General features: G+C 62.8%; 4 protein-coding genes across 7 annotated transcripts; all 4 read left to right on the top strand.

The window, feature by feature from the left end:
• The first annotated feature begins 9,150 nt into the window (after positions 1–9,150).
• On the top strand, positions 9,151–16,268 carry TH (tyrosine hydroxylase). Of its 2 annotated transcripts, none has more exons than XM_004278068.2 (13): positions 9,151–9,252; positions 10,683–10,901; positions 11,691–11,865; positions 12,134–12,222; positions 12,446–12,513; positions 12,810–12,860; positions 13,243–13,388; positions 13,477–13,612; positions 13,737–13,806; positions 14,322–14,378; positions 14,571–14,666; positions 14,973–15,106; positions 15,984–16,268. In XM_004278068.2, the coding sequence occupies exons 1-13, from the start codon at positions 9,163–9,165 to the stop codon at positions 16,141–16,143; spliced, it is 1,491 nt and encodes a 496-aa protein (XP_004278116.1). In that variant the 5' UTR covers positions 9,151–9,162; the 3' UTR covers positions 16,144–16,268. The 2 variants fall into 2 exon arrangements, with proteins under 2 accessions (XP_004278116.1, XP_033258131.1); XM_033402240.2 differs by having other exon boundaries at positions 9,163–9,267.
• A 2,152-nt stretch (positions 16,269–18,420) lies between these two features.
• INS (insulin) lies at positions 18,421–19,501 on the top strand. Its single transcript, XM_004278069.1, has 3 exons — positions 18,421–18,452; positions 18,644–18,847; positions 19,337–19,501. The coding sequence occupies exons 2-3, from the start codon at positions 18,661–18,663 to the stop codon at positions 19,480–19,482; spliced, it is 333 nt and encodes a 110-aa protein (XP_004278117.1). The 5' UTR covers positions 18,421–18,452; positions 18,644–18,660; the 3' UTR covers positions 19,483–19,501.
• Positions 19,502–28,447: 8,946 nt separating this feature from the next.
• LOC117195937 (insulin-like) lies at positions 28,448–30,110 on the top strand. The gene is made up of 3 exons (XM_033402553.2): positions 28,448–28,707; positions 29,808–29,877; positions 29,999–30,110. Exons 1-3 carry the CDS (start codon positions 28,448–28,450, stop codon positions 30,017–30,019), a joined length of 351 nt encoding a protein of 116 aa, XP_033258444.2. The 3' UTR covers positions 30,020–30,110.
• A 6,768-nt stretch (positions 30,111–36,878) lies between these two features.
• IGF2 (insulin like growth factor 2) lies at positions 36,879–45,929 on the top strand. 3 transcript variants are annotated; one of them, XM_049714045.1, is made up of 5 exons: positions 36,879–37,035; positions 37,565–37,729; positions 42,432–42,594; positions 44,614–44,762; positions 45,227–45,929. In XM_049714045.1, exons 2-5 carry the CDS (start codon positions 37,568–37,570, stop codon positions 45,464–45,466), a joined length of 714 nt encoding a protein of 237 aa, XP_049570002.1. In that variant the 5' UTR covers positions 36,879–37,035; positions 37,565–37,567; the 3' UTR covers positions 45,467–45,929. The 3 variants fall into 3 exon arrangements, with proteins under 3 accessions (XP_049570002.1, XP_012391517.1, XP_004278119.1); XM_012536063.3 differs by lacking the exons at positions 36,879–37,035; positions 37,565–37,729 and adding an exon at positions 38,492–39,617; XM_004278071.4 differs by lacking the exons at positions 36,879–37,035; positions 37,565–37,729 and adding an exon at positions 40,447–40,574.
• The last annotated feature ends 20,837 nt before the right edge of the window (positions 45,930–66,766 follow it).

Raw genomic sequence — 66,766 nt, 5'->3', positions numbered from 1 at the left:
TGGGTGTGGCCAGAAAGCACAAGAACCATGGTGGCCTGGGCCCCGGGGTGAACCGCCAGGGTGGATTCATCTCACATCCATCCCTCCGGCAAAGCACAAAAGAAACACAAAACGTTTGGTTCTATCAAGCGTTGGTGCAGACTTGGGAAGCAGAGGATGGGTGACGACGGCAGAGTTTCCTGTGGCGGTCACTCTGGAAGGCACCAGGTGCTCCTACTAAAGCCATAAAGCTCAGGCGCCTGGGGCCCAAGTGTCACTTCTCGCGAGAGGCTCACCCTCCCGGCTTGGAGAGCGGGAGGGCCAGGCCCATGGGAGGGAGGCCTTTTATTCTGCCTGTGTGTCCGTGTATCTGTGTGCATGTGCACACGTGTGCGTGTGTGTGTTTGAAGGAGAGTCTGTGGCTTGTATAACTGAAATTAAAAACAGTGACACAGACGTGGGGAAACTGGAGCCTCGTGCACTGTCGGCGGGAATGTACAATGGGGCGGCCACTGTGGACAACGGGACGGAAGGTCCTCAGAAAATCACCATGTGATCTACGCAATCGCACTTCCGGGTGTATTCTCAAAAGGAGTGAAAGCAGGGCCTCAGATAGATACTTGCACACCCGTATTCACCGCAGCGTCATTCACGACAGACAAAGGTGGATGCAACCCACGTCTCCATCCACAGATGAGTGGTCCATCCACACAATGGAGTATCCTTCAGCCTTGAAAAGGAATGAAATTCTGATGCCAGTGACAACATGGATGAACCTTGGGGACATTACACTCAGGGAAATGGTCCAGACACAGAAGGACAACTCCTGTTTGATCCCACTTCTGTGAAGTCCCTGGAGGAGTCCCGTCCACAGAGGCAGAAAGTAGACGTTGGGGCCCGGGGCTGGGGGAGGGGAGGGACAGAGTTTCAGTCTGGGAAAGTGAACGAGCGCTGCAGGTGGACGGAGGTGAAGGTGGCACAGCAGGTGCTTCCTGCCCCTGAGCTGTGCGCTAAAGACAGCTGACATGGTACGTTTTATTTCATGTGTATTTTACAATTTAAATAAATAAATTATTATTTTAAATTTAAATAAATTAATAATTTAATAAATAATTAAATAATTTAATAAATAAACAATTTAAATAAATAAATAATTATTTTAAAAACACAATAACATAAAGGGCAGTTGGGATGGAGGCTGGGGGGAGGGGGGAGGGGGGAGGGGGGCGCTGGCAGCACTGCAGACATCCTGAGGGCCTTGAGGGGCACCCCTACCCCGGGGGAGGAGTGGGTGGGTTTGGGGTGTCGAGAAGGGGCAGGGCCGGGTAGGGAGCCTGCAGGGCAGCCAAGGAAGGAAGGGTGGGTTTCACGGGCCAACAGTCCCCCCCAGCCCCCACCTTGCCACCTGGAGCCTGACTGCCCCCCGAAATTCTCTCTTTGTTTCTTCGTTTAACAGAAGCATAGGGCCCGCCGTGTAGGCACTGGGGAGGCCCAAGACGACCCTCCAGGCGGGGAGACCCAGACTTTCCCTAATTAGTCACATGAAGAAACAGCAAAGTCACAGCCGCAGTAAGTGCTGCGATGGGCCTGGCGTCCAGGAGCTGCGGGGTCCAGGAGCATCCCTGTGTCTGGGGAACGGGGACGCCTGGAGAAGATGAGGGCGGAAGGGTCCCAGGCCCTGTGCTAGGAGGGAGGTCCTGGCCACCCTCTCCAGGTCCCCCTTCAAGGGCAGCAGCTGGGCCAGCGCTGTCAGTCCCCTGCCCGGTATTGTCATCCCCGGTACAGGTCTGGTCTCTCCGGGGGACAGCTGAGAGGAGGGCTTTGTCAGGATGGGGCTAGGCCTGGCCCCAGAGCTGCAGAGGGAACCAGGAAGGTAGGACACACTTGGTGCAAAGAGCGGGAACTCCCCGGCCCACAGAGGCTGCCAGGGACCAGGGTCTGCACACCCCGCTCCCCGCTCCCAGCCTGGCTTCTCAGGGCTCTTGGAGTGTTGCCGTGGCCTCCCCCAGCCTTGGTTTTCTGAGGCTCCTCAGGGCTTTCCTGCCCAGGGAAGCAGACAGACAGACGGACAGAAGGGCCCAGAGGAGCCCTCACCCCACACAAGGGCTTTCCGAGGCCCCGAAATCTGGGGAACTTTCAAGAATTTGGAAATCTCTCCCAGAAACCTTGGAGCGAGGGGAGATGCCCCCGAGGTCCCACCTCTGGCCTCCTGTGACCCTACACCCTGATGTCCAGCGGTGCAACCCCTGGCCACTGTCTCCCTGGAGAGTGGTGGGGTCACCCTTCCTCCCCCACTCCCTGGCCGTGCTGGGTGGGGGCCAGGGTCTGCGAGTGGTCCATTCAGGACTCAGCCTGGGGGGCTGGAGGCCTAGAAGGTTCACACCTGCATCGTGATGACCCTCCACGGGCCTCCCCCCACGACTATGAGACCGCGAGACCGCTGAAGGGAAGGGGCCCCGGTTCAAAGGCTTGTTGGACAAGCGAATGGATGGAGGGAATAGATGCACGAAAGCGGCAGCCTTTCCGCCCCTACAGGACCCTCCCCGCCGGGGGCTGGGTGGGGATGGGCAGCCTCCGCTTCTGGGAGCTCTGCGGGACCCGCCCCTGGTGTGGAGACCCAGACCTCATGTGATATTCCCGGAAAACGTGGGCTTCGCCCTCTATCCTCCCACACAGGAGGAAGCTGGTGCAGCCTGGACGTGTTTATATTATAAAACACGAGCTTGAGATCAAGGTGGGCCAGCTCGGTCTCAGCTGAGCTCATCCTGGGCCCCAAAGTCATCAGAACTAAGTAATCGCACATAAGCCCTGTCTAAATATCACGACTAGCTGGGTCAGCGGCGTGCGGCCTGCAAATGTCAGCGGGGGGCGGGGCCCCTCCAAGCCCAGGATCAGCCAATGGCACCTGGAAGGAGTGCGCCCGCAGCCCCTCCCGCCCAAGACCCCGGCCGGCACCTGGCAGAGGCGCAGAGGATTACGCTGCCAGGGCCCTTCTTTCAGACCCGCTGGTTCCCAGGAGAGGATGCCAGCAGCAGCGGAGGCGGGGCTTGGACGGAGCGGGGGACATGCATCTGGGTCCAGACCAGGAGCGGGGGGTGAGGGTGGCAGGCAGCCCCAGGGAGAAAACTGCCCACCGCGGGCCCGTGGGGGGGCGAGGTGTAGGGGAACCCGCGAGGCCCCCATCCAAGCCCCTGTCAGTGGGCAGTTGCGTGCGTGGCTTTCTCCCCGAGCCTCAGGCTCCCCACAACGGCCCTGCCCTGCCCGGGGTGTGGTGCTGTCAGCTTGGAGACCCAGCAGACCACACCCCCTCTAGCTCTGGGCTCCCAGAGCTAGAGCGGGCAAAACGCGTCTTGGGAGCTCAGACAGAGGGAAAATACAGACGTTTGCTGCCACGCTGGGTCTGGGTCTAGCAGCGTTACTGAGTCTCCTGCAGGGTCACAGCACTTCCTGGGACCACCTGTTCTGGCAGGAGATGGGCATTGCTGCTGCCATCGGGTCCTGAAAATGTCAGTGTTGGGGGGCAAGGTGGGACCTCAGAGCGCTTCCCGGGCCTCACTGAAGCAGGAGTATGGGGAGGGGCTGCACTGCCCTCCCCACGCCGGAAGGAAAGGTCGTGAGGCCATGCGGGAGGGGAGGATGGGATGGGGTCGGACACAGAGCGGGCCTCGGTCCCAGCCAGCTCCCGAATCCCAGCCCAGCGGCAGGAAGCACTGTGGAGGCCGCCTGTGGGCCCAGGTGGACACAGGTGGACACAGGTGGACGGGCCTTGCTTGGCGCTCCCGGCGGGCAGGGCCGAGGAGGACCCGAAGACGCTGGACCCCTGGAACAGCCAGGTGAAGCAGAGTCAGGGCACTGGCCGCCCAGATGTTCAGCTGAGAGATTCAGCTGGTGTGGTCTGGCCACACTGAGCACAGCAAGGCTGTCCCCTCCCACGTTTCGGCCACTGTACTTCTGTTAATGCAGCCCAGGGCCACAATGTGGGGAGAGTCAGATGCCGGAAGCCAGGCTCCCCCTAGGATGTGAGGGAGGCTGGGTGGGTGGAGACGGGGGATGAGGCAGCCCCTCACCATCAAGGGCCCTGGGTGCCCCAAGCGGCCACAGGGGCGGGTGACTGGGACCCGGGCCCGTGGCACCAGGACTGGAGGGACACTGGTCTTGCAATTAGACCTGATTGCTGTCACAGCACAGCTGCCACAGGCTGCCCGGGAGTGACTAATGAGAACTGAATGTGGCCCTTATTGCTTTTCTCCGGCTAATTTGTCAGAAGACTGAAAGGGACAGGTGGGTGGGGGCCCGCAGGCAGGCTGAGTCACTGGCATGGGGGCAAGGCAGGGGGGTCTGCAGAGGGACCCCCAGGAGCCAGGAGCACCTGTCAGGAAACTGGGGCCGTGGCTGTGACTTGGCGTGAGGGTCTGGAGGGACACAGAGGCAGGGGTCACCCTGTGTACCACCGACCGTGGCTGGTCAGGCCTTCTAAGCCCCTGCTGCACACCACATGCACACACTCACCACACACTTGCACAAGCATCTGCGTGCATACATGTTCACATGCACACGCACACAAACAGACCAATAGAGCTGCGGCTGAAGCTCCCCATTGCGGGTCCCAGACCCGGCGGCAGCATCTCGGCTGCTGGCCCTACCGCATCTTCCGTCTCTGCACCGCAGTGCCCGGCCCAGGCCTCCCCGTGCCCAGCGCTGGACAGATGTCTGCTGCAAGGATCCTGGGATGGGGACACTTGGGAAGGTGTGGAGTGCTTCTCCAGAAGCCTGAGAGCACCGATGTCTGGTGCCCAAGGGACCCGTGCTCCCACTGCTTGGATGGGAAAACAGAGTCTGCAGCACAAGAAGCTAAGCCAGGACCCCCCGCCTGCCCCCCAAAGGTGTCTCCAGGACCCCCCGCCTGCCCCCCAAAGGTGTCTCCAGGACCCCCCGCCTGCCCCCCAAAGGTGTCTCCAGCACGGGGCCCCCCGCCTGCCCCCCAAGGGTGTCTCCAGCACAGGGCCAAGGGCCCAGCCTCCTGCCAAGGGCAGGTCCCACCCACGAGGTGACAGTGCTGACGGGAAGGGAGCTCAGAAAAGCGGCAAGAGGGAGGTCTGCCTGGAGGAGGAAGGGGCAGCCACTGGGCCTGAGGGCCTGGCAGGGGAAGGGAGCCAGGAGGACCCCGGTGGGGGTGGGAGTGGGGTGGGCACTCTCTGAGGGGGCAGGGGGCACGTGGCCCGCTCAGCCGGCTCTCCCCTGACTTCCAAATGCCCAATTATCCTGAGCGCATCGTATCGACCCGTGGGGCGGCCGGCTCCTGGCCCGTCTCGTCGACCTCCTCCACCCGCCTTCTCGCCTCTGCTCCCTCCACGTCTTCGTTCAGGCTAATTGCTCTGACATTTCAGCTCGGACAGGCCTGTGTGTCAGGATAGCGTAGATGTGCTTCTCCGAGTCTGAAGGGAGCTGGACAGCTTTTTCCCTGCCTGTCCCCAAGCACGGGGTCCGGCAGCAAGAGGACTGGGGCCCAGGCTGGGCGAGGCTGGAGGTGGGCGGCTCAGGCAGGACCTCTGTCCCCGATCCCCGGGGCGTGTGCTCTGTGGGGCCCGTGTAGCTGCCCCCGGCAGAGGGGGTGGGATGCAGCCCTCGCGGTCCCCGGCCACCCCTGGGACCACAGGGCCCGGAGACGGCCCAGGCAGAGGGACACTCTGAGTGCCCCGAGTCCTCGGAGGTGTGTGTCGTGTCTGTGTGTGTCACGCAGCTGTGTGCCCTTCCCAGGACACACACGATGCCTGCGCACAGAGACCACCCTCGGACATGACCTCTGACCCCTGGGTTGCCAGGAGCGTTTCCCTGACATTTGCTCGTGGTTTTGGACGGTGGGGCCCTGCAGAGCCCCGGGATGGAGCAGCGCCCTGCCCAGCGGCCCTCTTGAGGGGGTTTGGGGAGGAGAGCAGGGGCTGGGGGTCCCAAGGTGGGAGAGGCGGCGCCTGGGGCAGCAGCCTGAGGCCTCGGAACGGCCCTGTGGTCGTGAGGCCGGGGGCCGCAAGCTGCTTACCCTGCCCCTGCCCCGTGCCAGGCGCCGGCTTGATGCCAGGCGCGGGCACACTGTCATTACGGGCTATTACATCCTCTGGGGGCCTCGCTTGTTGAGAGAGAAAACACTGCAGCTCAGCACCTCCTAATTGCCTGGCAAGGCGGCTGTAATTACTCAGCGTGACCGTGGCAGAGGGGACGGCCCAGGGGAGGGGTGCGGGCAGCGAGGGCTGAGGCCCAGAGGAGGTGGAAGGACGGCAGGGGCTGCCGGAACCCAGGCCTCACGCCACCTCCCTTGTCCTCTCACCTCCGTGCCCGGTCCCTCCTCCCAATCCACCCCCAAACCCAGCCCTCGGTGCTCGGCCCCTTCCTCCCCTGTGGACTGTGTCCAGGCCACAGGGCTCTCTCATGCCTGACCTTCCCCCGTGGGTCCCCTTCCAGCCCTGCCCTCCTCGGGGGTGTCTGCCTGCCTGGCGTGCGTTTGTTAGATTTCTCCCCTTGGGACCTGGGGCCCTGAGCCCCCTCAGCCCCTGGGATGGACACCACTGGGTCCCTGAAAGAGCCACGTCTCAGGAGATGGGAAACCTGGGCTCAAGACTCGCTGCGTGACCCAGAGGAACACTCACCTCAGTCTTCCCATCTGTGGAATGGGTCTATGAAGCCTGTCTGAAGGCAGACACTGCGATCACCTGGGAGGCCCAGGGCAGAGGGGACCCTCGGCGGGAAGGACACCAGGGTGCAGAACCAGGGGAGAGGATGTTAGCGGGCTTGGGGCGCCCTGGGTCCCCTCACCAACTGGGGTGGAAGAGGGTGTAACACACAGTGCGGGGTGGGGAGCGCGGCTAAAGGAAATGGGAGCACTTCTGTGCTCTGGGGGCCCCGGAGCTGGGCCCCCAGCCAGCCCTGGAGGGGCAGGGGTGTGGGAAAGTCTTCCCAGGATGGATGGGCAGATGGATGTGTGGTCAGGAGGGGACCGCGCTGCTCACTGAAGCGTGTCCACCAGCTTCCCGCCTTCAGCTCTTGCCTGGGGTCTCGCTTGGGGGTTGCCTGGCCCCAGGGCAGACTCAGAAGGCTGGCTCCACACGGCTCCCACGCAGGCACCGGCTCAGGGAAGCCGAGGGATTAGAAACAATATTTGTTAGCAGTGGAGATATTTGCCGAAAGGTTAAATCCACAGCCGGCAGTGGAGGCCCGCGCTCCTCCTGTGCAGTATTTAGCGGATATGTCACCCCCCTGCACGGGGCCCCCTCTGAGCACATGAGCCAGCCACCGAACGGCTGGACCCATGTCACCACGGGGTCTCCAGCAGCCCTCCCAGAAGGAGACACGTGAGAGCCCCAGGGGGCTCCCAGGGGGAGCAGGGAACCTGTCCAGGGCTGCAGCAGACCTGATGCTGGGCATGGAGGCTGGCCACCCCTGGGGACCATTGGGCACTCAGGCAGGGCAGATGCGGCCTGGGGCAGTGGAAGCCCACCGCCCTCCAAGTCGGCCCACAAGGGCAGAGCCAGCCCCGCCTTCCCCACTGGGGTCTTGGGCAGCTCCTTTTAGCGCCATTTAGGGCTCACAGCCTTGTGGAACCTCCTCTAGGCTGGGCCCTGGGGGCAGGGGCCACTGAGACATGTTCTCCAGGAGCCCAGAGTCTAGGAGATGAGACAGGCCAGGCACGGGGATGCAGACGTGGGCCAAGCCAGCAGGGTTCTTGCTTTCAGAGAGCAGAGGAGGGGAAGGTTAATATCAGGGGCAAGAAGGAGTAGGCACTGCAGAGTGAATGGTAGCTGAGCTGGTTTTGTGGGATGCATAGGAGTTCGCCAGGAGAAGAAAAGGGTGAGGGGCAGTATTTCAAACAGGGTGTCATGAAGTCCAAACCCTCCTTTAGCAGGAAATGGGGATGGTTGGGGGTGAGATCAATAGGGGTGGGTGAGGGGAGGGGGTCACTCAGGCTGCTTCCAGAGAGCAATGGGGAGCCATAGAGGATTGTGGAGCAAGGGAACGGCATGGTCAGACCACATCTGGGGAAGGTCCGGGAGGAGAGGGGTGCGGATGGCCGCTGTGATGAAGAGTGGGTGCTTCTTTGGGGCATGAGCGCTGCCGGGGAGGTGGATTGAGACAACATGGTGACCAGCTGGAGCTGCCGGGGGCCTCATACCTTTCCCAAAGCTGTGCCTGAACGTGGGGATGGGCCAGGGGGCAGGGTAGACAGGGCAGGACTCACGTCTGCCTGGTGCCAAGGGGGGGGTTCCCTCCGATCCCCTGGTCGCCGGGGTGGGGCACCGCCAGAGGAACAGCATGCATGGAACTCAGGAGAAACTCTGGGCTGGGGTTGTCCCGGGACCCGCATGGTGCCAGGGACCAGGTGAAGAAGGGTTGGGCCACAGGGACTGGGCCTCAGTGCTCAGGGATGGGCGCATCCCCGAGGCAGTGACACCCCAGCGATAAGTGGTGAGAGGGCCTTGGGGGACGCTGGGGGGTAGGGGCGGGCCAGGAGAGGGGGAGAGACGGCCATGCAGGAGTGAGTGGGACAATTGTTAGAGACTTCCCTGACCCCCGCGTCCCTCATTCTCCTGCACCCTGGAGGATGTGCCCTTCTGGAACACTCTGAGCCATGCTGGATGTGCCTGTGGGGGGGGGCGCAGATAACATTCCCGCTGAGGACATCTAACAGGAACATGCCTCGGGACCCTGCTGGGAAATTTGTGAAGTGAAGAATCTTCTGGAAAAGCGAATTGCCTCCTGACATCTGAGGTCTGAGCCTGGCTTTCTGGACTGATGGCCACCAAAGGTCAGGGTTTTGTGTCACGAGCACGGTGGGGTGTCCAGAACTCCACCCCCCCGTGTACCCGCCCATCACCCGGCTCGGGTGTGGGCCGAGGGGCCTGGCTGCACCCAGCCCTGCGGAGCACGCCTGCCGGAGCCCGGATGATTCAGAGGAAGGGCCGGCCGCCCGCCTGGGTGCCTGTGACGGTGGATGCAATTAGATTTAATGGGACAGAGCCCTTTCTCCTGCGTCTCCGTGCTCCTCGCCCACCCCACCTCCCTCAGGCAGCAGCAGGAGGGGGACGCAGAGGAGGTGGGAGGTGGAGGACCCAGAGGGGCTTTGACGTCAGCTCAGCCTATAAGAGGCCGCCCGGCAGAGGGCTGTGGAGACGGAGCCCGGACCTCGCCGGCATCATGCCCACCCCCAACGCTGCCTCGCCGCAGGCCAAGGGCTTCCGCAGGGCCGTCTCCGAGCTGGACGCCAAGCAGGCCGAGGCCATCATGGTAAGAGGCAGGCTGGTGCCCACGGGCCGGAACGAACCATAAGCCCAGGGGTGTCCCCTGAAGGCTGGAGGGAGGCTCCAGGCTCAGGGTCCATATGAGCGCCCTGGACCCAGGCCTGGCGTCCAGTCCTGGCCGCAAACACCTACCCTGTCCGGACTCCGTGGGCAACCCCTGTGCCCGGGCATTTGAATCTCTATGGGTGGGTCCTGCCGGACCCAGTGTGTGTGCAACAGTGTCCCGGGCCCTGCAGCAGCTCAAGGTGGTGGGGGGCACTGGGCAAACAGGGGTGCAGGCCCCAGTTCTGCTGAGCTGAAGGGAGGTCTGAGCTCCAGGGTGATTCCCATCCATCCCCCGCCCATCCACCTGTCCATCCACCATCCACCTGTTCATCCCTCATCTACCTGTCCGTTCACCACCCACCATCTGCCTGTCCATCCACCACCCATTCATCCATCCGTCCAGCTGTCCATCCATCATTCACCCATCCACCTGCCACGCATTCCATGTCCCACGTGGGATCTCCTGTCTTGAAACCCACCTCCCCTGTTCCCTTGCCCAGCAACCCTGGGCCTCCCTGACCACCAGGGATGGCCCCCAAGGCCTGGCCCCCCACTTGGGAGCCCCCGAGTTCAAGGGAGGCTGTGCTGGGAAGACCCGCTGGGCCACCCCCTCTCTGAGACTGGAAAACTGGGGGCTTCTTGGCCTGGAAGAGGGGTCTCCAGCTCGTCCTCAGGGATGGCCTGGAATAATCAGCTCCCTGCAGGTTTAAAACGGCTCTTGTTTATAGAGCTTTAATGGAAACACGGGCTGGGTTCTAGAAATTTAATTTGCAGACACCATCTCAGGGCACTGGCCGTGGGGTAGACAGCGCTCACCCCAGGCCCCTGGCTCTGTCCACACCCCGCCCACCGTAGAGTGGGAGATCTGGGGAGGGCTCCCCCGCGGCCCCCTGCCATGTTCCAAGACCCAAGAGACCAGAAGCTTCCTGGAAGTTCAGCCGCAAATGATGAGCCCCAGACAGGGGGCTTCTTCTCTACTCAGGCCGCGGGGTTGGGGGGGTGGGCAGACGCACAGACCCCGGGGGCTCATGGTCTCGGGACCGGCTGTGGACAAGGTGTGGCCAGGGCCCCTGGGCTGTGAGGCAGGGCTGGGCACGGGGCCATGAGGAGAGGTCACTCCATGGGGCCAGACACCATGTCCCCTGGCCCTGCGCAGCCCGGGGGGCAGCAGGGCAGCTCCCCAAGCAGCCCTCGTCACCTAACCCGGTGAGATGTGGCCTGAGGGCACAGACCACCCTCAGCTGTGGCTCCCAGCTCCCTCCCTGTCTCCCTCCCCCACTGCGGCCCCCGGCAGGCGCGACGCTGGAGCTGGGTCCCAGGTTCTGTGGGTCCGGCTGAGGGCAGGGGGAGCTGGCGCATCTGTCCCCACAGTCCCCACGCTTCGTCGGGAGGCGGCAGAGCCTCATCCAGGATGCCCGCAACGAGCGACAGAAGGCGGAGGCCGCCGCCGCCGCCGCCGCCACCGCCGCTGCAGCCGCGGAGCCGGGCGAGGCCCTGGGGGGACGGGCCGGGAAGGCCGCGCTGAATCTCCTCTTCACCCTGCGGGCCACCAAGCCCCCTGCGCTGTCCCGGGCTGTGAAGGTGTTCGAGGTGAGGGAGCATAGGGGGCCACGTGCGGAGGGGGCTCACAGCCCCTCGCCACACCCTTCTGTTCTCAGGAGCTCCCTGAGCCCAGCCCCCCGCCCTCCCCCGTGCCCAGCACCTCACCCTGGGGGCAGGGGGGTGTGGGTCCCCCAGGGCAGCCAGGGACGCAGGGCCCCCCATGCCCGCCTGGCCCTGGCGGGGCTGGGCTCATGTGACAGCTGATGGCGTTAGCTGCTGGACCCCAGCACATGCGCCCAAATGACATTACCGCCAACTCCGCCCAAGCTCCCGCGATGGCCCGAGGGCCTTGAAGACTGAGGCTCCCTCGTTGCTGGGTGATGGGAGCTGGCAGGGGAGCGCACCCACCCCTCCCCCCCGCGCTCAGTGTTGCTTGGTGGGGGCCTGAGCCTCCAGACCTGCCCGCAGTGGGATCAGGGCCCACCCCCAGCCCCGGGTGTCTAGACGTCTTGGACGAGGCCACCAGGGATGGAAATCAGGCTGCCTGGGAGAAGGCCCCACCCGAAACGCTGGGTCTGGGGGACTCTGTGACAACCCCTGTTAGACCAGCTAGACAAGAGCTGTTTTCCCAGCTGAAAGCTGTCCAGGCGGCCAGCAGCGGGCCTGAGTCTGGAGAGCGGTCTTGTGGGCTGCTCGCTGCCGGCGTCCAGGGCAGGGCAGGGCGGGCCGACCCGGTGCCTGCTTCCCAGCACCCTCGCCTCCCCCTCTGTCTGTGTCTGTCTCTGTCTCTGTCTCTCCATCTCTCCCTCCCTCTTTCTCCCTGCTTTTGCTCCTAAGACATTTGAAGCCCAAATCCACCACCTGGAGACCCGGCCCGCCCAGAAGCCACAGGCAGGGGGCCCGCACCTGGAGTACTTCGTGCGCTGTGAGGTACCCAGCGCCGCCCTGCCCACCCTGCTCAGCTCCCTTCGCCGCGTGGCTGAAGATGTGCGGGGCGCTGGGGAGAACAAGGGTGAGGCTGCCCCTATACCCTTGAGGGCGACCACGTGACCCCGAGACATCGGGGTGCAAGGGGTCCCACAGGGGAACCCCAGTGACTGCGTGCACAGCCTGGGGGCGCCCTCTCTGCTGGCTCCGGCCCTCCCCAATCCCCCTCGTCTGTGTCCGGGCCTGTGTCACCTCCAGCCCCCCAGTCGCAAGTGGGAGGCTGTTTCCAGGGGGGCCCTCCCACCACAGCCCAACACCCAATCTCGTCCTTCTACCCTCCTTCCTGCGTGCAGTCCTCTGGTTCCCAAGGAAAGTTTCTGAGCTGGACAAGTGTCACCACCTGGTCACCAAGTTTGACCCTGACCTGGACTTGGACCATCCGGTGAGCCGGGGCCCCGACCTGCTCCTGTACTCATGGCTGGGGCGGTGGGCGTGCACCCCGGCTTGGGACGGGGTGTCTGTTTGCCTCCGGCTCCTGGTGGAACCCTGAGGTTTGGCTGGGTGCGGCCGCCAGGCGCCCGCCGGTATCACAGGTCACGTCTGGGCTGGGGGCGTGGGGAGGGCTGGCGGGCCGCAGTGGCTGATGGCGTCCACTCTGCCGTCAGGGCTTCTCCGACCAGGTGTACCGCCAGCGCAGGAAGCTGATTGCTGAGATCGCCTTCCAGTACAAGCAGTAAGGACCCCCCTCGGGACCTCATTCTCTGAGACCCAGACCCCGTCCTGCGGCCTCACACTAGACCTGGGTGGGGGGAAGGGAGGGATGCCTTTGTCACCAATGCCATCACCTTCACTGTCACCGTGGTCACTGATTCGGGGTCCCCAAGTCACAGCTGAAGAAACGGAGGCACAGAGCAGTTAAGCAACTTGCTGTGGCCACACAGCCGGCGTCGCTCAGCCCAGGCCCTTCCTGTCCACCCCCCACACGCCCTCCCCGAGGGGGCCTGGACTAACTGCTGACCCCCTCCCCAGAGGCGACCCTATTCCCCACGTGGAGTACACGGCCGAGGAGACTGCCACCTGGTGAGACCCCATGATGGCAGCTGGGGAGGGGCGGGGTGGGGAATGAGGAGGGCCCGGGAAGACCCCCAGAACCCCTGCGTGGAGAGTGGTGGCCTCCAGAGGACAGACTAACTCCGGGTGGAGGAGGGACTTCCCGAGGCCCCCCACGGTCCCCTGAAACCCCCCAAAGCTGCAGGTGGGAGACATCCACTCCCAGTGGCCAGCGTCTTTGGGGCCAGGGAGAGGCCTGCAGTGTGAGGCTGCCTGCGGTCTGCAGGGGGCAGAGCAGAGCGCCCACGGGAGGGGCTGCCGGATGCCGGGAGGGGTCTGGGGCAGGCGGCGGGGGGCCAGGTTGGGAGTGGGGGGCACCCGGCCAGCCTGAGCCCCCCTCCCCCGCCCACAGGAAGGAGATCTACACCACGCTGCGGGGCCTCTACGCCACCCACGCGTGCCGGGAACACCTGGAGGCTTTCGAGCTGCTGGAGCACTTCTGCGGGTACCGGGAGGACAGCATCCCCCAGCTGGAGGACGTCTCCCGCTTCCTGAAGGGTGCGCCGCTGTGGAGGCCCCGGCGGGAGGGCCTGGGGTGGCAGCCGGCGGCCCCACCGCGCTGACCGCCCCCCCGCCGCCCTTGCAGAGCGGACCGGCTTCCAGCTGCGGCCCGTGGCCGGCCTGCTGTCCGCCCGGGACTTCCTGGCCAGCCTGGCCTTCCGCGTGTTCCAGTGCACCCAGTACATCCGCCACGCCTCCTCACCCATGCACTCCCCCGAGCCGTGAGTGCCCAGCCCAGCCCGCCGCGGGGGCCTGCGGAGGACGGGGGCCGGTGCGTGCTGCTGGGGGAGGGGGGCAGGCTGCGGCCCGGCCCCCAGCCCCACCCGCTGTCCGCCCCCAACACAGGGACTGCTGCCACGAGCTGCTGGGGCACGTGCCCATGCTGGCCGACCGGACCTTCGCCCAGTTCTCCCAGGTGTGTCCTCGAGGCCTCAGGAGCTGGGCGTCAGCCGAGGGGCTGGGGGGTGGCACCTGCGGCGATGGGCGCTGCCTGCCCCTCCCCACCCCCAGGCTGGATGCCGCCCACACCTGGGTCATGAGACTTCAGAGCGACTGCATCGTCTTGGAAGAGAGGGGTGGGCGGGCCGTTCTGGGAAGACCACCTTGGAACAAAGACGGGGAAGAATCCCTTCCGGAGGGTCAGGGGATCACGGTGCCCAGAGGACAAGCTGGGGGCGGAGTGCCGCGGCTTGTGCTGCCACCTGCTGGCTCTCCCAGGAACGGCAGGGAGCGGTCCTGGGCCCTTGACGGATCCCGGGAGCGCGCCTGCGTCCCAGGAGGGTTCCTGCACCCTGGGAGGGTCTCTGTACCCCGGCAGTGCCCAGGAGGCCCCTGGAGGGGCTGCAGACAGCCCCAGCACCCTCCCCTCACACAGGCGCTCAAGCCATGGTGAGCTGAGCCTCTCCCCCCTCAGCTCTCCCTCCCCCACAGGACATCGGCCTCGCATCCCTGGGGGCATCGGACGAAGAAATTGAGAAGCTGTCCACGGTGGGTTCTTTCCTCTGCAGGACGCTGGGTCCAGGCTGGGCCCTCCTGTCCAGGCTCCGGTCTCCGCTTCTCACGGCGTGACCGCCCGGAGCCTGGCTCACCTCTGCCTGGGCGGTGGGTGCCTGGGGCCATGGTCAGTGGGGAATGCTGTGCTGTGGTCTCTCAGCTGACCCTGCCAACTGCCCCCACCAGCTGTACTGGTTCACCGTGGAGTTTGGGCTGTGCAAACAGAACGGCGAGGTGAAGGCCTACGGAGCGGGGCTGCTGTCCTCCTATGGGGAGCTCCTGGTGAGACGCTCCCCGCACGCCCCAGGAAGGGGCTGGAGCCCGGGTCCCCATGGGGAGGGCGACCTTGGCCATGCCTTCTGAATTCGGGCCTCCCAGGAGGCTGGGGCTGCCCTTTTAGGGGGGCCAAGAAAACTTGTCCCTGCCCGTCCCACTCACACTGTCCCCAGGCCTCGGGAGGACCCCCAGTGGAGAGGGGAGGGTATGAATCCACACCCAGAGCCCACCGTGGAGTCAGGCCAAGGGGCTCCAATTCCCTCGGGGCCCTGAGATCCACCCCCACCCCCCCCACTCCCGGCCTCCCGCCAGCATTCCCTGTCTGAGGGGCCCGAGATCCGGGCCTTCGACCCCGACGCAGCGGCCGTGCAGCCCTACCAGGACCAGACTTATCAACCTGTCTACTTCGTGTCTGAGAGTTTCAGCGACGCCAAGGACAAACTCAGGTAGGCTGAGACCCCCACCCTGCTCCCTGAACTGGGAGCGCCAGCCAGCAGGCTGGGCGTCCGAACCCACTGCACAGTGGAGAAAACTGTGCACACCTAGGTTACAGCACCCCTCCCGCAGCAGGACCCCCAAAAAGTCTGGGGTGGGGAGACCTGCGGGGCTGGTGGCCACATCAAGGCCGGGCCAAGGCCAGGCTCTGAGGAGGTGAAGCTTGACTTTGTAAGACAGATGTGCGGGGTCCTTCCCAGTCCCAGGCCCTCTGAGCAGCTGGGGCCGTGTTGGGGACAGAGGACAAGGGCCGGGGTGACTGAGGGCCGGGTGGGGAGCCTGGGGGTAGCAGGGAGTTTGCAGGGCTGGAGGTGCAGTGACCAGCATTCCCCAGGGGAGGAGGGCAGAGCCCGACAGGGCCCACCAGTTCGCCCTCGGAAGGGGCCTCTTTCCAGCCAGGCTCCTGTTGTCACCGGGGAGATTGAGGCCCAGGATCTATGTGCCTGCAGTGGGGGTGGGGTGGGGGCTGGATACCACACACAACCTTGGGGACAGGGATGCAATGGACCCTGCGGGGCGCATGGTCTGGAGACCTTCCTGCGGGAGGAGGCCTGGCTGAGCCTCGGGAAGGAGCAGGGGGGGCTGGAGTGCCTCGCAGAGGCTCGCTTGGAAAAGGCCCGTCCCTCCCTGCCGTAAACAGCCCCCAGCCCTTGGAGGAGGCCTCCGTCCCCCACCTTGTCTGGCTGGTTGGACACAATGAGCTCTGGGGGCGCAGGCGGCTCTGAAAAGTCCCGGGAGCTCTGAGGCCGCTGTGATGGAGACCCGGGCCCCCACCCTCGGGCTCATCCCCACTGGGTGACTGAGGGTCCCTGCCGGCTCCCCTACCAGGAGCTATGCCTCCCGCATCCAGCGCCCCTTCTCCGTGAAGTTCGACCCATACACGCTGGCCATCGATGTGCTGGACAGCCCCCACGCCATCCGACGCGCCCTGGATGGTGTCCGGGACGAGCTGCACGCCCTCACCCACGCCCTGAGCGCCATCAGCTAGACGCGGGACGCCACCCCGCAGGCCCCCATAGGCCAGCCCCAGGTCTCCTGGCCTTCCCCCCGCCGGCCCCAGCCCCCGCCCACGTGAAGGGCTGGCTCATAGGGCACCCTGAGAGCCCGCCAGAGATGCCCCTGCTGGAGGGCACCCTGTTGCCCCGCCCACCGCTTGCCAGCTCCGCTGCAGGTGACTTTGTGCCGTGTGCTGCCCATGTGCCGTGTGCCACCTGCTCCCGTTCTCAATAAAAGAAAGAATCCCTCTGGGTGCCTACCCGGCTGTGTCTGTGTCTGTGTCTGTGCACCGGGCTCAGCCCGCAGCCCTGCGCCCCTCACATTCTGCCCCATCCCTGCTCAGAGGCTCATCCGCTGCCTGCCCCCTCCTCCAGGCAGCCCCGGGTCACCTGCTCGCCCAGGGGAGCCCGTCTGTGCTGAGCCACCAGCAGCTCGAGGGCTGAGGGGGTCCCGACTGAGCTGTCCCATCTCTGTGGGGTGGCAGCATGGAGGTGGGGGCCTGGCCTGGGTTTGCGGGGGCAGGGCTCACAGCCGTGGTCTCCTAGGCAGGGCTGCAGGCTGGGCCCTCCCCGCAAGCCCGATGTCCCCGCTAGGAGGAGGACGGGGGTCCAGGGGCCAGCCTGTGAGAGCAAGCAGAGGAATGGGGGGGCGGTCCAAGGCACAGCTGCCTCTGATCCCCGTACCCCACCCCACCTAAAGCAGGACCTGGGAACGCAACCCCCCCACCCCGCAATGTGTGCTGATGGAGCGTTCAGCTGAGCTGGGCCCTAGGCAACCTCTCTGGGCCTCAGTCTCCCCTGCAAGGGGGGCGGGGGGCTGGATTCTGGGCTTGGTTTACTCGACAGGTCTGGACCTGGCCCTCTAGCTAGAGCCCCCAGAATCCTCCAGGTCTGGCCCAGCCCAGGGTGTCCCCTTTCCCACCCTGGCCCTGGCCCTCGGAGCAAGCAGCCTGGGGCTTCCTGGGAGGTGGCTGGCTCCTTACTTCCTGCAGGAGGTAGACACCAGCCCATCTTCCAGGCCCTGGTCTTTTCCTCTGGTTCCCCCTACCTCCCCCTCCCACCACCAGGACCCTGGCTCTAAGCTCTTAGGATGTTAATCCTGGTAAACTCCTACTCATCCGTCAAGACCCTCCTGGGCAAAGCCTTCTGTCCCAGCCCTCCCTGGTGGTCTGTCCTTCCATCAGTTGCACCTCAAGCACCTTGTCTGTGACTAGCCCTCCTGCACCTGTGTCCCTTTAGCCTGTGAGGCATCAAATGGAACCACTTCTGATGGTTGTGAGCCCCACTGAGACCCTGGGGAAGGGCTAACGGCCGGCCTCATTTCCCTCCTGCCCTCCTGGGCCCTGGGGTCTGCCCTCCCACCGCAGACTTCCGTCATTCAGCCTTCCACCTTGCACACCTCTCTCTAAGAGGCCCCCAGATCTCCCCTGGCGGCAGAGGGGCCTCCGGACATCATGATGCCCTGGGAAGGCAGGGTCCAGCCCCTTCCTCGGTGTGGGGGGCTGCTAGGGTCCGGGCCTCCCTCCAGGGGCCTGTCCAGGGGATTGGAGGGACCACAGGGGCTCGGCGCAAATGGCAGCCAAAGGATGCAATGGGGCCGAGGGGCCGGTCTGAAAGGGGTCAGCACGGGGGGATGGGCAGGGCTCTAGGAAGAGGGATGGGAGAGGCTGCCTCGGCGGGGTGTGGCGGGGCCCCACCCACGCGTCCTATGGCCCCTACATTGAAGGTGAGGAATAGGGGCCGGCCTCAGGGGCCTCACGGCTGCAGGTCCCTGAGTTCAGCCCCCTCGGCAGTGCCCCAGGGAGCTGGGGGTGTCAGCGGGCCTCAGCACTGGGGTGGGTGAGGCTGGGGCCGTGAGCCAAGGAGACGCTCCCTCACTGCCCACCCATGGCCTTGGACCACCTCTGGGGCCCCGAGGGCAGCCCCGGGGACAGCGGGCAGGGGTCCTCTCTCTTGGCCACACTCCCCGGACCAACATGGAAGATGGGACCCAAGCGAGGCTGGTGGGGTGCGGCTCCTGTGGAGGCGTTTGCCCCCAGCTGTGAGCGGGGACAGCTCGGCATTAGGTCCCTCGTTAAGACTCTAATGACCCGGTGGCCCCAAGAGGTGCTGACGACCAAGGAGAGGTTCCTGCAGACCCAGCAGCGGGGAAATGATCCAGAAATTGCAGCCTCAGCCCCCGGCCATCTGCCACCCGCTTGAGGCCCTAATGGGCCGGGTGGAGGGGTTGGGGCTATAAAGCCGGCGGGGCCCAGCAGCCCCCAGCCCTCGGGACGAGCTCACTCGAGGCGTCAGCAAGCAGGTCTGTCCTGCGGGCTCTGCGTCCGCCTGGGTCCGGGCCGGCCCCGCTGAGGTCCGGTGCCTCGGGGCCCCAGGCCCGAGCTCCGCTGCGCGGCAGGAGGGCGTGGGCTCCTCTCTTGGAGCGTTTGGGGGTGATCACCGGCTGGGGGTCCCGGGCGCCCCTCGCTGGCCTCACCCCCGCCTGTCCCCCAGGTCCTCGTGCCCCCACCATGGTCCTGTGGCTGCGCCTTGGGCCCCTGCTGGCCCTGCTGGCCCTCTGGGCGCCCGCCCCTGCCCGGGCCTTCGTCAACCAGCACCTGTGCGGCTCCCACCTGGTGGAGGCGCTGTACCTGGTGTGCGGGGAGCGTGGCTTCTTCTACACGCCCAAGGCCCGCCGGGAGGTGGAGGGCCCGCAGGGTGAGCCCCGCTGCCCCGCCGCCCCGGTGCTTCCAGCTGGCACCCAGTGGGAGGTCAGGAGGGACTTTTTTAAAGAGGAAAATGATGTCCTCCTGGTCACATCCTAAAGGTGACCAGCTCCCTGGGGGTGAGCCAGGAGGACGCCTGAGGGCGGGCTTGCCCCTCCCCCCTCCCTTCTCGCCCCGGCCTCGCCCAGCACCCTGGCCCCACTCTCTCCCCTCCCCACCGAGGGCAGCTCCAGGGAGGAATCTTCTGAAGTGAGTCAAGTCCTGGGTGCCCATGGTCTCGGGGTGATGTGTCGGCGATGGGGGTGCTTGTGGGAGACGCCCCGTCACCCTGGGAGAGGGCCCCGTCCTGGGCGGGCTGTGGGGAGGGGGAGGGGGCGGGGCAGGCCCGTGATGGGCGCCAGGGCACCTGTTCAGGGTCCCGCTCCAGGGCCAGGCAGGGTGGGCAGGGGAGCGCCGTCTGCCTGACCGTCTCTCCCCGCAGTGGGGGCCGTGGAGCTGGGTGGAGGCCCCGGTGCCGGCGGCCTGCAGCCCCCGGCCCTGGAGGGGCCCCCGCAGAAGCGCGGCATCGTGGAGCAGTGCTGCACCAGCATTTGTTCCCTCTACCAGCTGGAGAACTACTGCAACTAGGGCCCGGCGGGCGCCCCCTCCAGGCAGGCGGCCGCCCCCTCCAGGCAGGCGGCCCAGCACCGCGCTCCCCGCACCCCTGACGTCAATAAACCCCCTGAATGAGCCCTGCTGCTGTCGTCTGTGTGGCCTGGGGGGCTGAGGCGCTGCTGGGGGTGGGGGCGAGGAAGGCCGGCCCACCTGCTCAGGCCCTGGTGACGGGGGCCCTGCCCCAGACCCCTCTCTGTTCTCTCTGCGTCACGCACTGGCTGCCCACAGGTGTGCGGGCAGACGGGCACCAGGGCCCATGGCAGTACCCCCCAAGGTGGTGAGCTCCTGTCTTCGGGGGACCTGACACCCCACTCCTCAGTGCCCCACTGCTGCATGGGGTGGCTCCGTGGGGCACCCGCCCAGGCCGCTGCCGGTCACGCCAAAGAGCCCAGGGGTGCCTGGGCTGGTCACAGCCCAGGAGGTCAGAGGGTGACCTGGCCGTACCAAGGCCTGGCCAGCCTGCCGGCCGCCCAGAGACCAAATCAATCTGCAGGCTTCCTGAAGGCTCCGCCCGGGCCAGGGCTCGGGGTGGCCAGGCTGGGGCTGCTGCCTGGGACCCGGTCGCCGCAGACCACTCAGACGCCGGCCTGGTACCCAGCCGGCTGGGCGGCCCTCCCTGTGACCCCGAGGCTCTCACCCCGGTCCCCCCACCCCAGGGGAGACGCTGCAGGCCCCCAGCAGGCCCCGCCCCTGGAGTGGAGGCCAGGGCTGGGCAGGCAGGTGGATGGCCGAACACTGGACCCGGAAGAGGAGGGGGAGGGGGGGTGGCCAGGGTGAGCGGCAGGCTGCCCATGGGATCACCCAGGCGGCCCATTAGCACGGGTGGAGGCAGGGGCACCCCGCAGGAGCTGAGGTATGTGGGTGCCCGAGGCCGGGCTGCATGCAGCTGGGGCTGGGAAGTGGGCCGGTTGGAGTCAGGCTGCCCTCAAGGCCCTGCCAGCCAGTGAGACCCTGGGGGCGACTCGGACGCTCCCCCTCCCCCTCAGGTGCCAACAGACTCATGGAGAGGGTGGAGGCCGTTGGGGTCCCGGGGCAGGCGGGGCCTCCCGGCCAGCAGGACTCTCAGCGCGGCTGGCACTGGGTGGGGCGGGGGGCTCGGAAGAGGAGTCCACCAGGTGGGGAACGCGGTGGGTCAGGGTGTGACGTGGCCCTCGCGCCCTGCCTGGGCTGGGGCCTGTCTTCCTTTCCCCTCCTGAGACCCGCTGCTGCTCTGAGGCTCAGGACCCGCCCCGCCCCAGCCGCTCCCACCAGCCCCTGGGTACCAGCGGATGCGTTTTCGAACAGTTGGGGTAGGGGCCCTCCATACACCCAGCAGGGACGGGGTCACGGAGGGAAGGAGAAGCGGCTGCCCAGGGCCGCCAGGGCCCCGGGGGCGAGGGTGGGATTGGACCCAGTCTCCTGCCCGGCACCGCCCTGGGCACTGAACCCCAGGTGCCCCCGCTTCTGGACGCCCCCCACATCGCCCCACGGAAGCCAACCCGCAGACCTGGGCTCTGCCACCCAACCCAGGCCCAGGCTCCGCCCCTTCTGGGAACTGGAGGGCAGACCTGGCCTGCCCTTGGGACCTGGGCTCCACTGGCCCATGCGGCTGGCGGTGGCTGTCAGCGGTGTGCAGGCCCGTGTGTAACCCTCACGTGGGCAGTGGGGTCCAAGTGCCGAGAGCAGCCCCCCCCAACACGTTCCACTCCCTCACTGTTGCGTCTTCCGTGTCGCACTGTCACGCCTGCCGTGGGGGGCGGGTGTGTGCTGTTTGCCCCTGTGTTCCTAATGGGGAGACTGAGGCTGGGGTCAGGCCCTCTGGTGCCCACCCACTAAGGACACTCTGCCTGTATGGCTGCCTCCAGGCTGGCTCCCTGGATTGCATCTGCTCCTGGCACGGATGAACTGGCAGCTCCACCTGGTCATTGGGGCTGTATTTGCCTTCTCCTGTTGGCAGTAAATATTTACTGTCCTCGCTGTTCTCCGGGCCTGAGCAGATCCTGAGGGCTATGGGAGGTGGACGCAAGGATGCTGGGGTGGGCTCTCTGCCCTTGCGGGCCTGGTGCTCGGTGGGGGCCAGGCTGGGAAGAGGGAACAAGACCAGGAACCAGCGGCCTGATCTCCTGGAAAAGGCCCCCCAGGCAGAGCCCCGGCAGAGCCCCGGCCGGTGTCTGTGTCCAGTTAGGCTGTGAGTCCCCACCTTGGGGAGCCTGCCCGGGACCCAGGCAGGGTTGGGTCCCCTGCGCGGGCGGTTTTACCAGGTGGGCACCCGTCCACGCCGGGCAAGGCGGTCAGAGCGGTCATTCACAGACAGAACCAGCAGAGGGCGCCAAAGCCCTGCTTTTGCCACACTCCACTTTGTGCTGGGCTTACTGTCCTGGACAGTGGTCCTCTCCGCAGGGGTCTGCTGCCCACGCCGCCCGCGTTCCCCGCTGCCAGCAGGCACAGGGGCTCCGGGGGATGCCCAACGGGCTGGCCGCCCCGGGCTCTGGAGGCCATGAGGCTAAGGAAGGGGAGAGGGTGCCGAGGTCTCAGCCCCCATTCAAGCCCACACACCCCCCATCACGGGCCCAGGCTTCCTGGGGGAGCAGCTGGACAAATGTTCTGGGCCCCCAACGTTCTGGAAACGTCTCCAGTGAGAGTTTGACCCTCTAGAATCAGAGACCTGGGGCCGGAAGTCCTTGGGGCTGACCCCCTCCAGGGCCCCCATCCTGGCTGAGCAAGCCAGGCACCCGTGCCGAGCTGGAGCCCTGGCTGAGGGTCTCCAGGGCCTGGGGGAATTGAGGCTGGGGGCTGCGGGGTGGCTGTCACCGTCAGGCCAGGCGGCCCCTTGCTCTGCTTGTAGCCACCTTGGCCACTCGGGCCAGAAGGCTCACGTGAGGCGGGGGCTTCGGGGCCAGGAACCCTGGGCCCAGGAGGCCTCTGGCGGGGGTCCAGCTGGGTCAGGGTTAGCTCTTTCCCATGTCCATCCCCATCTCCCCCTCCCGGTGCTGGGAGGAGAGAGAGGTCAGTTCCAGAAAGAATGTTGGGGGTAGGGGGTGGTCATGGGTCTGGGAGCCGTGGAGATGACAAACAGACAAGCGGGGTGGGGGGGCACCGGCCACGCCCCTCCCTCCTGCACTGTTGTTTCTGGCCCTGGTGCAGGAACAGCGAGGCAGAGTCCTTCGAAAGTGGAGACCAGCGGAGGTGGCTCCCCACCACTCCCCAGCCAAGCACCGGCCCCCAACCCCTGGGTCCTCAGCTCCGCCCCATCCCCAGGCAGCCCGCCAGCCCCACCCCACCTCGGCTCAAACCTCCCACTTCCTCCACCTGCCGCTGTCGGGGGTCTGACCCGGAGACCCCTGGGAGAGTCTCCAGGAGCCCAGAGATGGGTCCCTGAGGCTACCCCCAGAAGCTGGGCCTGGGTCCGCCACTCCACAATCCCCGCCCAGGAGCCCAGAGATGGGTCCCTGAGGCTATCCCCAGAAGCTGGGCCTGGGTCCGTCACTCCACAATCCCCACCCTCCAAAGCACTGGGCTGAGATATGGGATCTTGGGGGCACCCCCGGAGCCTCAGGAGGGGGTTGCAAGTGGGTGCTGCCTCCCAGGCTCCCTTCACCCAGAGATGCTCAGAGACATAGACCTAGGGTCAAGGTCACAGGGTCGTTCCCAGCCAAGCCTGGCTCTGTGCTTTGCCAGGGATGAAGGTGGGCCTCCACAGCCTGGGGGTCCAGAGCCTGTGAGCTCCGGGTGCCCCACCTTCAGCAGCCCCATGTGGACCACACTGCTGGCCCATCAGAACCTCGTGGGGCGGGGATGGGGGGGCGGAGGGGGGCAAGGAGCGCATTCCGCCCTGACCCCCTGCCCAGTCCATCTGTGTTTTTGGAAAACAGAGCCGGCGCCCGGCAGCCCTGCAGCCTGAGGCCGTTCACACTGCGTCTCAAAGCACACGATTTTCTTCTTCAAAGTCCATCCTCACTTCAGAACTTGGCCCTGCTCCAGCCTGGCCTCCCTGGGGGCACCCTGCCTGCCCCTCCCACACCCATGGCCCACTTGCTGGGGGACCTTGGAAACCCCCTTCCCTCTCTGGGCCTCAGGTTCTGGGCTGCGGGTCAGGCCTGCGTGGTAGCTCAGCGGGCAGCAGGAACAGGGCTGGGAGGAGGTGAACATGGGGGCCCCAGCTCTGAACCCGAGGCTCTGTCCCTTCCTAACCCTTCCTGGCTCTCACTGGCCCTCTCTGGCCCTCTGTGACCTTTGTTGGCTTTCTCTGGTCCTCCATAGCGTTCCATGGTCTCCCTGGCCTTCCCTGGCACCCACCTGAGGTCCAACAAACTCAGCCTGTCCAAGAAACCCTCCAAGGGTCAGGGAGAGGGAGAGGATGGAAGATGGGCCTCCTCCCTTGAGGCCTACACGATGGGTCTGCTCTTGGTCACCTGCTGGGGTTGCTTCCTGGACCCGGGTCCAGCTGTGGGAACGGGGAGGGCAGAGAGGCCAGACTCCGGGTGGGAGGAAGAGCTAGAGGAAAACAGGAGAGGGGAGGGCTGAGGGGGGCCCCCAACTCCAGCTGCACAGATCAGAGGAGGTCAGACCAGGCAGGCTGGGAGGCTTCCTGGAGGAAGAGTCCTGTGTCCGCATGCAGGTGCCTAGACCTTAAGATCGTGTCCGCATCTGGCTGTCACGGCCGAAGGTGCAAACCAAGCCCAGGGATTGCCGTGGGGCACATACAGTCCATGCCACCCTCCCTGGAGCCACACTGGGAGCCGCGTTCACACGGAGATGTCGTCCTCCAGGCCCTGGCCAAAAAGAAGGTGCAGGTTGAGGTCTGGAGGACACAATGGGTCAAGTCCTGTGGACACCTCACCTCCCGAACGCCCTCAGCATGTTGGGGTCAGCAGGAGGGTCCACTCGGGCCAGTTCAGGGCTGAAGGGTGAGAGCTGGTGAGCCAGGCACCTGGGGATTAAGTCCTTGCTCTGCTGCCCATGGCTGTGTGGCCTTGGGAAAGTAACATAGCATCTCTGAGCCTCGGTTTCCTCATCCATCAAAAGGGAACCCGAGGAGACTCTTCCCGCCTTGGTGGTGAGGGTCCAGTGGGGCGATGTGTGTGAGTGGGGACCCCCCAGGCCCGTTGCCATGGTGTCCGCAGGTCCTCTGAATTGTATTGTCAGCTCCTTCCCCAGTAGGACAGGCCGTGGTCTCAGGCTGCCCCCACGCGCCCGGCATGCACCGCGCTGTCCTCTGTGGGCCAGGCGTGTAGGTGAGGAAGGCCGAGGGAGGACCACGGGCGCAGGGCGCTTCTTGCGGCCTCTAGCTCTGCATCTCCAGCACGTTACTTCCCCTCTCTGGGCCTTCGTGCTCCACAGGCTGCTGCCCCTGCGGGCAGCAGAGGCAAAAGGCCGCTGATGCGTCTTCCACGGGAAAGGAGCAGCTCCTCAATAGCAGGGGTGGCCTGTGGGCATGTCGGGGTGCTGGGTGGGGCTTGCCAGGAAGAACAGCTCCCCAAGGGAGGAGGCCCGGGGCTGGGGTCGTGGAGGGCTCACACGTCTTGAATGAGGCCGAAAGCAGGATGAGGGAAGGGATGTGCATGGCCCAGGGGATCCGGGGCTCCCTTGTGCCCGGCGACAGGGCAAGACTCCCTGCCTGGCCAGTCCCCCTCCCCCCAAACTCCAGAGTCCTCTCAGGTGGCCGCTTTTACCCAGGACCAGCCGGGGCCATGACTCAGCTACCAACACCCAGGAAAGAAGGTTCTAGTGCCGTCGGTCAGGGGAGTCAGGGGCAAACATACTTTTGCATTGAGAGAGTATAATGATGAACAATAACAAACACGTATTAGTATGTGGTCTGTGCTGGACGCTGACCTAAGGGCTTTCAGGCACCAGCATGTCAAGCCTGTGAGGTCAGAGGCACGTGGCCTCCCAGGGGTGCCCGGGCTCACCCGGGTGCTTCCACAGAGCAGGGATTTGAGCCGGGTCAGCCTCCAGGTCTCCTCCTGCCCGTTCCTCTCCCCTTCTGGATACACCGCAGTGTGAGTGGTACAGGATGAGCCCTCGGCCCTCCCACTGTGGCCTTGCTGCCCTGGGGTGGCCTCACCCTGGCCTCTCCAGCTGCCCGCACAGAGGTGGCTGGGTCAGACGGGTCCCAGCGGTGCGGGGCTCTCGGGACGTCTGGTGAGTTCAGCATGGGGGTTCCGTTTCCTCCCCCCTCTTCTCTCGGCTCTCAGGTTTGGTAAAGTGGCTCTTCTGTTATCCTCGTGGCAATATTGATTTCTAGGACAGCCAGGTGTTTTCTGGGGCTGCGGGTGCATTTCTCGATGTGGCCACAAGGTGCCAGGCTCGGGTCAGATTTGGAAAGCCCTGCGGGGATTGTGGGTCGCGGGCGCAAGATTCAGCCCCTGAATCTGGTCTCGGGGACCCTGACTCAGGATGGAGGTCCCAAACGTTCTGCTCCAGAGCCTCTCAGTAATGAATCTGATTTTATTGATATAAACATAATACAGTTTTCTCTAATTCTCAGAACACAGCGGATGTTTTGGGAAGGCGTCCCGGGTTTAACCTGTACTCTAGGCACCACCTCGCCACACCCCTGGGATCGGAACCGCCAGAGAGGAATTCCCCTGGGCCTCCTTCCACCGTCAGTTCTGTAATGCCAGGGCGGGGGCAGAGGAGAGCCTCAGATCCAAGCGCAAAGGTGCAGAGCCCACCAGTACCCCGACACTGCAGGGGGCCTCCCCCTTGCAGGAAGAATGTTGTCACTTTGCCCCCAGCCCTCTCCCCAGGGTGCCCCAAGGTTGCCGCTCCGAAGAACTTTTGAGCCGGGCGCTGTAATTCTAGAAGTGGCCACCAGGTGTCAGCATGAGGCCACTTAAGCAGCCAAGTGGAGGAGACTAGGGAATTTCTGAGGGTCCTTTAAGTCTCTCAGGCATAACTAGGATCTGACCAGAAGCCCAGGATGGGATAACCCTCTCTCAGGCCTAAGAGGCAGTGGGGCCGTGACGTTTATGCTGTGAGGTGCACCCCGAATTTGTCCCTTCTCTCCCACTACCCTGTATCCCCTATAGGCCATGTGTTCCCACCATGGACAGTACATGGAATGTCGAGGGTCACAGCCCTCACACCCACAACACTTCTAGTCCTGACTCAGTGGCACCATGGCCTAGCTAGTCCCCCATGGGTGCTCCCCACCCTGAAACCCTTTCTCTGCTCGCCCTCCTTTGCTTAAACACTCTGGGCTTCAAGGTTCTGATGGAATAAAACAGCCCTGCCTTGGTGAGATCCCCTTTGGGGCTGTGCCAGAAACGGGGATTCCACTAGGGCAGAGCTCAGATTCCATACACTGTTTTAGGGGTGGGAGGTTCCACATTTCCAAGAGTTTGATCTGTGGGTTTGAAAGGCTGCTGCCCTTTCAACCCCTTAGCTGCCCACCTTCTCAATTTGAAGACACCCCCTTTGGTGGGCCTTCCATGGAACCCCATCATCTGACGTGGGGTCAGCCCTCCACCCTCTCTAGCCCCACCTGAGGCTTGGGAAGTCCCAGATAAGTTTCTCTGTAGGGACCTGCAAGTAGCTCCTTGTGACATCTGGGCACCCGGCAGCGGACACTGGAGTCGGGGGTGGGGGGTGGGCATAGGTGTGTGGCACAGGCTGTGAAGACTCCAAAGCCACAGAACCCAAAGCAGAGCCAGCGTGAGCACGTGACTGCTGCATCCCCCCAACTGTGGGCTGCTTCACACTGAGTCCCCTCTCCGTGCCCTGGACCTGATTCAGGACCGTTAGTATCCCTGCATCCTTCCCCACCCAAGACACCAGTGAGGAGGCCCACCTGCCCTCCTCCCAGAGGATGGTATGGCTCTGGGGCATCTGCATTTTGTTTAGGACACCCCCGCGAGATTTGAGTCCCCCCAAGTCTGACTCTCTTCCCCACTGAAAGCCCTGTCCTCCCACCAGATGACGTATACCTCCAGCTAAGGAAGGAAGTTCAGGTGAGGGCTTGAAAGACAAAGGGAGAGGGGAGAATTAACCCCCAACACAGGCTGGTAAGCTGGGGTGCAGGGGCACAGGGAGGGTGTGGTCTGGTGGTCTTCTGGGAACAGCACATGTCTTTGCCTCTTAGTGAGTCTCTGATCTGCTTCCTGCTCTACCTGAAGGCTCAGGAAAGTTTAAGTTCCCAGTGAGGCTTAGTGTATAATCAGGCAGCACTTCTATCTGGGTCCCCACCACCACCACCACCACCAGCTTCTGACACCTCCGAGTCTATGCCTCAACTGGAGTTTCCGCCAAGCTCAAAAGACTGTGAGCCCCAGTCGTCCCACCCAGGGGTACCTGTGAGCAGGACACTGCTGCTCGCTACCTGCTGCCTTCCATTTGCTTCAGCATCCTTGGGTGCCCAGCACCACACGTAGGGTGTAGGGGGTAGTATCAGATGCCACTAGGGAAGGGAGAAAACTCCCAGGTGAGTCCCCTGCCTCTGGAAGAAGGACGGACATGGCCGCATTGTGTTGCAGCTGTGTGGGGAGCACATGAAGAAAGATTTTTCTGACCATTCTCGAACCCTGGCTTTTCCCCCATTATGCCCCGCCCCCATTTTACCCGTGCCACGCCCACTGGCATGCCAGGGTGTCGAGTGACTGCCAAGTGTCAATCTAGTGAGGCCCTACCCACTCTCCACCCCCTCCGAAGAGTCCCACCTTCCAGCAGGCAGGGAGTGCTTCCGGCTAACGCCCACGCCCACAAACGCCTTTCTGCCAGGCTAGGGGTGGGCCTGATCTCCACCCCCTAATGCGCTGTGCCCTCACGTGGGAAGGTGCCAGAGCCAGCTGCCCCGGCACCACCAAGTTGGCGCAAAGCTACCCAAATTTGGAGGGGCTTGAGGAAAGGCGTGGAGGGGACGAGGAGGTGAGGGGCGAAAGTATAGTTTCAGCTGGGATTCGAGCAGGTGCCGTGCTCAGTGGCGGCGAGGCTCCCCTGCTTCCAGGGGCCTGTTATGATGCACACTTTGAAAGTGCCCTTCGTCGTCTCTCCAGCCTCAGCCTCGTCCCCCTCCTCCGCCTCTGCGGCAAGCCGGCTGGAGGGTCCGGGCAGCACAGCCAGAGCCCCCCCTGCTTTGGTGGCGACTGCTAATATTGGCCCGGCCGGCGGACCATCACCCGGGCAGTTTCGGCAGAGAGCCTGGGGCACCAGAGACTCCCCAGTCCTTTTTATCCACCGCCCGGGAGCTTCGGGGACTACGCAGCGGCTAGAGTACAGGTGACTGGGCTTCCCTCCCTCCCCCTTGAGTGTGTGAGAAAAGCTGCATTCTGATCTTTCAGGCGTGGGTGGGCCGGGGGCTTGGGGCTGGGGCAGTTAACAGGAGCAGAGAGACCTCTGCGCCAGAGGACGCAGGCGAGCTTCGACTTCGGAGGGGACGGGAAGGACAGGTGGACAGGGACTCTTCTGTAGGGCTGCCCAGAGCCCTCGAGTCTTTTGCGAGGAAAGTGAGTTTTCCTTCGCGCTTCTGCAAAATGGGAGGGGCAGAGGCGGAGGGTAGGGCTGCTCTTTTCAGCAGGAAGGCACAGCTGTTTTTGCAAATGTAAAAGGCAGGGTTTTTCTGCGTGAGAAATTCCCTCTTGCTGCACCCCACCCTCCCCGACGGCAACCAAAGACAAACAGGACACTGCAGAGGGGCAGGGCCCTGAGATTTTGGAGCTGTTTTTTGGTTTTTTGATGCCACTTAAAAAGTAAAGCTTCCCTCCTCTCTCCCCACTCCCTACAACCCCCCCCAAAAGAATCCCACCATGTCACTGGAGAGTGAGAAGGACAATGAAGGGGCAATGCCCCTTGGAGCCCCACAGCAGGATTTAGAAAGTAAAGCTTCTCTCCTCCAGACAGTGTTCTCCCGGGCCCCCTCCCAGCTCCCCCTGCCCTGGGTAGTTTTGCCAGGAGTGCATTACTTTGTGCATGACGTGTTTCTTCCCACCACCCAGGGTCCCAGACGCCTCCGTCCGGCCAGGGTGGTGTTTGTGGGGAAGAGGTTCATTTCCCCAGAGAAGCCCAGCTTCCCCCCACTCTCAGCTGCCTTCCCAAGGCAGAGCTGCGTCCTTTGGTTTGTGCCAGCTCCCCCTCCTTGCTTCCATTCCAGGTGGGAATGCTGGGGAGTACAGGGGAGAATTTTGATAGCGTGTGCTGTGATCCCCCAAGGCAGGCTGTTGGTGTGCAGCCCCCAGCCCCCATGCCCAGGCAGAAGTCCACAGCAGGAAGGGGCAGCCTGTCCAACAAGAGGGTGTCCTGCCGTTCCATGGGCACCTCTGCAGGCTTGGCTGTGGAAGCCCAGGTCCGGGTGAACTGTGGACACTTTCCTCCTTCCCTAGTGCTTTAAGAAAGGGAGAGCTGGGCAGCCAGAGGGACCGGAAGGGGAGCCGCCGCCCAAACCCTGACAAGGTGACCTGCAGCCTCTCCACCCAACAGCCAGGGGAGGGGCAGGGGACCAGGGCCCTGGCTTGGGGGGGTGGGTTTGTTTTAAAAGCAGTCATCTTAGGAACACCCTTTCGCTTCTCCCCAGGGGACGAAGAGTCACCACTGAGCTTGAGGAAGAGGAGGTGGATTCTAGTTGCCAGCCCCAAGGCCCCACATCTGCGGGTCAGCTCCCTGCCCAGGCTGCCCCCCAGCCTGAGCCGCAGCCCGAGCGCCAGCCGGAGCTGCAGCAGGCCAGAGCCACCCGAGACCCCAGCCCGGAGGTCAGCTGCTGCGGCCTGTGGCCCAGGCGATCCCCACCCGCTCAGAACTGAAGCCGGCAGTCAGCTCCAGCCCCGCAGAGGTGAGTGATTCCAGACTCCCAGGACAGGACCCAGCGTCCCCTGGTACAGATCTCTGCGTAGCAGCCTCCGTACAGGGGCCTGATTTCCTTTGGTGCTCAGAGCCCCCCGGGCAGTTTTAGTTCCCATCCCCGTTTTGACAAGGAGTGGAGGCTCAGAGGGGCTGCGGGTGTGTTCAGAGTCACACAGCTGGAATCTGGGGTTCGGGTGGTCGGCTCCAGGTGCCTCTCTCCCTGGGGGGCTCCCTGCGGTCTGGGCAGCAGCATGGTCCTCAGAGGGGAGCTCCTGGTAGAAGAAGGACAGAGGAAGGGGGAGGGGAGCAGCGTAGAGAAGCCAGGGAGGGGGTCAAGGTGAGGACAGAACTGGAGGAGGGGGGAAGAAGGAGGGCACACCGGGGAAAAACTCATACGCTGGGGAGGAATAGGGGACCCCGGGAAAGCTGGGCTCAGCTGGGGCATGTGAGACCCGTCCTCCCTGTCCTGGGCTGCTGGCTGTGGGTCCTCACACCAGTGGTTTGACCTCTCTGTGTCCCCATTTGTCAAAGGGGGCGACAGTCGCAGCCCTCCTGGCTGTTGAGAATCGAGAGGCGCGAGTGAGGTATGACCAGAGGCCGGAGAGCATTCTCAGTGCTGCTGTCATGATTCCATTGTGTTCAGGCCGGCGGGCTTCCTGTGTGTGCGTGGGGGCCGCGGGGGGGTGACTAGAAAGGCCCAGGGGCCAGAGCCTCCTTGGACACTTCAGGAGCCAGCTGCGTGGTGGTGGCCGCAGGGTTCACGCATCAGGTACCGGGGTGGGGGCCCAGGCTAAGCTGCCCTAGAGGGGCGCTCGCTCCAGGCTCTCCGAGAGCTTTGGAGGTGGAGGTGGGTGGGTCTGTGTTCTTGCTGCTGACCCCAAAGCGACAGAGGCCACTCTTCAGGGCCTGCAGTGGGGGGCCCAGCAGGTGCCCCCTTGCAGGCTGGTCTGCGCATCCGAGAGAGAAACCAAGAACGTTTTTTAAAGGTGTCTTTAGTTCAGACACTACATAAAATAGTACAATAGTGGCGACGCCTCGGTCCTTCCCGAGGGCGCCTGCTCGGCCCCCTCCCCTGCTGCCCACACACCGACCCATACGTACTTCTGACTTTTGGTTTATTGATCAGTGGCTTGTGGTGCCTTGTGCCTGGGGTGGCTCACGCCGTCGGGTCCTGGCGTTCCAGCTGGGGCCTGGGTCCCCTGCCTCCAGCTGGGCTGACCGGAGCGGGTGTCCCTCCTAGATTGGAGGGCAGGGTCCTTGCCCCCAGCGGCGGGTGCCCTGCGGGGTGGGGGGTGAAGGAGGGGCGCTCAGGGGACTCTCGGAGAACGAGCCGGGTTTGTAAAATGCTGGGCTTAGTCCCAGGGAGGGGGGGGGGCGGCCAGCTCGGAGCCAGAGCCGGGGGAGGAAACCGGGGAGTGGGAAAGGCCGGCTGCAGGGCGGGCGGGAGCGAGGGAACCGGCAAGGCAGGAGCACTGGAGCCGCAGGCCTGGGTGCAGGGCCGGGCTTGCTGGGGTGAGTCCGAATCTTTGGGGGGATGGTTATTCTCTTTGAAATGTGGTTTGCAGGTCTAGAGGGGCGGCCAGGGCTGCTGCAGGGTGGGGGGGGAGGTCGTTAGGGGTGGGGGGGAATGGCGCTTGGGGCTGAATTCCTGCCAGCCAAGCCCTGTGCTGGGGGAGACCCCAGCCCCACGACATGCCCCGCTTGCTGGCAGGTCCCTTCCTACCGTGGGGGGCCGGAAGTCGGGGCGACCTGGGCGGCTGGTCCTGGCTGGGGGCGGCCAGTGCCCTTTTTGAGCCCCGCAGCGACCCGGATCTGCCCCCCGACAACCCTGCCCCTTTAGCCGAACTCGTGACTAAATAAGGCGAGGGTTCAGCAGGCAGCCCCTCGCGGGGAGGAAGTGCATCTCTGCCCCCTCCCCTCGCCCTGATGGCCCAGCCTGGCACCCCAAGGCGGCCTCAGCCGTCTTACCTCCAAGGTCCAGGTCTGCAGGCGCCGGTGGCAGCTTCTCCAGGGCTGGCACCTGCTCAGGGCACAAAGCAGGGGAGTGGCTCACCAGAGGGCCGCTGGCCTGGGTGCGCCCAGGCAGCCCCACTGACACACGTCTCACCCCAGCCTTCCGCCACCCCCAGCCTGGGAAGTAGGACTGGAGGAGAGGTGGGGAAACCAGAGCAGGGCCGAGGGCAGCAGAGGCCCTCATCCAGGACTTGAAATCTGCTCTGGGATCCCAGGGAGCCGGGTCCGCAGACAGGCACTTAAAAATACTCCTCGCCCCCAATTTACAAGTTGCCACAGAATAGGGAGCTACGCAGCCAGGCTTCCCTTCCGGAGGCTCCCTCCTCGCCTTCCCTCCTATAGGCATAGGCCTGAAAGCCAGGGACGCGGGGGACTGCAGAAGGCTGGTGGAGGGGGAAAGGGGGGCAGTGATGGGCGGGAGGGGGGGCGAGACAGGCCAGATGTTCTTGGAATGGACACGGGGGTGATTGATACGGACTGGAATTTGAAGGGGGAACATTCCCCACGTGCCTTGGGCTCTGGGTGGAAAATGGGCTGTTTTTTTTCATAGGTGGGGGGGTGTCCTCCCTGTCCTGCCAAGCTCCTGTGAAAGGGCTGCCTCAGCCCTGCCCAGTCCCCACACCTGTCCAATGGCCTTAACCCCTGCCTTCCCAGAGTGTCAGGCTTTGAGGTGTCCCCCTTCTAGCTGGGGTCCCTCTGTGGGGTGACAGCGGGGACAAGCGACGGCTGGCATACCGGTCGGAGGCCCCGCCATTCTGCTGCCCCCAGCAGCAGCCCCTCTCTGGCAGCGCCCCCAACCCACAGATGCCCCTGGGGTGGCTGTCCCCCACCTCCCACATTGCCCAGTTCCGAAGGGGTGATCCAGTTCCCGCCAGTGCCTTGGGGCTGGGTAGGGTTCAGTGTTTGTCTTCAAGGAACTAGGCTTTCACAGCTCGGAGAGGGAGGCTTTTCGTGAAAATTCTCTTCGAGAAAAACGAAAGGAGACCCCTGACCCCCAGCCACCGTGCAGGCCTCCCCCCATCTCTTCCCCCGACTTTCTTCTCCTCTTTCCCAGGCCTTCTGCTCTCCCGCATCACCAGAACAAAACTGGGTTCGCTCTCGTTTGGGGGCTGGGGAAGGCCCGGACGGCGCTCTTCGGAGCGCCGGGGCGAGCAGGGGGTGGCCGCCGGGGGTGCTCCCGGGCCCCCAAACCGAGCCGGGGACGAGCCTGCCCGCGGCGGCGGCGCGGCCGCGGCTTCGCCTAGGCTCGCAGCGCGGGAGCGCGTGGGGCGCGGCGGCGGCGGGGAGCCCGCGGGCCTCCTCGCAGGCGGCCGAGCAGGGAGCCCGGAGCCCCGGGAGCGTCGGGGGAGCAGCGCCCCATCGCTCCCCCGCGGCTCTCGGGTTTCTCCCTTCCACCCCGACGCCCGCCCGGCCAGGCTTCTGCACGGAAGCGCTCTCATGGCCCAGGAGGCAAAAGCGGGAGAAGCCATGTGCCAGCCGGGGTGGAGGGCGCCCCTGGGAGTCCCCCGCACCAGCCCCGGAGCTGCTGCTACTGCCGCCGCCGCCGCCGCCGCCGCCGCGCAACCCGCGCTGGCGTCCCCCGGGGAGGGCGCCACTGCTCCGCGCGAGTCCCGGGGGCGGCGGATCCCCAGCGGCGGGTGCTTCCCCGGGCACCGGAGCTCAACCTCTCAAACGCAGCCCTCCATTCCCAGGGTCCCAACCCACCCAGCACCTTCCCCGCTCCTCCGGATCGCAGACATTATATTTTCTGGTCTTTTCCAAATTTAAGCCTTGCTCAGGTCCCCCCAGTACATTCAACATTTCTCCAGGTCACAAGGGTTTTTTTTTTTTTTTTTGGTTTGGTTTGGGTTTTTTTTGCACATTAATTTCTGGGGATCTGAAAACGCATAACCCCCACTGGCTTTCCCAGGTTTACACTAGTGGCCTGGGTCCCCAAACTCATTGGGTGTTTTCTCCCAGGCTCTTCACAATTTTATATACCCCCCAGCCCCACCCCCAGGTTCTGCAGAGTTACACAGTGGCAAACCCTATTCGGGAAGATTTAAACATTAACCCTGGGTCCTGTGGTCAGGCTGACCAATTCGCCTGGCTCCCCAGAATGTGCACAGTGTTTTTCTGGCATTTAGGCATCATTCCCAAACAAGTGGAGCTCTCTTCCTGTGTCCCCGTAATTTTGGACGACAGTGGCTCCCAAGCTTACCACCCCTGTTCTGGGCCCCCCACACTGAAGCCCTGTTCCCCTGGTTCACCAGAGTTCGGGGCATTATCTGCTGGGTTCCACAACTGTATTGGCCTCACCCTGGGTTCCCTAAATTTTCCACAAAGAATCCTAGGCACCCCCACCTCCGCAACACACTAAGCCATTTCCCTGGGACCCTCAGGGTCTGAACGTTGCTTCCCATACCTCCACCAAAATTTAGGCGTTACACCCAAAGCACGCCGATCCCCCTTCTGAATCATAAACAGTCTGCGCTCTGATCTCCTGAGTTCCACAAAATTGAGAGGATGATTTCTGGTCCCCAAAACGCATTGATTTCTGGTCCCCCCCCCTTTTTTTTTTGGTGGGCCGTGAAGATATGGGGCGTTCATTCCCGGGGATCTCCAAGCTTCCTTGCCACTTATCAGGTTCATTAAAATTTAGACACTTACCCAGGCCCCGAAAGCACGCGGAGCAATTATCCAAGGTGCGCTCAATTGTGATCGTGGACAGGCAGATTCCCCCAAATCGCAAACCTCCCAGGTCCCCCTGGGTCAAACCACGCACAAAACAAACTCTTTCACAGAGCCTATATCTTGTTATACCAAGCTCTTTTGAGTGTCCCAGTAACCAAATATTCTGAATATTTTCTCCGCCTCATAACATTCTGAATATTAAAAAATTCCCTGGGCCCCACGAGCTTACTGACAAGAATCCAGGTTTTCTAAAACTCAGAACGGATCCCATATCCCGGGCCAACCAACGCTGGACCCTTTCCTCTATTTGGACACGCTGGGCTCTCAACATCAGGCATTGCCCTCCAGGCCCCCCAGACACATTCAATGTTACACTTCTGTCACAGAAAGGCACCGATTTCTTGGGCTCCAAGGCATCTCAGGCACCCACTGAGTCACCCCAAATTTAGTCGACATTTTCTGAGTCTCCCAGACACTGCAAACGCCCTGTAGATACCCAGCTGCAGGCACTGATTCTTCAGGCCCCACCACTTAGGAACTCTGAATCCTTTCCCCATAAAACTTAGATACTGACCCTCATTTCTCCTGAGGACTTCGAAGAGCTTCTTTGGATCCCCAGATTCAGAAATGATTTTTCTGGGGCCTCCAGATTGAGACACTGCCTGCCAGCCCTCCAAAATAAACTGAGATTATTTTCCCCCCTCCACAAAAGAATTGATCTTTTTTTGAACGTTGATTTATGGGTCCCCTGACTTGATGATCCTTGCCCCGAGTCCCCCTAAATTTAGGCAATTTTCCACAGGCCTCCCAAAGTGAAATTGCCCAGATACCGAAAAAAATCCCCGGGTCCTGGAAATCCCAGGTATTATAGGCCGCGTCCTACAAGCTTCCTTGCTACTAACCAGGTTCCCTGAAATTTAGGTACCAATCTCTATTGAACAATTTTCATGGATTCCCCCAAACTTGGGCCACGTCTTCCTAGGGTTCCCCAAATGCAGACAGTGCCCAGGAAAATATATTTTTTTCCTGTTCACCAAAAATAAACTAATTGAAACCAACGTAAAAATTAAGATATAAAAGGACATTGATTTTCTGCATTCTCCAAATGTCCTGATCACACCCCAGGTTGCCCCGAATTTAGATCGTGTTTCTTGACTCTCTAAAGGACATTGAGGATTTTCTCAAAAGCCACAGCAATTATGGAAGTTACTTTCCCTGGGTGATGCAAGCGTCCAGGCCACTAACTTGAATTTCTAAGTTGTGGAAATTAATCTCCACTCTTCTCCACCGCATGGACGATTTGCCTAGATCCCCAAAATGTGTCCATTGTTTTTCTTCCCCCGGTTTAAGACAGTACGCCTCTGGGGTTCTCCCAAGTTTCACGCTGAGCATTTTCCTCGGGTCATCCCCAAACCTACTTCGCCACAAAGTGGGACCCCCCACAAACTTGCTGACCCAGATGCTGGGGTCCCCACATTTTAGACGCGGCTCCCTTGTCCCCCAGTTGCAGGGAGAAATCCCCCCGGTCCTCAGACTCGGACTCTCTTTCTGGAGTCTCGAATTTAGTCGTGAATCGCAGTTCCCCACACCGACGCAACCTCCCTTGGGTCCCCACTTCGGGACACTCGTTCTCTCGCCCGCAAATCAGGCGGCTCTGACTTGCGTTCCCGGCCTTTGGGCATTGTTCCCGGCCCCGCCGCGGTCTCTGCAGCTTCCCCAATCCCGCGTACCACGGGCACTGGTTCTGGGCCTCTCTGCGTCTCCTACGAAGTCCCCGGAGCTCCTCGGAGTTGGAAAATTTCTCTTGTGTTCCCCAAACACACTTGGCCCAACAGCGTGTCCTCCAGGACGCAGGCAGTGCTTCTCCCGCGTCCAGGAAAACGACTGGGCATTGCCCCCAGTTTCCCCCAAATTTGGGCATTGTCCCCGGGTCTTCCAACGGACTGGGCGTTGCCCCCGGACACTGGGGACTGCCCCCGGGGTCTCGCTCACCTTCAGCGCGTCCGCCGCCCGTTGCAGAGCGCTCGCTCTCTGCCTCGGCTCCTAGCGCGCCCGCGGACGCAGCCTCCGGCCTCCAGCCTCGCGGTGAGCTCCCCGCCGCCTCGCGTCCCGGCCCGGCTCCCAAACCCACCCGCCGCCGTCCCGCCGTCCCGAGCGGCTGCCGGGGACACCGGCGCGGGGCGCGGGAGCCTGCGGCGGGCTAGCCCCTCGGCGGCCGCGCTCGCTAGGCCGGGCGCCCTGAAACCCGCGCCGCTTTCGTTTGCTCTCTGCAAAGATCACGGTCGTGGGGAAAGCGCCTCGGCGGCCCCCCAGCGGGGCAGGCAGGGCGCAGGGTAGGAGGGACGCGGAGGACAGGCGCACCCGGCTCGGGCGGCGCGGCGCCGCCAGCCGCCGGGCGGAGGACTCCGGGAGGCGCGCGCCGAGCGCGGGCGACGTGATTGATGGCGGAGCGAGGGGGCGAGCCGGGCGCGGGCTTCCGCCGCCGGCGGTCCCTTCCCCTCGGAGGGGCGCTGGCTGCCGGGGCTCCTGGGGGCGGGCGGGGCGCGGGGGCTCGTGCGTGGTTTTTGACTTGGTAAAAATCACAACGACTTCTTACATCGTCCAAACTCTCCAGGAGATGGTTTCCCCAGACCCCCAAATTATCGTGGTGGCCCCTGGGGCTGAACCCGAGTCTGCGCAAGTCCAACGCACTGAGGACGGGGGAACTATTATCCGGATATTTTGGGTGGGCCCCAAAGGCGAGCTGCTTAGATGCACCCCGGTGAGCCCGGTCATGCAGGTAGGATTTGAGCGATGTTTCCCGCCCTGCTCGTATCTCTCCCGGCAGGCGCAGCCCGGGCCGGCCCCATGCCTGGCCCAGATTCGGTCCTGGCCCGGCCGGCCCTCCCCACGTACCGCACCTGGCGGCCGCCGAGGCTACTCCCCGGTTCCCGCGCGGCACCGGGGGGCGCTCGGGCTCCGGCTGCGGCTCGAGGGGCTGCGCCTGCTCGGGCAGGTGGCGGTTGTGCGCCCCGCCCGCGCCCAGGGACTCCCCACTTCCCTTGTACATCCCAGCGGCACTCGGGGACCCCCGACCCAGTGTCGAGCCACCTGCGCCCGCATTCCGACAGGGCACCCTCGCCGCGTAGCCCCCTGGCCGGGCGCGGGGACCTGGCCGTCGCTAGGGCGTGTGACACCGCCCACCCTGGTCGCCCCGCGTCCCCCGTGCACTAATGCGGGGACCTTGGCACCCCGGAACCTAAGACGGGGCCCCCAAACACTTTAGAATGGCGATTCGGGATTTCTTTCGAACTCTGCCGATCCCTGCCCCCAATCCAATCTCGCCCCCGCGCACCCCACAGCCCCCCCCAACCGCCGCCCCCCGGGACCCCAAGCCCGCCCCCCGCCCTTGGCTCGAGTTGCGAGGGCGGTCCGGGGGCGGGGCGAGGGCCCCGCGGGCGCCCATTGGCGCGGGCGCACGGCCAGCGGGGCCCGAGCGGGCGCCGAGCCGCGGGGTGGCGCGGCTATAAGAGCCGGGCGTTGGCGCCCGGAGTTCGCCTGCTCTCCGGCGGAGCTGCGTGAGGCCAGGCCGGCCCCCGGCCCCCCCCTTCCGGCCGCCCCCGCCTCCTGGCCCACGCCCGCCCGCGCTCGGCCCGCCAGCGCCTCCACCCGGCTGGCGGCCCCGCGTCGACGCCGTCCGCCGCCACGCTGCTGACTCCCATCTCGGGCGCCGTCGGCGGGGTCGCGCTCCGCCGGCCTGCGGATCCCCCGCCGCCTCCTCCTCATCTACCTCAACGCCCGTCCCGCTTCGCCCGAGGAGGCGGTCCCCCCCGCAGGCAGTCCGGCTCGCAGGCCGCCGGCGTTGTCATCCCCCGCGCTCCCTCCCGGCCCTCCCCGGCGCGCAGCCCGGCCGCTCCCCCTCCTCGCTGCGTCCCGAGCGGCCCCGGCGCCGCCACCGCCGCCCCCCCCGAGGCCCGGGCTCGCGACGGCCGAGGGCTCCGTCGGCCCAAACCGAGCTGGGCGCCCGCGGCCCGGGTGACGCCTCCGCTCCGCCCCCCTCAGCACCTTCCCCGGCCCCCGACGTTGCGCCCTTTCCTCGCTTCTCTGCGCTCCCCGTCCCCTCTCCGGCCTCTGGTCCCGGCCCCCTCTCTTCTTCCGCAGCCTTCCCTTTGCTCCCTCCCGCCCCCCCCAGCTCCTTGCCTCCAACTCCCTCCCCTTCCACGCCCGCCCTCTCGCCTTCGCCGTCCCAAAGTGGATTAATTATACGCTTTCTGTTTCTCTCCTCGCTGTTCTCCCGCTGTGCGCCTGCCCGTCTCTCACTGTCCTCTCTCTCTCTCGCCCTCTCTTCGGCCCCCCCTTTTTCACGTTCACTCTGTCTCTCTCACTATCTCTGCCCCTCTCTATCCTTGATACAACAGCTGACCTCATTTCCCGATACCCTTTCCCCCCCTAAAAGTACAACATCTGGCCCGCCCCAGCCCGCAGACAGCCCGTCCTCCCCAAACAATCAGACGAGTTTCCCACCCCCCCAAAAAAGCCATCCCCCCGTTCTGCCCCGTCGCACATTCGGCCCCCGCGACTCGGCCAGAGCGGCGCTGGCAGAGGAGTGCCCGGCAGGAGGGCCAACGCCCGCTGTTCGGTTTGCAATACGCAGCAGGGAGGTGGGCGGCCCCTGCGCCGGCTTCCAGGTAAGCTGCGTGCGGGCCGGGCCGGGCCGGGGCGGCTGGGCCCGGGGCAGACAGGGTGGGGGGCTGTCGGTCACGTTCCGCGTCTCGAACCCCGCGCTCTGCCCTGTGCCGCGGAGGAGGGGGCGAGGGGTGGGGGGGGCGGGGTGGGGACTTGGGAAGTGCCCGGGGAGGTGTGAGCTGTCTGCAAGGCGACTTCCTGGTCGCTTTGCGGGTGCAGGGGGTGTTGCTGAAAGTTTGTGATTTGTGCCGCGGGGGCGGGGGCGGGGGGCAGTGCAACGAGGACGGGCGCAAGTCTCAGAAACCCACCCTGGTATGTTGACTCGGTGCCAGCAAGACCGAGAGAGGAAAACTGGGTGGGCGGGGCCAGGATGGAGCGAGGGGGGCCGAGTTGGCAAAAGAGTCCTGCCAGACACCGCATTCGCAGCGCACCCCCCTACAGCCTCCCTTTCCCTGTCCCCGACATTGCCAACCAGTAATCTGGAGAGAGGGCCTGGTCCAGGGCTCAAAAGGGCAGCAGTGGACAACCCAGAGAGGGTAACTGCCCCTGCCCCAGTGGGCAGATGGAAGTTTCCAGACAAGGAGGTGGAAAGCAGCCCCCCTCCCTGCACCCCCGCCCCCATTTCCCGGTGCCAGGATGGGCTGGGGGTGCAGGATGAGCCCCCCCGCCCCCCGTTCTTTGCTAAGAGATGGTGGGGAAGGCGGTTGGGGGTGCCGCAGAGAAGGGAACGGCTGGAAGGAGGGAGGGGGCGGGAGCAAAGGGGGCGGGGGGAGTGGTCAGCAGGGAGAGGGGTGGGGGTAGGGTGGAGCCGCGGCTGGGAGGAGCCGGCTCAGACATAAAAGCTGAGGCACTGACCAGCCTGCAAACTGGACATTGGCTTCTCCTCTGAGGCAGCCTTCCAGCCTCCTCCTCCCGCATCCTCTTCCTCCAGCCCCAGCGAGCCTCCTGTCCAGCTGCAGGTAACCGGGGCTGTTGAGCGAGGACCCGGCTGCCCTCCCGCTCCGGCCTCAGCCCCTTGGCCCCTGCCCGCGGCCTCCCACTCAGCCCCTTCATCCCTCCCCTCTGCCTCTGCCCTGTCGCCCCTGCCCTCCCTCCTCTGCCCGCTTGGTCACCTGGCCCGCACAGCTGCATGCCCCTCGTCTAGTCTTCTGCTCTCTGCTGGTGCCCTGGACTGGACCCCGCACCGAGTGGCTGGGCTTGCAGAAGGATGGGGCTGCCGCTCGGACGGCACCGAGTCCCTAGCTGGACAAATTTGTTCCTAGAATTTGGAGGGGGGGGCGGCACCGGGCTGTCGGGAGACAGGCTGGGGTCTGGTGCAGGGAGGAGGTGAGCTGAGCCAGGCGGCAGTTTCCATCTTCCACAGAGCTGGCCCTGCTCGTCAGGAGCTTAAGCGAGACTGTGCTTCCTTCGCAGCCCCTCATTTCCTACACGATTTATTGCATCAAAATTCCCCTGGGCCCAGCATGCAGCAGCCTTGCTCCAGGCTGGCAAGGGGCGTGCTGCTCGGTGCCTCTGTGCTCACTGGGTGCACAGCCTAAGAGGGACACACGTGGGCAGCTCCACCCAGGCCCTTACTAGGGTAGCCTGCGGGTGCCACGGGGCTCAGGGGCACCCGGCCGTGACTGTCCCCCCAGAAGGGGCTCGTACCTGGGCCCGCAGAGGGCAGGCTGGGGCTGCCTGCCTGGGCGGCTTCCACCTTTTGGAGGGCTAGGGGTGGCTCGCTGCGTCCCAAGAGGAGTCAAGGTCCCCTTCCAGCCCCCTGACTCCTTAGGGGACCTGGTTAACCCTTGCCCCAGGTCCGCAGCCACAAAGCCTTGCGAGGGGGTGTGTCTTGAGATGTGCCTCTCTTTCTAGGCTGTGCCCTGAGGGACCGGGGGTCTGGCCTCTAGGTGGCCTGACCTGTTCTCTCCAGCTCCTGGGGTGGGGTTGGGTACCCCAAATGGGGAGAGGGCCTGGTGGTCCTGGAGGGACTTTGAGGTCCCTGGCCCTGGGTAGTGTGACGCGAGGCCTGGAAAGGAGGCTTTCGGCTTTTATGTGTGTTTGGGGTGCCCAGGGCAGACTGGGGTCGAGGGACTGAGTGATGTAGGAGAAGGTGGCTCCTGGGAGCGTGGCTGGCACCGCCGTGCTGACCGTCGGACCCTTGACCCAGGCTTTGCTGAGCCGCAGACTGAGAGGGTGGGAGAGGCAGTGCGGGAGGGAGGAGGGTGGTGCTGGCCCAGCAGAACCCCCCTGTTGCTCTGGGAGGGAGGCTGGTCCTCCTGGCACCCTTGCTCAGCCGGTCCTCTGAGATGCACATGTTCTGTGCTGGGGTGGGGCCGTCTGCCATCTTGGCTGGCGCTGGGAGGCCCGAGGAGTGGCCGCTGCCCTGTGCCGGCCCCGCCCCCATGACATCATAGGATGGAGGCCAGGTCCAGTGTCCAGCACTGGCCCCTGCAGCTCTGGGTGTGGCTGAGCCCCTGCAGTAATAACGATGGGGATCCCCACGTGAAATTACTGACTAGCACTCGGTGCCCCTCAGAGGTGTGCCCCGCACACAGCCCTTCACGCGGGGCAGCTCTGCATCCTGCCTGCGTCAGCAGTGGAAGCTCCAGCTCTTCTGTAATTAAAACAATTAAGATTAAGGAGAAAGCCGTGCTTTCAAGCTGTAACTGGACTTTAAATTAGGAGATGGCGGGGCTGAGTGTCCCCGAAGGGAGCAGGCCCGCATCCCCTTGCTGGGCCAGCATTTCGGGATGCCCTGGCTGGTGGGCGGTGGGAGGGGCCCTGGCCTGGACGTGGCGGGGCGGTGGGCTCACGCCTCTTGTCTCCGCCCGCAGACACCAATGGGGATCCGAGTGGGAAAGTCGATGCTGGGGCTGCTCGCCTTCTTGGCCTTCGCCTCGTGCTGCTATGCTGCTTACCGCCCCAGTGAGACTCTGTGCGGCGGGGAGCTGGTGGACACCCTCCAGTTTGTCTGCGGGGACCGCGGCTTCTACTTCAGTAAGTAGCTCAGCAGGGCGAGGGCGGAGGGGTGTACGCAGCTGGTGCTCGATAGATGCTGGAGTCCTCCTTACCACATGTCAGACACCTCTGCAGGCCCTTCAGCACACCTGGCCTGGGGGTCGGGCCCGGGGAGGCCCCTCGGAGGTGAATGAGCCCGGGGCCCTTGCTGTGAGACTGGGAGAGCGCAGTCACGCCCTCGCAGTCCACATTTATTAGGCACTTACGGTGTGCTTGGGCGGTGCCCGCACTCCCTGATTTCTTGCAGCATGACTCAAGGTGGGAGGGAGAGTGGACGGTGGTATCTACAGGGGGACCAGACCTTAAGTGGCAGGTGCAGGTGGGGTGCAGAGTGGGCTGGAGGCCGGGCTTCCGGGCGGGGTGACCCAGGCCCCCACAGGGAGGCAGCCCTTCCCCTCCTGCTTCTCCCTGACCTGCCCATGGGCAGGGCTGCGGGCACTGGTTTCCCCGCACGTTTTGCCCACATCTTGGCAACGGGCAGATACCTGTGGATGGTGAGATTTTAAACGGAATCAAATGGGTTGAAAACCAGTCAGAATAAAAGCACACGTTGCTGGCGGCGTGAGTGTGCCTGGCCCACGCTCGGCTGCATCCGCAGGAGGGGACCGCCGGGGCACCCAGGCCTGGGTGGGACCCGCACCCGAGGGGCAGGGCACAGTGCAGGGCGCCCGCCTGCTGGCCCGAGGGCTCTGTTCTTCGCCCTCCTCTCTGATTCCCGACCTGCGGGAGCCGGCTGGGCACGTGGAGACCTCTGCTCTCCCTTGCCCCTGTGCCCTGTGTGGCAGGGCGGATCCCCCGTTGGAGGTGAGCTCTCCTTCGGGGTGTGGGCTCTTGCCCTCGCTTCCCAGCAGTCTGGGCCTCAGTTTCTTTAACTGCAGGACGGGTCAGGGGAGTTCCGGAGAGTGTCCATCCGGATAACGGGAGAAACTGGGGAGCAGTTTCTTGACCCTCGAGGGGGGAGGGAGTGTGTGCTCCCCCTGGGCTCAGCCGGACACTGCTCAGGGCTGGGTGTGGGTGGGGACATGGCTGGGGCAAGCAGGCAGTGGCCGTAAGGCTCATCGTAACCATCACCCACCACAAGGCACCTTCTTCTGCAGCCTTTACTTACCCACCCTCTGAAAAGGGCCGAAAACGCCCGTCTTGCATGTCAGAGCTTCTCTTTAAAAAACATTCCTTCTTCTTGACGCTTCTGAGGCCCCTGCCTGCCCTGGCTTCTCCTGTGGCCTCTGTCTCCTGCCACATTTGGGGGCAGGAGATAGCACCGTACGGTCTGGTGCTGGCTGGCCCTTGCCCGGGGAGTGGCCTCCTGGCACCAGGTTTCCCTGAAAGGAGGGCCGGGCTGAGCCCCCAACCCTTTCGACCCTGCACCTGGACCCCTTACTAGGGGCTCCTCTCCCTCCCCCCACCGATGGCGGAAGGCAGGCCGGGGGCTTTTCCTTGCAGCTGAGTCTGGAGCCTGTGCGTGGAGGAGAGGGGGAGGACGGGAAGAAAGGAGGGCGTGGTTTTTGCAGGTCCTCACTCCTCTCCTCCCGTCTTCTCCTTCTTCCTCCCATTCCTACCTGTCTCGGCGGCGGCTCTAGGGCCGCAGGCACCCAGGCTCCTGGTTGGTTCAGGGATGGCACCTGGGTCCCAGCCGGCCTTTGGGTCAGGACCCTGGGATCCCAGGATGTGGGGCCGGGCCCCGTGCATTTTCCAAACAGCCCCTGGTGGTGGACCAGGAGGCCGTGCCCACTTTACATACGACGAGGGAGGCACCGAGAGGCCAGGGGGCTGGTCCTGGAGCGCACTCACCCCGCTGTCCATTCTCTCCTTTCTGGGGCCCCTGCGCGCCCCCCTCTCGCTTTCTTCCTTCCCTCCAGTCCAAGGCCGGCTGTCCCTGCAAGGTGACCGGCATCCTGTCCCAAGGGCAGGGGCGGCGGGCTGGCTGGAGGAACCCTGGGGAGCCCCCTGGGGCGCTGGTGCTGACGTGCCCTTTCCTTCCTCCTGTGGGACTTCCAGGCAGGCCGGCAAGCCGCGTGAACCGCCGCAGCCGTGGCATCGTGGAAGAGTGCTGCTTCCGCAGCTGCGACCTGGCCCTGCTGGAGACCTACTGCGCCACCCCCGCCAAGTCCGAGAGGGACGTGTCGACCCCTCCGACCGTGCTTCCGGTAAGGCGGCCCCCCCAGCTTGGGCCCGTGGACGGCCCCCCAGCTCTGGGCCCGTGGACGGCCCCCCAGCTCAGGCCTGTGGACGCTCTGGGCCCGTGGGAGGCCCCCCAGCTCTGGGCCTGTGGGCAGCCCGGCCCCTGGGAGGGGAACCGGCGTCTCCGGGACCCTCCCCGTCTCTGGAGCCCCTCGGGGCTGTTACCTCTAAGCCAGGGGACCAGGGCGCGGCAGCTCCTCAGCTGGAAGCGCGGCTAGGGAGTCCTTTACATGTGTGCCACGTGCCCCCCCCGCAACCGTGGTGGTGTTGACCAGAAGCCGGGGGAGTTACTGACCTGTCACACGTCGGGCACGCTGCAAGGTTTAGGGACAGCCCCCAGCAGGTTGCCCAGATGTCCCCCCGGGGCCTGGGTGGCTGGGGAGCAGGGGCTGGGGGCCAGGCACCCCTTGACCGGCCCTTCCCCTCTCAGGACAACTTCCCCAGATACCCCGTGGGCAAATTCTTCCAATATGACACCTGGAAGCAGTCCGCCCAACGCCTGCGCAGGGGCCTGCCCGCCCTCCTGCGAGCCCGCCGGGGTCGCACGCTCGCCAAGGAGCTGGAGGTGTTCAGAGAGGCCAAGCGTCACCGCCCCCTGATCGCCCTGCCCACCCAGGACCCCGCCGCCCACGGGGGCGCCTCTCTTGAGGCGTCCGGCCATCGCAAGTGAGCCAAATTGTCGTAATTCTGCAAAGCGGCACCACCCACTCGTGACCTCCTCTTGACCGGACCTTTCCATCAGGTCCCACCGCTGAAACCTCTGTACCGTCCTGTCTGCGGGCTCCCCCGACCTGGCCCCCATGCCCCAACCTCCCCACGTCAGGCTGCTCTCTCCTCGGCCCCCTCCATCGGGCTAAGGGAATCACAACAAAATCTTTAAAAATGTACAAAACCAATTGGCTTTAGCCCTCTCTCCCAAATTATCACCCCCAAATTACCCCCAAATTACACAACCAAAATTGCAATCACAAACGTGTCGGCCCCCTTGAAACGAATTGGCTTCTTAGCAACACCGGAAAAGCTAACTAGCTTTCCAGAAAACCCTAAAAAAAAAAAATCAATTAGCTGAAAAAAAAAATACTAAAAATAAATTGGCTTCAAAACAATTGGCAAAATAAAAGAATTCGGCCCCCACCCTTCCTTCTCGTTCCTCTCGGACCTGGACTTCAATTGGCTGTGACTGACCATCCAAGAGAAAGGAAGGTGCCAAATTTGCAGGTAGGCTTGTCACTGCTCGCCAGCCATCTCCCTCCTCCACCAACCCTCGCCGGGCTCTGGCCGTGTGACACCGAAGACCCAAACCTGTTCCTCCCCGTAGTTTCCGTCACTGAGACCGCTGTGGAGCCGTGGTGGGGCCCAGCAACACCCGGGGAGCGGTGCACGGGACAGAAAACCCGAATTCGCGCAGATAAAACTTAATTGGCATAAACGCCCACACGCTCCAAAATCTTACGTCTGAATTCTCACCTTTGAAAGCACACGCACCCACACGCAACCCTGCACGCACGCGCGCGCACACACACACACACACACACACACACCCTCACACACATCCACAACCCTCACGTGCATCCACACACGCACACACACACACACCCTCACACACATCCACACACGCACACACACACACCCAGATGTGTGGGATACCCAAACCCAGCATTGTGCAGATGAGACCGCATTCCATCCCAAATTCTCTAAGCTGCCCTGCGATGAGGTTTTCACGTCCTGTAGCTCCTCTCTGGTCCCCTGGGATGCGCCCTAGGGTGGGAGGGTGTGTGTCCCAGGCTCAGGCGCGGGTGGTTCCATCTTTCCGAGATGAGGCAGATCCCCCCTCCTTCTCGGCACCCGTCCTGACCCCACGGCACCTGCAGTGAGAGTCCTGATGCCCCCAGACCCCACTGGCATCCACGCACCTACTATCGTGCTGAGCGAGGAACGGGTTTGGCCGGAGTGGAGATGGCTGTGGCCAAGCAAGACATGCCCTGCCGCGTCGCCTGACCCCCTAGGTGTGCTCCTGTGAGATCTGGGGACCCCCCCAGCACACCTAGGGCTCGCCTTTGCCAGCCTCCTGGGGGAGCCTGTCAGAAATGAGGGCCCCCTGGAGACTGGCAAGGGTCATGGGGAGTGTGGGAAGTCTGGAGGTTGGTGGGGTGGGTGGGGGGGCATTGGGGGCTGGGGGGGGATGCTCTGGGGTAGGAAGTGGTCCAGCAAGGGTTTGGACGAAATGGTCAGGAGGAAGGATTGACGAGGAGACGTGCAGAATTACAGATCGAATCAGGAACCCAAATTGACGCCAATTGATCTATTTCCCCCCTTTAATTGGCTTCTCCTGGGGCTTTTTTCCTTTTTTTTTTTATCCCTCCTTAGCTTCTTGTGCGCTCGTGTACCAAATTAAACTTACTCCCCTCCCCGTGTAACAGGGGGGCAGCGACCAAGGACAAGGAACGCACGAAGCCAACCACCTGTCACCTCTGCGGCGCCCGCCGCCGTCCTGCCCTCCGCCATTTATCGCCCTTGGTTTGATATTTGCCTGTCCCTGTCGCTTGGGTTGAGTGGAGAGTGGAGCCTCGCGGGGGGTGCTGGCCACTGTGCCCCCCGAGAAGTCAGAGGGGAATGGAGACGGCCGCTGCCTGGCCTGGCCCCCGGGGGCGGTGGCTGGTCCCCGGGGGTCCTGAGGGGCGGAGGAGGGGGCAGGGGGGCGTCTCTTCAGGTGTCAGGAAGGTGCTCGGAGGCCACCGAAGTGGGGCCCCCGGCCGGCCCAGCCGGCGGGGGGGAAGGGGCTACAGATGCGTGAGCAAGGGGCTCCATCGGGCGGGAGCAGGTGGCTGCCTTCCGCGCACCTGGGGAGCCCTCCCCGCGCCCCTCGGTGACAGCTTGCCCGCCTCCTCAGTGCCCCGTCTGGGCCCCAGGAAGCTCGGAGCTCCGCGGAGCTTCCTGGTGACCAGGTGGGGTGATGCCAGGCAGTAGGAGAGGTCCGGAGGGCACGAGCCCTGCAGAGCAGGAGAGCTGCGAGTGTGTCTGACAGCTGGGGTCGCTTGGGCCCCGAGGCCCTTGGGTCTGGCGGTACTGACCCAGCCACCATCTCAGCGCCTAGGGCTGCGGCAGGGACCCGGGCGGCTGGGAGGTTTACCTCACCCCCGCCTCTGCCCCCAGTGCAGCCCCCCTGCACAGCAGCCCGACTAGCAATCTAGAGGCCCGAGGCTTCTGGGCCCCGGTGACGGGGCTGGCACGACCCAGGGGGCGGTCCGTGCCAGCCCACCCAAGGCACAGAGGGTCCCCCGGCCAGCGCCCAGGGAGTGGGCCATTTGGACCATTGGACAGAAGCCCAAAAAGCCAAATTGTCTTAATCGGAGAAGCCAGACGGATTGGCCTGAGATCCAAATTGTCTTCGAGGCACCCCAAATTACCTGCCCACTCAGCCAGAGGCCACCCACCCAGCGTTCCGTTTGCCTCGATCGGGTGGGGGCTCTGGGGGCGTCTGCCGAGGCTCCTCTGTGTACCCCAGTGAGCAGCTCTCTGTGGGTCATCGCCATCCGACCCGGGCTCCTTCCGACCTCCACGCCCTGCTTGTGGCCCTCCATCGTGTCTCTTCCCCGAGTCCCCCCAGCTGTCTTCAGCGGGACCCCCTCTCGGGTCTCTACACCATCATCTGAGGACCCCCACGCGCAGAACACCGAGTGTCACCTGCCGCCCAGTCCATCCCGCGGCCGTGTTCGCCTCCACTCGCCCCTAACATGCTATTTCTGACAGAATCCACAGCTTGGGTTTTGTCTTTAACTTTTAACGCTCGCAATCCCAAATAAAGCATTTAAATTTATTTTCTTCTGAGTCCTCTGCTTTTTCACTTGGGTACCTGGTGGAGGGAGGGAGGGGAGGTCTGAGCCCTGGGGAGGGGGCAGGGGAGGTGGGAAGTGGGGGCAGGAAGACCCTGCAGGTGGGGACACCTCCTCTGGGCCCCTGCGGGATTCAATATACAGATTCAACAGCAGACTAGATAAAGCAGAAGAAAAAAATCTGTGAACTCAAAGACAGGGCAGCAGAATTCATTCGATCAGAGAAGCAAGAGGAAAAAAAAAAATAGCACTCATGGAACAGTGATGGGGTGCAGGGAGGACAGCCCGAAGGCCCGCAGCTCTCAGCGGTGGTGACACCACGGTCGTGGATCTCGGGAGGCTCTGGGACCATCTCAGGGACCGAATCCTCAAAGACAGGGCTCCAGGCGACGGGAGGGGTCCCGGGGGACTCTTCCAAGAGCCCACTGAGGAGCAAACTGCTGTCGCTGTCTGTCAACCCCAGGGAATTTTCCCAGCCTCGGGGGACAGGGGGAAGGGCGTGGGCCAGGTTCTGAAAGGTTCTGGAAACTGTGGCTGTTGCTACAGATGGGGACTCAGGGCTACCTGTCACCTGTGTGCCCACCTGCACACGCAGATGGGCTCCCCGTGCCCCCGAGATTGAGGCCACATCAGAGGGCACTGGAAACCCCCTCCCCCGCGCAGCCCCCCACCGCAGCCCAGACCACTCTGACCACTGACCTTTAGGGTCCTCGTGCCCCTCAGAAGGCAGTCAGGCTGGCATCCACGATGCTCGGGGCCTGCCCGGCCCTCCCCTCACCCCACCTATCCCCAAGCCCCCGGTCGGTCAGCAGGTGTGGCCAGTGGGGAGAGGGCGGTGGGCTGTGGCCGGGGACTGGGCAGCCTTCAGTGGGCGCCCAGGGCTCTCGGCCCCTGTCTGGGTTGGGGCGAGGCCTTGCACCTGAATCCGCTCGCTCCATCTCTGGAACTCATTGCCGGCCTGGTGCCGGGCTGTGGCCTCTGGGGTCTGGATGGCGTCCCCAGGGGCGGCCATGCTGCCCAGGCTCCCTGAGCTCAGCCACGGGGTGGGGAGGGGCTGCCTGGAGGAGGCGGGATCAAGGATGAGGAGGGCTGGGAAAGTGGGAAAGAGTGAGCTGGATGGGGGCGCACCGTGCCCTCTGGGCAGCCGGGGCCCTTCAGGGGAGCCTGGGGGCCAGGGCGGGGCAGAGGGCGCCCCCCACCCAAGGAGGTGCTGAGACACTCCCGGGGGGTTAGGGTGTGGACCCAGCTCGGGACCCTCTGCCCAGCCCTGCCCACCCTCAGGCCAAGTTGGAGTCTGTCTCCTGCCAACCCCAGGTAGGACCCACCCCCGAAAGGTTCACTGCAGCCCTGCCCGGGGCCCCTCCTGGGACCCTTGGGATGCTGGGCCAGGGTCTCCCTTCCTGCAGCTCTGGGCAGGCCCTGCCCTTCCCAGCTGCCCCATCACCCAGCCTGTTCACCCTCACTGCAGCCCATTCGCCCATGCCTCTGCCCCCACCCTGCTTTCCCCAAGACCGCCACGACCAGGGCACAGCCAGCCCTCCCGCGGCCCTCCTGAGTTAGCCCCAAGCCTCCCCCACTGCCATCACTGCCCCCACTCCACTCTGCTTGGCCCAGCTGTGTCCCAGGTGCCCTGGATCTGCCCAGCCTCTCCACGCGCTCTGCAAGCTCTCAGCTTACCCCGGGGCTCCATTCACTCATCCACTCATTCACACGTGTGGATGAGCACCCGTGTGCGGGGCACCCCAGGCTCGGCGTCACGGAGGGGATTACTGGGGTGCTTTTTCCAGTGGTTAGACCTCATGGAGAAAGTGACTCAGGAGGTGAGGGTGGGGGGGGGGTCTCCTGGGAGGAGGGGTGAAGCAGGACCTGGGGAGTCCGGGGCTGGGGCTGGGGCTGGGGCTGCCGTGGGGGGCGCGGGGGAAGTGTGGGAGATGAGGTCAGAGGCCCATATTTATGGGCACCCATGGGGGTGGGCTGAAAGGTGTCCTCCCCAAAAAGACGTGTCTACATTCTAGACCCCTGCGAATGTGCCCTGATTGGGAAAAAGGGTCTTTGCAGATGTGATGAAGTGAAGGATCTGGAGGTGAGACCGTCGTGGATTTAGGGAGGGCCCAGATCCAGGGACGGGGGCTCCTACCATGGCAGAGAGGAGAAAGGACACAAAGGAGGGGCCGTGTGAAGACAGAGCAGAGATTGGGGGGATGCGGCCACAAGCCAGGAGCCCCCAGAAGCTGGATGAGGCAGGAAGGACCCTCCCCTAGAGCCTCTGGAAGGAGCCTGGCCCTGGACGCCTTGAGTTGAGTCCAGTGAAACTGATTTCAGACCTCTGGCCTCCGGGACTGAGAAAGAATGAATTTCTGTAGTTTTAAGCCACCCAGCTTGTGGTTGCTGAGGAAACGAGTTAGGCAAGGGCACACCTCCTCTGCCTGGCCCTGTTCCAGGGGCCGAGGGCACCGCAGTGAGCCCAGCAGGTGGCCACGCCCGCACCCCCCCTCAGGATGGCCCCTTCCCGTCTCCACTCCTGACCGCCACGCAGAGCGCAGGTGGTCTCTTAAAACATCAGACCAGGTCCCACCTCTGCTCCTGGCTTCCCTGGAGACAAACCGAGTCCTCGCGATGGCTGGCAAGGCCACCCTGGCCCGCCCGCCGCTGGGCTGGTTGAACGCACAGGCATGTTTCTGCCTCAGGGCCTTTGCACGGGCTGCCTCTGCCTGGACCCCTTTCCCTGCCGGCACCCACCTGGGCCCTGCCCTCCTCACTCGGTGCTGAACTGCACCCCCCTCGGGGAGGCCTGCCCAGAGCACCCTCTCAGGAGCACTCCGTGTGTTCCAGTCCCCCGACCACCTGCTGAGTGAGGAGGACAGGGGGAGGGCGGGGGGACACCAAGGCTTGGCCGTGAGCCATGGGAGGAGACTGAGTTTGCTAAGCTGGAGGCACTGGACTTGCTTCCCCGCTGCTGACCCCACCTGTGTCTCCCTCCACCTGGTGTTTCCACCTGAGCTGCAGCATGGCACCCGCTGGGGCCTGTTCAGCTGCCTCAGTGTGCCGCAGACCCTTGACCAGAGCACGCTCACGGCCACCACCCCGCACCTGCTCCAGGGTCCTCTGCCCCCTCCCGCCACGTTCAGTTGGTCGCCGCTCCAGACACTCTGCATGTGCGACTAGGCAAGCTTGCTCTGCAGGCCCACAGCTTGCTGCTCTCCCCTTAGAACCCTCCGTGGCTCCCATGGGCCACTGGGTAGAGGGCAAACGCCAGGCCAGGCTTTCCTGGGGTCTTCAGCACCTGGCACCCTCCGGTTTCGGTGGGTCGTGTCTCGGTCCCCACCGCCTGACCCCTCAGGCTTCACACAGGTGGGCGGCTCTCTCCTGGCCCCTCTAACCCCCCGCCCTCGTGCCCTCTCCATCATTCTGTGCTGTCCTGGCTCACCAACCCCCCACTCCTGGGTCTCTGGTGTCCAGAGCTGCCCCTCCCGTGTAGACAGCGGTCTGGCATTCAGCCCCTGCCTGTGACCCCCAGACATGCCATAACCACAGGTGCATCATTTCGCCTGCTGTCAGGTCCTCCCAAGCTCTCCGGAGCTCTCGGCAAAGCCCCCAGCGCAGAACCAGCCGGGGGGATGGCCCCGGAGGGTGTGGGGAGGGACCCCATCATACCAACCCCTGGGGACCTCTCGCCACGCAGCCCCGTCTGCTCTCCGCCTTCCGGGGAGAACCCCGCCTTCCCGGAGGCAGGTCTTCCTGCCTCGGCAGGCGCGCATGTGGTCCTGGGCCCCAGGCCTCACCCCCAGCGACCTGTGTCCACCTGCCTGGCTGGTCCCGGCTCCCGGGGTCCCCGCTCCTCCGGGCTGCCTGGGCCTGGCCCCCAGCTGGCGCTCCTGCACAGGTGTGGCCGCCCCGGGGGGCCACAGGCCGACAGGCCACCCCAGGAGGCCCGGCCCCTACCTGCCCAGCCCCCTCTGGCCTCATGAGCGCAGCCTCCAGCGTCTCCCGCCCCAGCCCCAGACAGCCCAGGCCTCAGCGGCCAGAAACCACAGACAAAATGCCTGTTTGTGCCAGTTATGCCGAAAGCAAAACAGTTTGTGGTTTGTGACCCAAATTTTTTGCCTTTTTTTTCAGAACATAACAAAGCTCAAGACAACTCCCCCACCCCCACCCCCCAGGCGGACAGAAATGATCTGTTTACACTGGCCCTCGCCCTAGGCCAGGCCCTCCGCGATGGGCGGCCTCGCGGGAGGGGTGCAGGGCCCGGCCGAGGTGGGGGGCTCCTCAGGCTGGGCTGAGGGGAGGCTGCCTCTTCCGGGGTGTCGGTGACGGGGAGCGTGCTGGGGGCTGGAGGTGCCCCTCCGTCTAGCTGCACTGGGGATGCCGCACAGCCCTGCCCAGCGGGGGAGGTGGGCAGATGCTGCCCCCAGCGGCTCCCCTCCAAGGAAGCCCCCACCGGAGTCTGCTGTCAGCCCCCCAGCTCCCACCCCTTCGCACAGAGCCACGGGGCGGCCGGACTTGGTCTATCGCCCGCCTGCCCTGCGCGGCAGCCCCTTCTCCCCGCTCCTCCCTGCCCTAAGGCCCAGGGCCCATGTGCCCTCAGCCGGCTCAGCGTGCAGCCCACGGTGGGGGGCACATTCTCTGCCCCGGGGGCGGGCACCCGGGAAGGCTAGTGTCCGCGAAGTGGCAGGTGTAGAGCTTGGTGGTCCCAGCCCAGATTGGGGGGACAGCAAAGCAGGGCTCCTCCCAGGCCCACGCTGGAGCCCAGAGGTGGGTGCCCTGCAGGACTCAGGGGCTCTGGCCGGCGGGAGGGACTGGGCCCTTCCCGCTGTGACCGCCGCGTGCAGTTCCCCCTCGCGGCCTCCCTCAGCATCCCTTCCTCTGTGTCGGCCTCAGCCTGTCTCCTCCTCTGCCTTCTCCCTGCGAGGCCTCTCTCATCCTTCCGTTATCTCGTGCTCTGCTCTGCGCTGGGGGCCGGGGAGCCAGAGCCTAAGAGGAAGGAATTCCTGGGCTGAGGGCTCGGGTGTCACGGGGCAGGTCCGCAGTCTCACCAGTGGGGGTGAGGCAGAGGTGCCCTGGAAACCCCTGTACCCGAGGAGGACCACCTGATGGGAAGTCACAGGGCAGCTGGCCGGATGCTGAGGCTGGAAGGGCGCTCTGGGCGGAGGGAAAAGGGCTCGGGCGGCTTTGGAACGACCTGCGGTCTCCACGAGCAGAGCCGCTCAGGTGCCGTTCTGGGGACGGCCTACACGTGGGGCCAGCTGGAGCCTGAGGGTTGGGGGTGTGTTAGGGGGTGGGGGGGACAGAGCCCCGAGGGGAGGCACGCCCACTGGGAAGAGCTCGGCGTGGCCCAGCATCCCGAAGCCAGTGCACGGGGGTGGGGGTGCTTCCCATCCGTCTCCCTCCCACCCTGGTGGGCAGGTCCCAGCTCCCCACTCTTGGCGGGGGGGTGCAGGCAGGGGGCTTGTCCTACCCCCAGCCCTGGAGACAATCCGGTCTGCTCCTGCCAGGCTGGCACCCCGCTCCCAGTGGTCTGGCCCGAGCATCATTTTGGGACGGCCTGGCCTTGTACCTCTGCTCCCCACTCCTCTCCTTGTCATCCCCTGGCCTCCCCTCGATCAGGAACAGATGTGCCTCTGAGCAGGAATTCTAGCTATTTGGTTAACCAGTCACTCGAGGGAGTTTCTGATAAGGCGATTTGGTTCTCAGCGGAGCCGGTGAAGGGAGGAGGGAGAACAAGCGCTCCCACCCCCACCTTCCTGGAGCCTAGGGGCCTGGGATGCTCCCCAGCCAGGGTCTTGCCCCTGCTGGGCAGCTGTGGGGAAGAAAGGTTCTCCAGGCCTCTTGTGTGCTGAGGGGTTCCAGCAGGTGGGAGCTGAGGCTGTGGGGGCATCTCCCACCCCCTGGGGACCTGGGTGCAGAGCTTCAGTGGGAGCGGAAGAAACCCAGACCCACGCTGGCAGTGCCCTACCCAGCTCTCTACAGCATCTGTGTGAGCGCGCACTGCCTCCCAGCCATTGGTCCTCCTTTCCCTCATCTTTTATCCAGTAAACGTCGGTGCCGGGCTCTGAGCAAGGCCCCGGAGCCACAGAGACAGATGAGGTTCCATTGCTGCCCTCAAGACAATCACAGTGAAGGAGGAACCTGGTGTGCCAACTCAAGGGTGACAGGGACAGCAGAGCTGAGGGCATGCCCAAGTCAGGGGATTTACCCCCCAGGGGGCTTCTCACCTGGGACCCTGGACCTCTCCTTCTCCAGGCTGCCTCCTCCAAGCAGGAGCTGAAAACTACCTGCCCTGCTCAGGTGGGGTGGCCCACCCCGAAATCAGTCACTCAAATCTGCCACTCTGGCCCCCTGGTTCCCTGGATCCTAGCACACCACCTTATCTTGTTCAGTTCTGTTCGTATTGTAGCCTCCTGGGGCCATTTTGATCCTTGATTTGGCCTTCCAGCACTTAAGCACTTAGCTTATATCTCCACGGACCCCAATACCTAGACCAGGATCTGTTGCAGAGTAGAGGCTCAGTGTGGTTGCCCTGAATGGACAGATGGGTGAGTGGGTGGACAGGTAGATGGATGGATGTACATATGAATGTATGTATGCATGTACGTGTGGGTAGATGGGTGGGTGGATAGATGGATGGTTGAATAGGTAGATACAGGGATAGATACATGTATGAACTGACATGTGGGTGTGTATAAGGCAAGTGCAGGTCAACGGATATCTACTGTGCTGTCACTTGTGACATCCCTAGTCAGGGAGGAGGGAGGAAAGCAAAGAGACTGAAATTTACTGAATGTCTATCCTCATGGACATTCTATATGCCGATTCAGATGGAAATGTATCTGCCTTTAGAGTCTGGACCATAATAGGAACTGAAACATATTTGTTGACTAAATGGAATTTAAAGGTCTTGTTTCACTGAATATGTATCTGGAAATTGTCTTAAGGACCTAGACTATCTAAACCTGTCAATAAACAGGTTGCCCACTGAAAGCTATAAAATCCTACCCTAGAAAAAGGCACAGGGCCCAGAGAGTTTTATGGGTAAGTTCTTTTTTTCAATGTTCAAGGATCATTCCTATACTATACAAAATGTTTCAAGCACGGAAGATGAACAAAATTCTGATTCATTTTCTGCATTCACATAACCCTGATACCAAAGCCCAATCAGGAGAGCACAAAAAAGGAAAAACCACAGGCCAAGTTCACATGTGAAGAGAGACACAAAAATTATAAATAAAAGAATGAGCAAATTAAATCCAGCAGTGTATTGAATTAGAGTAATAATACACCATGACCAAGTAGAGTTTACTTCCAGGAATGCAAAAATGACTCAACATTAAGAAATCCATTAATATCATCACGTTAATAGGCCGTATGATAGAAAAGAGAAGAAAAGCCATATAGTAATACAGATAAGTGCCCAAACATGTTCCATAAAATTTAAAGTGCACTCCCAGTTATATGTGTAGCTTTTCTTTTTTTTTATAGTGTATAGTGTCTTTTTAAAATTTATTTATTTATTTATTTTTGGCTGCGTTGGGTCTCCGTTGCTGTGCGCGGGCTTTCTCTAGTTGCAGCGAGTAGGGGCTACTCTTCGATGCGGTGCATGGGCTTCTCATTGTGGTGGCCCCTCTTGTTGTGGAGCACAGGCTCTAGATGCACGGCCTCCAGCAGTTGTGATGCATGGGCTCAGTAGTTGTGGCTCGCGGGCTCAGTAGTTGTGGCTCGCAGGCTCAGTAGTTGTGGCATGCGGGCTCAGTAGTTGTGGCTCATGGGCTCTAGAGCACAGGCTCAGCAGTTGTGGCGCATGGGCTTAGTTGCTCCGCGGCATGTGGGACCTTCCCAGACCAGGGCTCGAACCCACGTCCCCTGCATTGGCAGACGGATTCTTAACCACTGCGCCACCAGGGAAGCCGCGAAAGATTTTATTTTATTATTTATTTATTTATCTTGGCTGCGTTGGGTCTTCGTTGCAGCATGTGGGATCTGGTTCCCCGACCAGGGATTGAACCCGGGCCCCCTGCATTGGGAGCGTGGAGTCTTACCCACTGGACCACCAGGGAAGTCTCCTGTACTACCAGTTATAAAACACGTTTACCAGGCTAGGAATAAAAAGAACTTTCCTTAACACAAGAGAGGATATTCGTGACTCACCCTGCCATATCTATCCCACCCTGCTATCCCACTACCCTTGGAATGACTCTCTTCATCAGTACCACCAACATCCCTGCAGCCAAATTCAATGGACACTTTCTTCTTTGTAAGACATGGCCTCTCAGGAGAATTTGCTGCTGCTGACGCCTCCCCCCACCCCCATCCTGAGACTTCTCTTGGTTACCCTTCCTGTATGGACTAGTAAGTTTCTAACAAAAAAGCCCTCCTGAAGATAGCAATCATAAAGCCAGACAACAATCAAACAGACAAAAAACTACCCAAGGGCTCTAGCGCGTTAGTTAGCAAAAGCGGGTCATTTTGGAAGGGCAGTCACAGTACAGCTCAGGCATCTAAAATCCCAATCTTTCTGGCTGGAGGAACCAGGAGAAGGTGACTGGGGCAATCAGGGTTGTCAGTGAGTGAGATGGGGTCCCAGCAAGAGCCAGAGGAGGGGACATTACACATTTTATGTATAAACTCTGCTCACGTTCCTGGCGTGGGGAGCCTCTACAACAGTTGCAAAGTCTATGATACAATCCAAAATTACATGACATGCCTGAGGGCTAGGAACATGTGTTTTCCTCTCAAGGGGAAAGACAATTAACCGAGACCAACTCTGAGGTCACTCAGATACTGAAATGATCAGATAAGGACTTTAAAAGAGCTATGCTGACTATGCCAGTGAAGATAAAGGAAAACACATTCACATGAACGAAAAGATAGAAAGTTTCGGCAAATAGAAAATATTAAAAATATCTAAGTGGATGCTTAAGACAGAAAAATACAACCTATGAAATTAAAAAAAAATACTGGATATTAGTGGCAGAACGGAGATGACGAAAGAAAGAGTCTGTGGACTTGAAGATAGGTCAATAGAAGTTATCCAATGCAAAGAAGAAGAGAAAAAAAATTTTTTTAAAAAGAACAGAGACTCAATGACACATGAATAGTATTAAAATGTCTAACACATGGGTAATTAAGGTCCCAGAAGGGGAGAAGCAAGAGAATGGGGGGGAAAAATATTGAAGAAATAATGGCTAAAACCTGCCCAAATTGACTAAAAATGTAAACTTACAGATTCAGGAAGTTCAGCAAACCCCAAATAGGATCAATTTGAAGAAAATCATGCCTGGGCTCAGTGAAGTCCAACTGATGAAAATGAAAATTCAAAAAGACAGATGTGAAAGGAGGACATATTACATAACCATGAACAATGTGTCGAAGGTGACAGACTTCTCAACAGAAACCATGGAGGCCAGCAGACAATGGAACCATATTTTCCAGGCTTCAGACATGGTTTCCTCTTGGCTGCTGTGGCCGTGGGGTCATTTCCCTGTCCATCTTTTGGGGGTTTTTTGGTCCCCCTTTCTTTAAGTGTTGGTTGCCTTGTCCTGACCTTAGCACATTCTCTCCTCTCCTTCCTTGGACTTCTCCCCTCGGGGGAGGGCATCCTCCCACAGCCTCAGTGATCACATACGTCCTGAAGACCCTCAACCATGGATCCTGGTTCCACTTGCCCAAGGTCAGGACCATGGATCTGCTCATTTACCCAGTAGCACCCGAAATTCTTCACGTTCCACGTGTGGCCTTCCTTCTGGGTTCCCCATCTCAAGGAATGGCTGTCCCAGCCACTCAGCTGCCCAAGCCAGCATTCTGGGTGCTGGAAACTCCCATCTCTCTCACCTTGCACACCTGAGGTGGCTATTTTCTGGCCACAATTACTACTTACAAGTCAGCCTTCACCCAGAAGTTTCCACCAACTGGGGAAACTTCCTGCACCTGTGTACATCTGTGCTATCATTTAATCCTCAAAGTGGAGCCCATTCCCCCCATTTTGCACATGGTCTCCCGAGAAAGGTCAGGACTCGTCAATGGTCATCGGTAGCTCCTGAGTGCCCGCCGTCGGGCCCTAGGCTGGCCATTGCCGTGTGGACCGGTGGGCTGGCTGCCCTGGGAGCTCGCCATCTGGAGGGAGAGCTGGACAACGAACAAGGTGTTTAATAAGCCGATTACATGACGACGGGCTGCGGAGAATATGGGCTTGGCGATCCCACTGTCCCCAGGCTCCCTCCCGAGGCCGAGGGGCAGGCCCAGGTCCTCTCGCCTCCCTGGGCTGAGGCACGACACCTCTGTGGGCCGGTCTCTCCCGGGCAGTCCCTGCTCCAGTGCTGTGGACCCCACTGCTGTCTCCCCGCCACCCCAGGGCCAGCTGGGGGCCAGTGTGGCTGGGGTGTGGGGTCGGATCTCCAGCCCCTGCTGGGTGCAGCCTCCCTTCCGGCTCTGAGTAACTGTCCCTGCCACAGGTGCAGAGGTGAACCTGCTGCGGATCCCCCCAGACTCTCCGGGACCCCTCACGTGAGGAGTGAGAATTATCGGCACGTTTCCAAAGCTCACAGGGGCCAGGGCCACTCTTGGGCCATCTGTACACACCCTCCTGCATCCTCTCAACACCCCCGGAAGGCAGGCTCTGTGGTCACCAGCCCTGTTGTCCAGGTGAGAAGATGGAGATGGTGAGGAAGGTCAAGGTCACTCAAGGTTGCCTGGGGAAGCCACTCTGTGCCCTGGAGCCCCTCCAGGCATCTCCCAGATCCAGGGCCCAAGAAACACTGCCGGAAGCTTGGAGGAGAGGCCCAGAGGGAAGGAGGCACGTGTCCCTGTGTCTAGGGTCCCTTCCCTGGGTCACGGGACAGGCAGGTCTCCTCCACTGGGCCTGGAAGAAGGAGTGGGCCGGGTCAGCGCCAAGTCTGTTCTCTCAGCTGGACCGGGGCCCTCCCACCAGGGCCAGTACCCCGACCCGGAGGCATCGAACAGGCGGGGTCCTGCAGACCGGGGGCGTCTGGGAGAAGCCCTGAGCTCAGTGTCGAGGGCTAGGAACACCGTCCTGTGGGCGACGGGGCCCTTCTGGCAAGAGCCGCTTCCAGGCACAGCTGAAGAGAAGGGGGCGCTTTCGGGCAGGGCCCCTGGAGCACTGAACACCCATCCCGCCCGACCTTGGGGGTTCCCGGGAGAGGAAGCCTGAGGGGGCTCAGGCCCCTTAATCCTGGTCACTCCTGCCCCCCATGAGTTCCATGGAAACCCCTCCCAGCGCACGGGGATTTCAGGCCTAATTCCCTGCGACATTCTAGGAAGTTGCGCAGGCCGAGGGACGCGGGACGGGGCCGGTCAGCAAGGCCGCAGGCTCCCTCCACGCTCTGCTTGTAATTAGCACAGAGGGCAGTGTTTGCTCTCAGCGGTTCACCGGGGGGTCAAAAGAATTCCCAGAACCAAAGGAGGCCGCCGCTGCCAGGCCTGCAGTCGGGGCTTATGGGGCAGCGACGGGCGTGCGGGGCGGGGAAACTCAGGGCCGACAAGGGGGAGATAGATATGTCGGGAAGTGGGGGATTCTGCCCCCACGAAGTCCACACCCGGCGTGGGGGGGAGCCAGGAACACACTGGGGAGAAGTATGGGCCATGGGAACTCCAGGAAGTGTGTTCCTCTAGGTGGGGCTGGTCAGGGAGGGCTCCTCGGAAGAGGAGAGACTCAGAGAAAGCCTTGAAGGCCGAGGAGAACTGAATCGGGAGGAAGGAGAGTCGGGGAAGGCAGGTGGGTGCACGGAGAAGAGGGTGGGTTCGGGACTGCTCTTCCACCAGGAATCTTCACAAGAGGGACGTTTGCCTGGGTTGGGGGCCGGGGTGGGGCTGGAGCGAGGGGCTCCCAGCACGCGGAGCTCCACCGAGAGGCAGCCTCAGAGGAGGCACCTAGGCTGGCAGCCCTTGGTGAAGCAGTCAACTTGATGGATCCCACTAAGCTGGACGCTGGAGTGTGTCTTAACATTCTGCTGTGCCCTGGTGCCGCTCAAGGAAGGACCCGGCTTGTCCAGGAGCAGCCCTCGTGTGGCGGTCGGAGTTATCAGCTCAGGTGGCCACCTGCACACATGTGCTGGCCGCTTTGTTGGAGAAGAGGGACCATCCTGTCGCCTCAAGGAAAAGAGCCCATGGCGTCTGTTGTTGATGACCCCATTTGAACTTTCAAGCGGAAAGCAGAATTTGGGAAGCGTGCACCTGCCACCTTGAGCTGGACAGCCTTCCAATCCTGAAAGGCCCCTGAGGAGCCAGGCGGTGACGTTCATGAACGTGGGTTTTCGTTCACGACAGTGGACAGCGTGGACCTTGGAAGATCTGCCTAACCCGGAGATTGGCATTTCCCAGTGACCACGCACAGGAAAACGTCCTCTGGGCATGCAGGACAGACCAGTGGGTTTTTACCTCCAAGAAACTTTATTTTGGAACAATTTTAGATTAACAGGCAAATTGCAAAGGTGGTAGAGTTCCCGCATCGCCCTACATTTTTGTCAAGTAAGAGATGGCGAAGGTCCCTGATCCAGCTCCAGGCTTCACCTGGATTTCACCCATGTTTCCGACCCCCCATCCTCCTTCTGTTCCCAATCCAGGCACCAGGATGTGTTTGTTATCCACTCCTTCGTCTCCTAGATGGGTGGCATTTCGCATAACAGCGTCTGGAGAGATCATTGACGGGGTTTCAGACCCCACAGTGCATCTCACTTTTAAGAACCCGCCTCTTGTCAAGTTTGGGTGTAGTATCATAAAGAAGACCCAGGCACATCTGAGAAGTCCATCAAATGACTCTCCTTCTTCCCAAACACCACATTGTATTGCGATGGACCGCGTGAAGATGCCCGCGTGACAGCCCTCCTCTCCCCATAGCCGCAGAGATTTTCGAAGCCTGAAACAATGCCACTCTTCCCACTAAATGTGTTTTGATTAGAAAAGCTTAGATACTTTTTTATAAAAATAATACTTTATGTTAATATGGAGAATCTTATTGTGACTTTTTTTTTTTTTTGGCCACACGGTGCAGCATGTGGGATCTTAGTTCCCCAACCAAGGATCGAACCCGTGTCCCCGGCAGTGGGAGTGTGGAGTCTTAACCACTGGACCGCCAGGGAAGTCCCTCTTGTTGTGACTTTTAACTCACTTAGAATTTTTTAAAATTTTCTAAAAATTTAAATATTTCAGAACATTTTCATGCATTAGTTTGAACTTCTAATACAGCAAATCTCAGGTGCAACCCGACCTCAACTAAAGCTCTTTGCCAACCTCCAGAAGGTTTAGGGATATAAAGGGGTCCCGGGGAGAGAATAAGGGGGAACAGTTCACAGGGCCTGGGCTGGGGAGCAGCTCTGGGTGCAAACCTGCCGTGTCTCAGTTTCCCTGTGCATAAGACAGAGACCATAGGAGCAAAGGGCTCACACAGGTGGGCTGTGTGAACAGGCTGTGCTCTATGGCGTCTGCAGCATCAAAGATCGGTGACAGATGGCCCTCGGGTGACGACAGAACTGGTTTAGGGTTACGGGAAAATTTTGCAGAAGGTACAGGAAGGTACCCTTACCACTTCACCCCCAGCACACACAAAGTGGCCCCATCATTCACACCTTGCTCTGGAGTGGGACATTGGCCAAAATTAATGAAGCAATTTTGAGACATTATCGGTGATGACGTCCACACTTCACATTAGGGTTCACTCCTGGGGTCGTGCACTCTGTGGGTTTAGACAGATGTATAGGGGCATGTACCCACCGGGACGGTAGCGCGGTAACATAACACACAGAGTAGATTCCCTGCCCTGGAAACCCTCTGTGCTCTGCCTGTTCCACCCTCACCTCCCCCTGAACCTCGGCAACCACCGATCCTTTTACTGCCCTCCATGGTTCTGCCTTTTCCGGAACGTCACGTGGTTGGAATCATACAGTACGTGGCCTTTTCAGACTGGCTTCTTTCCCTCAGTCGTATATATTTATGTTTCTTCCATGTCTCTTCATGGCCTGATAGCTCCGTTCTATCACTGAATAATATTGCATCGTCTGGACGGCCCACACTTTATTCACCTTTTCACCTACAGAAGGGGATCTCGGCTGCTTCCAAGTTTTGGCGGTTCTGCAAAAAGCTGCCGTAGACGTCCGTGTGCAGGTTTTCCTATGAGCATAGGTTTTCTCTTTAATCTAATCTCACTCCAAATTACTAGGGAGTTACCTCGAGACGGTTTTGAAGGTAATTCCTCTTTGGCCCCTTGTGGGAAGGGCTCGCTGGGTCGTATGCAATGGTAACTTTGCAGCGTTATTTTTCTCTGTGGTTTCAATGCTCCCTGTATAAACAGCTGGGTCTATCACCAGACCCCGTCTGTTCCCACCGGGTGACAGTTCCATCCTGGTGTCAGTGGCGCACAGTCCCAACTATGGTTTCCCTGGGACGTGTTCTCACGTCTTGCCGGGCTAAAGCCCGCTCTGCCCCGCTATCTGAGAACATTCCTGAAAAACTGGCCTCTTCTTTAATCCTGTTTGAAAGACACTTGTCTCCCAAACCTGGCTCAGAGAGACCTCCTTTACCCCGCAGTATCACCACGGTGGGGTCAGGGTCTCCAGCCCAGGGAGGACCCACCCCGTGCTGACCCTGAGATTCGGGGTCAGGCTGGGGTGCAACCCGGCGCTCTGCTCACAGCCGGCCATGGCCAGGGGGTGCCGTCGTGCCCCTTGGCCCGCTAGGAAGGGTGGGAGCCCACTCCCCAGCTCAGGGCCTCCTGGCCGCCCCAGGAGCTCGCTCTGTCTGGGGAAGAGCCCACTGGGTGAGACACTGGCTCTCGGGCCCCGGCAGGACTGGCCGGGGCCTTCAGGCCGAGTCCCTCGTCCGAGCAGCCTTTTTTGGTGTAAGTTTCGGGTGAAGTGTAACAGACACGCGGACGTGTGCCTGACCGCTCAGTCCCATGCAACCAGCCCCTGATCCACGCTCAGAACCTCTCCCCACGAGGGGCCGGGTCAGAACCGCCTTGGCCTCTGCCCCTGAGTGCCGTCTGAGCGCTGCACGGTCAGCAAGGTGTCCCAGCGATGCTGTCCCCACCATGGGCGCCCCCAGCCTCTGTCTCCATGGGGCTTCTCGGGGGGCTCCATGCAGAGCCCAGCCGGCTCTGTCCACTCTGCCTGGGGCCTCTCTGTGTGAGCTTCTCTTTACATGCTCCCGTGACAGGAAACTCACTACTGCCCAAGGCTGACAGTTGCCTGCCAGCCCCTGACCCTGGCTTTCCTCCTGGGACACCCCGGTGTCCCCTTCCAGTCAGGTGGGGCCTCCCTCGGGTGGCACCCTTCGGGGCTGGGCTGAGCCCACGTGCTCCCAGCTGCACACATTTCTGCTCGGGCCGCTCCCAGCTTTTCATCTCAGCAGAACTCCACAGAGAGGCCCCGGGAGGACCCCAGGGCTGGGACGGGGGAGATCCCCCTCTTCCCGGCCCAGGATCGAATCCAGCCGTGGAGCAGCAGGCAGGACGGGGGTGTCGGGGTGGACCCCTGCCGGCTTGCAGGAGGCCTTCCCGGGATATGTCCAGCATCTGCCCAGCATCCCTGCCCCCCGCCCCCACGGAGCCCCCCGCTTAAACTCACGTGCCCTCGGGCGGCTCCGGCAGCCCATGAGGGGTCACTGAGCCCCACAGTGGTGGCGGGACGCGTGCGGGAGCCCCCTCCTGCCCCGCCCCCCATCTCCCTGGCCCAGGATCGAGCCCAGGGGGTCCCTCCTGACGGTTCCCTCGAGGACACGGGCAGCCCACCCAGCTGAGCTCCTGGCTCCGGCCCCCCGTCTCCACAGCCCGCGCCCTGGGGACCCAGCCCAGGCCTCACGTTTGGGGAAAACCAGCTGCTTCCTGTTTGTGTGCAGAATCCGGTCGTTTCCCGCGGTGGTGGCGGAGGGTCGAGCGCCAGGGAGCTGGGCGGCCCCGTCCTCGCGAGGCCCGTCGCTCCGAGGAGAAACTTAATCACTTTGTTTTCTTGGGTTAGGTTTTGCTTTTGAATAAAAAAAGTGACCCCGCTCGGCTCTGGCCCCAGGGCCCTGTGACGTTCCCTGCACAACGGGCGTCACTTTTAAACGCTCTGCCCAGCAGGCAGCGCCGCGCCAGGGGCTCCGGGGAGGGCGGTGGAGCCCAGGACTGGCTCTGTGATGGGAAGGCTGGACAGCGAGGCCAGGGCAGCGGCCTCGTCCGTCCGGCTGCCTGGTCAGCAGGGCCCAGCAACGCTCTGACCCTCCCCAAGCCACGGTCAGCACAGGAGAAGGGCCCTCGAATGGCAGGTGGGCCCCGGGAGGGGGAGGCCTGGATGGCCCCCAGCAGGGGCGGCACCAGGTGGGGACCTCTCGGCCAAGACAGCACGGGAGGGGCGCAGGGGGCAGGGGCACCCCAGAACCCTCGCAGCCTCCCTAGCAGAGCTCCTGGCACACTCTGCTCCCAGCACTGGGGCTTGGACTCATCCCAAGTAGGGGAGAGCTGAGCCTGTCTCTGGACAGAGGCAGAGGGGGACGGGGCATCAGTGGAGGTGGAGAGGCAATGGGTGACGGGGGCATGCAGTGGGCTTGGGCAGGGGAGTGAGGGCTCAGCCTGGGGGTGGGAAGGGTCAGGGAGGGAGACAGGAGGCCAGGACCTGGAGGGTGATGGGGCCGCGGGGGCACAGGATGGGGAGAGCAGAGGGGTTGAGATGCTCCTTGAGAAGGGAGGAAGGAAGGAAGGAAGGGAGGGAGGGAGGGAGGGGGGAAGGAGGGAGGGAGGGAGGGAGAGAGGGAGGGAGGGAGGGAGGAAGGGAGGAGGGAGGGAGGGAGGAGGGAGGGGGAGGGGGGAGGGGGAGGGAGGGAGGAAGGGAGGGAGGGAGGGAGGGAAGGAGGGAAGGAGGAGGGAGGGAGGAAGGGAGGGAGGGAGGGAGGGAAGGAGGGAAGGAGGAGGGAAGGAGGAGGGAGGGAGGGAAGGAGGGATGGAGAGAGGGAGGAGAGAGGGAGGGAAGGAGGGAGGGAGGGAAGGAGGGAGGGAGGGAAGGAGGGAGAGAGAGAGGGAGGAGGGAGGGAGGAGGGAGGGAGGGAGGGAGGAGGGAGGGAGGGAGGAGGGAAGGAGGAGGGAGGGAGGGAAGGAGGGATGGAGAGAGGGAGGAGGGAGGGAGGAGGGAGGGAGGGAGGGAGGAGGGGAGGGAGGGAGGGAGGGAGGGAGGAAGGAAGGAAAGGGCTGCAGAGTCAAGGAGCCCTGGCCTCGTGGGGAGGCGAGATCCCCAGGTGTCAGGAGACCTGGCTACATCCCCTCCACTGTCCCATCCACACTGTCTCCTCTGGCATAGACCCCACACAGGCCTGGTTCTCTCTGAAGCTGGACGCTCAGTCTGGGCTGAGACCAGCAGGACCCCATGCTCATGCAGCCTGAAGTATAACCGGGGGTGGGGGTCGGTGGGTGATGCCGAGAGACTGGAGAGCAGGTGACCAGGGCCTGGCCCTGTGGCAGTCCAGGACCCTGCTGGCCATTTAGCTGAGCGGGTAAGGAGATGCAGCGCTGCCCAGGGCAACTAGGACCTGTTGGGGCCAAGGGAAGAGCTTGTGCTAAGCCCTGCAGTGGGGCTTGGAGGTGAAGGGGCTCCAGGAGCGTGGAGCTGGGCAGGCCCCGTCTCCGCAGGGGCAGAGCACGGGGTGCAGGTGGGGGAGAACTGGAGGGTTTGAGAAACGGCAGGACAGGGTGGGTCTGCATCTTTTGAAGGGTTGGGTCTATGCACGCGGGTGGGGGTAAAGGGGTTAAAGAGGACATTCTAAGTCCCCAACCTGTGGGTAACTTCTGGAGGTTAAGAAGCCAGGGCAGGGTGGGGGAGGGCTGTGCGCAGCCAAACGGCAGGGAGCTGGAGACGATAGACGCGGGAGGTCAGGGCCAAGAGGCTGGGACAGGGTGCGCCCAGGCATCCGCCCATGCATCCACCGCTCCGTGCATCCCTCCATCTCTCCCTCCACGCATCCGTCCATCTGTCTGTCCACAACTAAATACCCAGGTGGGCTTCTGGGGAGAGACAGCGGTGGCAGGAGCACAGGTACAAGGTCCTGCGTGACGGTGACGTGTTGTCTCTGGGGGGCGGTGAAGGGGGAGGGTGGTGAGGCCACATGGGCAGGGAGGGTGGCTCAGAGGCTGTCAGAGGCCACGGGGACTGGTGAGGGCCTGGGAA

Source organism: Orcinus orca, chromosome 8, assembly GCF_937001465.1.
Source record: "Orcinus orca chromosome 8, mOrcOrc1.1, whole genome shotgun sequence".
In the NCBI taxonomy this organism is placed as follows: Eukaryota; Metazoa; Chordata; class Mammalia; order Artiodactyla; family Delphinidae; genus Orcinus; species Orcinus orca.
Note: the sequence above shows the minus strand (reverse complement) of the source record. Positions and strands in the feature narration are given on the sequence as shown.

Coding starts and splice junctions, on each gene's coding strand:
- TH (XM_033402240.2), top strand. CDS start 9,163: ATGCCCACCCCCAACGCTGCCTCGCCGCAGGCCAAGGGCTTCCGCAGG. Junction 12,223..12,445: donor ACCTGGACTTGGACCATCCG/GTGAGCCGGGGC, acceptor CTCTGCCGTCAG/GGCTTCTCCGACCAGGTGTA. Junction 12,514..12,809: donor ATCGCCTTCCAGTACAAGCA/GTAAGGACCCCC, acceptor CCCCCTCCCCAG/AGGCGACCCTATTCCCCACG.
- INS (XM_004278069.1), top strand. CDS start 18,661: ATGGTCCTGTGGCTGCGCCTTGGGCCCCTGCTGGCCCTGCTGGCCCTC. Junction 18,848..19,336: donor GGAGGTGGAGGGCCCGCAGG/GTGAGCCCCGCT, acceptor CTCTCCCCGCAG/TGGGGGCCGTGGAGCTGGGT.
- LOC117195937 (XM_033402553.2), top strand. CDS start 28,448: ATGCACACTTTGAAAGTGCCCTTCGTCGTCTCTCCAGCCTCAGCCTCG. Junction 28,708..29,807: donor ACGCAGCGGCTAGAGTACAG/GTGACTGGGCTT, acceptor CTCCTTCCCTAG/TGCTTTAAGAAAGGGAGAGC. Junction 29,878..29,998: donor GCCGCCCAAACCCTGACAAG/GTGACCTGCAGC, acceptor GCTTCTCCCCAG/GGGACGAAGAGTCACCACTG.
- IGF2 (XM_049714045.1), top strand. CDS start 37,568: ATGGTTTCCCCAGACCCCCAAATTATCGTGGTGGCCCCTGGGGCTGAA. Junction 42,595..44,613: donor GGACCGCGGCTTCTACTTCA/GTAAGTAGCTCA, acceptor TGGGACTTCCAG/GCAGGCCGGCAAGCCGCGTG. Junction 44,763..45,226: donor CCCCTCCGACCGTGCTTCCG/GTAAGGCGGCCC, acceptor TTCCCCTCTCAG/GACAACTTCCCCAGATACCC.